Source organism: Filicampus tigris, chromosome 10 (assembly GCF_054856515.1).
Source record: "Filicampus tigris isolate MCC_2025a chromosome 10, RoL_Ftig_1.0, whole genome shotgun sequence".
Classification (NCBI taxonomy): domain Eukaryota; kingdom Metazoa; phylum Chordata; class Actinopteri; order Syngnathiformes; family Syngnathidae; genus Filicampus; species Filicampus tigris.
In genome coordinates this window covers 10374421-10442479 of record NC_141226.1, presented here as the reverse complement: position 1 = coordinate 10442479, position 68059 = coordinate 10374421, and the positions used below count along the sequence as shown (strand labels likewise).

The following is a 68059-nucleotide window of genomic DNA, read 5'->3' as shown; positions in this document are numbered from 1 at the left end:
TTTTAGCTTTTGTTGTGTATTTTTATGATAGATTCAGCAGAGGTGGGGACTCAACACATGACGGTACTTGAGTCAGTCTTAGGTCGCCAATTTTAGGACTTGGGAATTGCTTGGCTAAAACATATGAAAGACTTGACTAAATTCATCCATCGTTGTAAAAGCCACAAAGACAAATAAGCCATGTGAAGCTACACACAGTTTAACTAACTGCTAGCTAGTCAAACATGAAGTATTTTTTATTTATTTTTTATTTTTTTTGTCAAACATCACGATGCAATCTTCATGTTGCTTATGCATTGAATTGAGAAGAGAATAAATGAATGGGCAATACGACAACTGGTTTGGAAGCATTAGGCCTGCCGCACACTAAGCTACGCAGCCAAATACAACTGAAGAGGACTGTCAAAAAAATACAGTTTGCGACTCTTCGTTACCAGAGGAGGGCATTCCCACTGACTGACCGACCAGTCTGTCTGTCCGTCACTGACGGACGCCCATTTTGCTGACGTTAGACGACAGAAGGGAAATGATGTGCTAAAAAGATGTGCTAAGCTAAGTTTTGATGCATTTTTATGCTTTATAAAACATTTATGTCTGAATATTGGGGGGCTTGGAACGGATTAGGGCATTTACATGGAAAACACGTCTCTACTTACAAAATTTTCTACTTAAGAAATTTCTTCCAGAACCAATCAATTTCGTAAGTAGAGGTACCACTCTAAATTATTTTTTATTGAACCACAAAAACATTGTCACGAAGGAACACCGAGCAATATCAAAACAAAAAATATATATATAAAAATATATAAAAATCTAAAAATATATATATAAAATGTATATATGTATATATATATATATATATATATATATATAAAAATATATAAAAATCTAAAAATATATATATAAAATGTATATATGTATATATATATATATATATATATATATATATATATATATATATATATATATATATATATATATATATATATATATATATAATATATTAAATATATATCTGGTGCCAAAATGCACGGATGCAGTCAGTGAATGATGCGATCGATCATTGTCAACAACCTCTCAAACTAAACACATTATTTTTGTGCTAATCCGCTACTTACTTGACAATCATGCCATGTTTTTGTGTTTTTCAATACAAGTAATACAATGAGTCCAGTATAGGGTATGTGGGGTCTCAAAACCCGACACAGGGTCACAGTATAGCTCTCAAGACTTAAGTGACAAGAGGCAGTGTCTATATTTTATTCTTATTTCACTCAACTTGTGTAATTAATCCAATCTTTGACCTTTAGTGTACATGACAGCAACCAAGTAGAACAGGCACATATTAAAAAGTTCCCCATATAGACGATAATGTTGTCAAAGCACCCCCATGCAATACAAATAATACAAAAATGTCACTTTGTAAAGAAATACTACACATATGCGCACAAATGGCTTGTCCTCCCAGTCAGCATTTGTAAATGCTACTACACAGACCTCGACGACAATTAACAAAAGTCCTCTGTTTTTATCGATGACAAGTTCATCATATTCAGACAAACAGAAATGTTATCTTTGTTAAAAAACTTGAACTTTGAGAAAATTTGAGCTTCCTCTGTGTGCCGAGATTACTCTCTTATTGTGTTACTATTCTGTGTAGCTGCTGTAACAAAGAAATTAGCAACTTTAAAGATGACATTGTATGAGTTTTTCCTAGTCATTTTCCGCATAATTTATTCAATGCATGTATAGAAACACAACATTCCGCCCATCTTAAAAATATAATTCCTAATTGAGTTATTTTCAAATGATTGCAGCATGCATATTTGTTCATCTGGCCTTGAAAGCTTGTGAAAAAAGTGCGTTTTCTTTCTAAGAGAGAAAGTGATGTTGACAGAACTATTTGTGGTATGTTAACGGATATACTAACCAAGTTCCCCTGAAAGTCCCCTTGTTTGTGGTCACTTGACGTGGTCTTTACGACATGAACGGAAGTGTATATAGTCACATGGGTCTGTTGTCAACTTTTTCCTGCCTACACAATGATAGAAGTATGCTAGGTTCACTTATATTCTTCACCTTTAATTCATTAAACACACTAAAAACAAGTCCATCAAACAACTATTTTTGGTTGTAAATAGTTTCTTTGCATATCTAGTGAGGCTCTAATAATTTTATTAGTAGTAACCATCGGAGTTGGGGCATTGCATCCATGAGTGTTATGGATGTCGCACCCCCCTCCCTTTTTTTTTTGTGTTTTCTACATGAAACACATAATAATTTTATTAGTAGTAGCCATAGTAGTTGGGGCATTGCATCCATGAGTGTTGTGGGTGTCGCACCCCCCACCCCTTTGTTTTTTTATTTATTTTTTTTTTTAATAGCATTGCTAGCAGTGTCAAATGACATTTTGTTCTGTATATTGTATGCTGCGTGCCACTTAAAACTACCCTTTCTGTCAAGTCTGGCTCTTGGGATACCACTGTTTTAGCGCAGAGCTGATCGGTCGACACAAGGGTCCTGGTTGACGAGAACAGGTGAAAAAAACAACCTAACAAGCAAGGCAGGGCATAAACCACGAGAAAAGAAGACAACATGAAACAAAACTAAATATAAACTAGACAATAAAACGATCACGAAAAAATATTGTAATGTGTTGTCCAATCTACAGTATTATGTTAAAACAAACAAGAATAAATGACCCAGTAAAATAAGTAGTCATGACAAGAGTAATAATTGTTGGTTGTCTGTTTAAGATTCTTCCACACCAACACAGCAGACCGTTAACGTTTGCTTCAACTCTTTTTCCATATGAAAATCTCTGTAATGACCACAAAGTTATTGATTCTTCTGACACTGTATTATTATGAGTCAGTATTATTGCCATCTCCATTATCTCTGCAGAGGTCTGGAATCCAATGAGTCATTTAGAGAACATTTCACCAGATCTTGTATCTGTAGTAGTCTCTATCTTTACAGTAGATTCATAATCTCTGTTTTGTCTGTCATGGCCCTTAAAAATGAGTTTTTATTCATTCATTCACAATGTACGAATCACATGACACCTTTCATAGAAGTGGGTTCTTGATTTTAGTGAACGCTTCCTTCCACCTTGTGGGTTGCACTTCTTCTTTTCACTTGCAAATAATTGTAACGTTTCATTCAGAAACTTCTGGACATTCTCAGCTGTGTAATATTTACTGTCTGCGCTGTATTGACACACATTGATGTCTTCAAACTGCCTTAGAATTATCACCCCTGTTAGGAAACAGGATGTGGCCTTCTTCAGCTCGTCCAGCCTCCATTGCTTCACAGTAACAATTTGTTTTGCCGATAGAATTGTTTGGATTAAAAAGCAAGTAAAATAAGTAAAAAGAACTCTGTCGCTGGTTATCTTTTCGTTTTTACTTAAAGCTGTAGTCAACCCAAACATTTTTTTTTCCAGAATATGTTCTGTGCAGGCCCCCTAGTTGAGACATGGCATTCTGATTAATATTGTGTTTGTGGAATATGAGTTAAGTAGCGAAATCCACCCGTTTTTGTCCATCGCAGGGGGTGGCCATTTTGTCACTTCTGTCGAGTGAAGATGACACCGAATTTGCTCAGGGCTCAGGTAATGGCCAATTACGGCTCAGCTTCAGAAAACATGTGAGCTGTGATTGGCCGTTACCTAATCCCTGCCTGAGACACTGTGCTGTAATTTTCAGTTGACAGAAGTGCCAAAATGATCTCCCCCTGAGATGGCTAAAAACGGGTAGATTAACTCTTATTCCACAAACGCAATATTTGTCAGAACGTTTTGTTTCAACTAGTGGGCCTGCCTAGAACATATCCCGGGAAAAAAATATGTTTGGGTTGACTTCCTTCTTAACCACTCGCCATAGAAAGAACATCCTCATGCGGCTACGACGCTCTCAGTCACTGTCTGCAATCAGCAAGCTAACCTTAGCTCTTCCCCAAATACAGAGGTCTTTGAACAATGATACCATACTTACTTGACATTGATAGCCTCTGACTTTAACATGTCATGTCATGTCATCTTCCAAACCGCTTATCCTATACAGGGTCGCGGGGAGTTGCTGGAGCCTATCCCAGCCGTCAATGGGCGAAGGCAGACTACACCCCGAACTGGTCGCCAGCCAGTCGCAGGGCACACATAGACACTGTCACTGAGCGGGAATCGATCCCACGCTGCCCGCACACAACTCAGGCGTGTGTACCACTACACTATCAGCGGACTTTGACTTTAACATGTTTTCAGAAAATCCTTGAATACCCTTTATATCGACTCCACACATTTCCCATACAAACAGCAACAATTTTCATGTCATGTTGCCGATAGAAAAAAATTTTGGGGGCCCATTGCCACCCTCCCCAGAAATTCCCCCAGTCCGCTTCTTGCCCACAAGTCAGCAGGGATAGACTCCAGCTTCTCCATGACCCCAGTGAGGGGTCTTCAATCTCATTAGCAAACAAGTTGAGACTTGTAACAACGCTTTTCTGACTAATGACCAAATGCAAGCGGATGTTTGTGGTGGAAACCTCAGGATTGCCTTCCTTCCCCTTTCTTTTTGATCCAAGAGAAATACAGCATGACACATTGACAAGTGATGAGCATGTGCATGTATGTTTTTTGCTGAAATCATCAAGATAATAACTTTACTGCAAGGGTGCAATTCGTATTTCACAATGAGATTGCTGTCCACAGTGAGTCAGTTGGGTCAAGACAGGACATAGTCCTGCCATATTCAACAGTTACATAGATGGAGGGTTAATCAATAAATGATCACATCAAATATGACCTCCTATCTCCTTTAAAGAGGGGGTCAACCCAAAAACATTCTTTACAATAGTATGTTCTATGACCCTCCACTAGTCTAAACATGGCGTTCTGATTAATATTGTATTTGTGGAATATGAGTTAAGCAGCAAAATCTCCCCGTTTTTAACCATCTCAGGGGCTGTCCGTTTTGTCACTTGCTGTTGACTGAAAATGACATCACAACAGCTCCATGCTCAGGTAACAAGCACTCACGGCACACCTGTTTTCTGAAGCTGAGCCGTGATTGGTTGTTACCTGAGCCCTGAGCTGTTGTGATGTCATTTTCAGTTGACAACAGGTGACAAAATGGCCGCACCCTGAGATAGACAAAACATGTGCGGATTTTACTACTTAACTCATATTCCGCAATCACAATATCAATCAGAATGCCATGTTTAGGCTAGTGGGGCTGCATAGAACATACTATTGTCAAGAAAATTTGGAGGTTGAATTCCCTTTAACAAATTTCAAAATGTATAATCTCTCGTGTGTTTGAAAATCAATGTTGTAATCTCGTTTGCAGTGGTGTAGAATTGCATTGCATCATTCTGACAGCTGTTTCTAATATTTTGGTTGTCTTATTTAGCTGATTGAGAGGGGTATAGTACCTAGGGTGAATATCAATAGTTTCCCATTGATAATCGTGGCTATAAAATACAGTAAACTCCTACTACTCACAAAGGAATATTTACCAAGTGAACCTAACCATGAATAGCAAAAAACAGCAAGTCATCAACACCCCTAATAGTATTGTATTCATAATTTAAACTATGAACCAATTTGTTAAACTGGGTGATGTTTCTTCATCTTATTTACAGTATATATTGTTTGTGGTGTCCCCCAAGGGGCAGTTGGTTCTACAGTATACTGTTTGTTGACATTTGTAAGGTATTGGCTGTACCGAAACTGGTGTTGTTTGCTGATGACACCAATATTGTATTTCTATTCTGAGGAGAATTTAAATGACCTATTGGATGAAATCGCTGAGGGAATGAAAAAATTCAAATCTGGTTTGATAGAAACAAACTATCATTAAACTCAAATAAAACAAAAAATAATGTTGTTTGGGAATTACAGAACAGATATAGTCGGTGGGGTGCAGATTGACAGGGTTCGAGACAATACATTTGCAAGTGTTGTAAGAGATGAGAAAAATGAGCTCGAAGCCATCAAATATACTATATACACGCACAAACACACCCCCACACACACCCACACACACACACACACACACTAAACTATCGAGAAGCATTTCTGTATTAAATAAAGTTAAATGGCTACATGATTATAATTCACTCCACATCCTGTACTGTTCCATATTGTTTCCATAGTTTAGCTACTGCATTGAGAATTGGGGTAATAACTACATAAATTCCGTCGGTTGACTAATAACTTCATCCATAAAATTGGTCATCTAGACAACTCTCGGCACTCCGTATCGGTGAGTATTGAATGAGTGACTACTCGTACTCGTATCGGTCTGAAAAAAAGTGGTACCGAACAGCCCTGGTGTAACTAATCCAACATGTGCTGTACTATTAAAATGGATTTACATAGCCAAGCTTGATAATGAATCTTGGTGGACATATTGTATGGTCAGATTGAAATATGTGACTGTAATGATGAAATCAAGGGAAAGAAGTGCGTCACCTAACTGTGTCCCCTCCCAACATACACACATTGTCAAATACAAGATGAGCCCTTCGGTCTGTTTGCTTCCTGTTTTTTTCTTATAAAACCCAGAGGGCTGACCAGTGGGGATCAGAATTCTCCTCCTGCCAAATCAAACAGCCAGCTTTCTCCAAGACCATCTGGACCATCTCAAGAAACAATCATGCAAGTGTGTAGCACAAAACTGGCATGCTTGGCTCTTTTCATAGGCTACCTGGCATTGACTGCTGCAGGCCCTGGTAAGTCATCTGATCCGGCTGAATGTGCATACTTCACATTATGCTTCGAGTGAAATATTTTCTCTTCATGTGAACAGGAATTAAGATTACCTCATGCTGCACTAAAAGCAGCTTGGGGCAGATTTCTGCTCCTATCGTTGGCTACAGGATCCAGAGGAAGAACCTTCCTTGTATCCGCGCTATCGTGTAAGAACTGCAAAGATCCTTCAATGCTTGATTAATCCTTTGTTGAACGAAAATAATTTGAGCGATTTCCTTTATATGCCACTCAGATTTGAGACCACTGAGGGAGAAGTTTGCAGCCACTGGAGGCAAGAGTGGATTGTTAAGAAGATCATGGAGCTCGAGTAAGTTGGCTTTTGACTGTGACTGTTTCCATGATTATATTGTTTTCACGCATATCTCATGTTCACCGTAAATCTGATGTGATGTGCGTTTGTATGTTTTACAGGGAAGCACGGAAAGCCAAAGTAAACGGCACTTCTTCCTACCATCGCGGAGAGACAAACACAAGTGCCTTATACTAATTTCAAATATTTAAAACACTGTTACTGTTTTTAATTTAATATTTATTGGCATCAGTTTTATTTATACATTTTTGCTATGATACTCTTATTTACCAGTTCAGAGTGAATCTGTTCTTGTCTAAAAGATGGACGATGTAATGGTGAAAACAGTGTTCTGTTGTTTTTCCTTGAATAAAAATCCCATTTTCCTGATCATAATATTTTGTGGGTTATTACCTCCACCAATGGCGTTTTCAGTGTTGCCTGTCAAATGAGATTTTGAAATTAAATTTTGCACACCATAGAGAGGTGTGTTTTGAATGGTGAAAAAAAACACCAAGTATATAAAATGAAGTTTCAAAAACATGAAAAATCAAGCCTTTCTCTCGGCTCTCAAATGCTATAGGAGTGTCTGCTGAAGGTGCTGAAACCACACCCCACGACCTTTATAAATGGATTCTACTTCGACTTCTACTTGCTTAGGAACAAATCTTTGAATTCACTTTACAAGCTCTTTAAATAACGAACAGCAACATTTGGGCAAGATTAGACACACATCAATCAACATTTTGCCTTCTTTTCTGGGTCATCAGCCAAGGAAGAATTCCAGAGTGAATCCAGAAAATTGCTTAATTGATTTTCGTTGAGGCATTGCAATTTATTTCATTGAATGATGCATGAATGTCCAGGGTACTCAAATATGCTTCACATACAGTAGGTGCGAACACATTTTACCCCCCTCCCACACACACACACACACACACACTATTTCTTCATCTTTTAATAGTTATAACAATCCCTGATGTTAACAGACACTTTTAGAGAGATACAATCTTGACCCACAGCTCATGACCATAGGTGAGAATAGGAACATAGATCGACCGGTAAATTGAGAGCTTCGCCTTTCGGCTGAGCTCCTTCTTCACCACGACAGACCGATACAGGGTCCGCATCACAGCAGACGCTGCACCGATCCGCCTGTCGATCTCCCGTTCCATCTTACCCTCACTCGTGAACAAGACCCCAAGATACTTGAACTCCTCCACTTGGGGCAGAATCCCATCCCCCACCCGGAGAGGGCACGCCACCCTTTTCCGATTGAGGACCATTGCCTCAGATTTTGAGGTGCTGATCTTCATTCCGACTGTTTCACACTCGGCTGCGAACCGCTCCAGCGAGAGTTGGAGATCGCGGCTTGAAGAAGCCAACAGTACCGCATCATCTGCAAATAGCAGAGATGCAATACTGAGGCCACCAAACCGGACCCCCTCGACACCTCGGCTGCGCCTAGAAATTCTGTCCATAAAGGATATGAACAGAATCGGTGACAAAGGGCAGGCTTGGCGGAGTCCAACCCCCACAGGAAACGAATCCGACTTACTGCCGGCAATGCGGACCAAACTCTGACATCGGTGGTACAGGGACCGGACAGCCCTTATCACGGGGCTCGGTACCCCGTACTCCCGAAGCACTCCCCACAGAACTCCCAGAGGGACACGGTCGAACGCCTTCTCCAGTCCACAAAACACATATAGACTGGTTGGGCAAACTCCAATGCACCCTCGAGGACCCTGCTGAGGGTGTAGAGCTGGTCCACTGTTCCACGGCCGGGACGAAAACCACATTGCTCCTCCTGAATCCGGGATTCGACCTTCCGTCGGACCCTCCTCTCCAGCACCCCTGAATAGACCTTGCCGGGGAGGCTGAGGAGTGTGATCCCTCTGTAATTGGAGCACACCCTTCTTAAAAAGGGGGACCACCACCCCGGTCTGCCAATCCAGAGGCACTGTCCCCGATGTCCACGCGATGTTGTAGAGACGTGTCAACCATGACAGCCCCTCAACATCCAGAGCCTTTATGAACTCCGGGCGGATCTCATCCACCCCTGGGGCTTTGCCACCAAGGAGCTTTTTGACTACCTCGGTTACTTCGACCCCAGAGGTAGGAGAGCCCACCTCAGAGTCTCCAGGCTCTGCTTCCTCAGTGGAAGGCGTGTCGGTGGAATCGAGGAGGTCTTCGAAGTACTCCCAATCACACCTCTCCAGGTCTCACTGTCATTGCCCACGTGAGCATTGAAGTCCCCCAGCAGAACGATGGAGTCCCCAGGTGGAGCGCCCTCCAGCACACCCTCCAAGGACTCCAAAAAGGGTGGGTACTCTGCACTGCCGTTTGGTGCATAAGCACAAACAACAGTCAGGACCCGTCCCCCCCACCCTCAGGCGGAGGGAGGCTACCCTCTCGTCCACTGGGGTAAACCCCAATGTACAGGCGCCAAGCCGGGGGGCAATAAGTATGCCCACACCTGCTCGGCGCCTCTCACCCTGGGCAACTCCAGAGTGGAAGAGTGTCCAACCCCTCTCGAGAGGACTGGGACCAGAACTATATCTAGTCGGAACCTCTCAGCCTCACACACCAGCTCAGGCTCCTTCCCTGCCAGAGAGGTGACATTCCATGTCCCAAGAGCTAGTTTTTGTTGCCGGGGATCGGACCGCCAAGGTCCCTGTCTACTGCTCACACGGCTCCCATCTAACCATCCGTTTTCAATAACGGTCATCCGCATTAATCTAATTAATCTAGCCTATCCACGCTGACTTAATACCTATAAAAACATAATCATTCACACTCATTCACACTTGAAAAGCTTCAGTCTTCAGTGAGCCTAACATGCCTGTTTTTGGAATGTGGGAGGAAATTGGCGTACCCGCAGAAAAGCCATGTAAGCATGGTGCGAACATGCAAACTCCACACAATAAGGCCTGAGCCAAAATTCAAACCCTTCGAGCAGGGGTCACCAATCTCTTTAAAACTGAGAGCTATTTCTTGGGGACTGATTAATGTGAAGGGCTATCAGCTTGATACACATTTCTGATATAACAAATGTACTCAAATTACAATTCGATATTCATTCATATGAAGACAGATCCTATTTATGATTTCTCATAAAATAATGAAATGAAATGAAATATGATAAATATCAATATACAACACTTTATTTATTTTTTTTATAAAGTTCTACCAGTGTTCACATTTTCAAATGATAATTCTACAACATTCCTAGAAAATCCCAATGTCACATCACTGGTAAGCTACTTTCAGAATGTGGGCTATTCATGTGGTCTTTGGGGGCTACCTGGTACCCACGGGTTGGTTACCCCTGCCTTAGAGCAGTGTTATCAACTATAAGCATAACATTGTGAATTTATATTTTGAAAAACAACATGAAATATTTTGGGCATTGGAACGTTTTAAAATTAATCTCCCAACACAACATCTTCAACAACTCAATCATTTTGGACTGAAATTCTTTATGAAAATCAGGTTCAAGGGTTACACTATGGATCTCTTTTGCCACTCAGTGGCGAATCCAAGTTACTGCAACGAGTGACTTTTGGATAGAGTCACCTTGCGTGACTGCAGCATCATCAAGCCCTGTGGCTTCCAGAGCACAAATAGCAAACTAGGCAGCTTTCTTGACAGTTGCCTCATGCATTTGCATGAACTAGCAGGCAGGACGACTCATTTCACATTTTAAGGCACCCTCCAGCTGATATGGCTTTTATTTTATTTATTTTTGTTGTTGTTGTTTTAACACTACAGGCGGTTGTCACTCTGCGCAGTAATGGTCCCACACACTTTATAGACTTGAGTGAAAAGCACAAAGGTTCACATTGTTAAGAAAATGTACTCTACATTCATCGCAAAAAAGCTCTGCTTTAAGGTCATAATTATTCCGCTCCAAGGCTGACATAATGACCACACAAGTGACTATTAGCATGATTGCATTTCAACAGATTCATGACCTCCAACTGGCAATTTCTTTAATCGCACCACAAACGTTGCTGATAGGAACTTGGAGTGTTGTTTTGAAAAGTTTATGTGGTGCTCAGGAGAGAGTTCCTTATGGTTTTGAATTATTTTTGTTGTTGTTGTTGTTGGTTTTTTTGGGTTTGAACTATTTAGTTCAACATTTGGATGCTAAAAAGATACAGGTTTAAAGATAAGCATGATACAATATTACATTGATTGATAACTTGAATTCTGAATACCCCTTCTTAATGGTTTTTTTTAAGGTACAAGCCTTCGCTTGGTGTATTTTTTTTTTTTGCTTTGTTAGTCACAATATGACCCAAGTGAAGTGACCTAAAAAAAAAAAAAAAAAAGCAATTAAGGTACGGTAATACCCTAGCACAGGTTAGCGACACACCAAAGGGCATTATGACTTGTACACAAATTCAGGTTATATCACGTCGCAGGAACAGTGCAATATCTGACATAACAGACTTACCTTTGAGTTGGAAAATAGTGTTATTTTGATAGGCATTCATCAGAAATTTTATCAATTGGGGTGTAAACACAACTTCCAGCAGCACTTAAACAGACTCTCACTTTAAAAATGCCACTGGTGTTTTTATATCATAATAATCCAGACAGTAAAAGAGTTACAGCTTCTGACTGCATTTTTCATTTCCTAAAAATAAGACAAGCTGTTGATGTTGTACTTTCCTAAAAAGAAGAGATCAGTGCCAAGATATACACCTTTTTATGCATTACTTCACAGGAAGTGAAATTATCACCCGATGACAACCAACGCTTCACAGTTTACACATTTATCCTCAACTGGGCCTTATGCAACTGTGAGGTGTGTTTATGTGGGCTGTTCAAAGTATCACTGCACTAGTCTCCAACGATGAATTGCTGTTGGTCCACTAATTTCATTTTCCAGTGCTCTCATCTGTAAAATATTCACGGTGTGATTACGAATCAAGCATGCAGGTTCATAATCACGCCGTGAATATTTTTTAGATGCGCTTCATCACGGCACTTCCTCCTCCCTTCATTTAAGATAAACCCTAACGTATATCTTCCTCTACTGTCATTTATGGAATATTTAGATTACATGCATGCATAATAATTTGCGCTAATGTAATTTGTTACACATAATATTGCCTTTGTCTTGCCATACTTTCCCCAGGGGAGACAAGACTAATATCCACTGTCATAATTTCATGCTACGTCTTGAAGTGCAGATATGGGTGCTTTACCTCATCAGCAACCTTGTTTTCTTTTCTTTTTTTGGGGGTTTCTGGATTTTTTTTCCAATGCTCATCACAGCCATCCCACCCCCTCCTCCTCTACATGACCTATTTCATCTGCTGGAACGTGACAACTCCAAATGTAGAACATGCACAGCTTCTTTAATTATAGGGTTGTGTGTGCATCTACAACATAAATATAGACTCCTATAAATGCAATCAAAGAAACATTAATTCATGAGACATGTTTTGTAATCTGTGTATTGCATGCATATCCTTATTGCTCTACTTTCGTATCATTAGCCTGACTGTGAGTGCGTGTCTGTGCGTGTGTGTGTGTGTGTGTGTGTGTGTGTGGTGGGTGTGGGGGTGTGTGTGTGTGTGTGTGTGTGGCTTTAAAAGGTGGGGCCTGGTTTAGTGAGTGACGTGGGGGTCAGGGAATGAGAGTGGCTTTTGGGAGCGTTGGGTGGGCCTCACTTAGTGGAAAAAGGAGCTTGTGTATGAATTGGCTTATTCCATGTTTACGTGTATTACGGTTTCTTAAATCAAATGTTGAGAGTGCACCACTGGATTTGTTTATCCTTGACCACTTGTAGGGGCATCACAATAAGTTCTGATTGGCAGTGGTTGGCTAAATTAAATTAGCTAACATCAATACCTGGGTTGACGATCATAGACGAGCTGTTGTGCTATATTAGCTTTACCTTGAAGATGACACATTGAATATTGTTATCTTCTTAGTGTGGAATTATCTCAGACCTTGGAAAGTCTCCGTCTTTTACGAAGTCCTTTCCTCCTTCAGCTCTGCGTCATGGTGAGCCAGGAGGAAAGCTGAGCTTATTTCTCCATGGAGTAGTGCATGCGTCTTCAGTCACATTAGTCTGTGTGTGAAAATAAGTTTTGAGGCAAAGGTTCTTTTTTTTTTTTTTGTAATTGAATTATATGAGTTATTCAGTTAATCATTTCAGCCCTACTTTGACATGAACATTTTTACCTCTTTAGAATTTTTTTTTTTTCTGAAATCTCTGCTTGAATTCCAAATAGTACAACCTTGGAGGCATTTTGACTTCCATTGTGTGAGTTTTTCAAGTAAGAATCACTGGATAGAGTACAAGAGGTAATTTAAAAATGCTACAAAAGGCCGTTTTAAACAGTTCTTGTAATGGGTCTCACTTGAATGTGTTCCTATTTTATTATTGACAGTGAGTGTTGATGTTTTGTATTTTGTACAATTTAGTAACTCACCTAAATGGAGTTTAAATTACCCCCCAAAATTAAAAACCTATAGTTTTTTTCCCTCCAGTTTTCAATCTGAAGTTATGCCCGCTGTGATAGCGTTTAGAACTCAACTATCTGTTTACACAATAATGTAGTTAGCTAACTTCAGACTAGATGACTGTATGAGAGATGGTGACTCATGTTGTTCTCATTGGACTTAATGCCCTCCTCTGCCCTTCCGCAGTCCCACACGTCAACATGTAGCACCTTCCTCCACCTCCTGCCACATTGTAGATGACGTCAATGATGCTCGCATTCTCTGGCCAGTGGGGGGCACTGTTTGTTTGGCCCAATCCACTCCAGGGAAGTTGAAATGGCAAACATCTGTCATAACACTGAGGTGGGTTCATGAGATAATTGATCAACTGACACACGTGCATTGTGTTCTCCAAAATGCAGGGCAGCATGGAGTTTCAGTTTCACTCCTATTTTATTGTGTGTGCATGTATGCATGAAATATTGTGGTTACTGATAAAAGAAAAGGTAAGTTGATAAACTGGACAATCATGTGGTTTGACAGCCTAATCCTCGCTACGCCGCCGAAACACAAGCTCTTATCACCAGCATGTCTGCCTGAGAAAAACACCTTCATGTGATCTTACTGCTTGCTGTTCTATTTAAAGAGACTTTTCTCATCTGGGCTGGTGTTAGAAGTGCTCAAATAAGTATTAATTTTTCAAGTGGAACATATTAACAGCGATGTCGAGAAGTTCATTTGAAAAATCTTTCACAAAACTGGGGTTGGGACACAGACCATGTCATTGGTCATTAAAAGCAGGGACACTTGTGTTGCGTATTTACAGTATGCCTTTCTTATTTGTCCTTAGTTTTTGAATACAAAAAATAATTCATGCCCAGGACATAGCCTACTTGAAGCTATAGTGACTTTTTATTTGTTGAATGGTTATCTTCTGTCTTAAATGATATGGGAATGTAGCAAATGTTTATGTTAGTGATATTTTCTGAAAAAAATATTCAATAGGTTTTGTATCATTCTAAAGGATTCTCATAAATATTAGCATATTAGAGTATTAATTATTCATAATCATCAATTATGACAATTATTAGAAGTATAATCAAGTACACATTCAGAACATTAGATATGCATATATTGTCAAAGCGTTTGAATACATTTTGGACATATTTTGAACTCTTTTTTGGCATAACGTAAGAAAAACTGTTTTTTTTATATAAAACAGAACATGTGAAACACGTCTTTGGCCACTTCCTGCTGTTATTTTCAGCTCCTTATTCACCAAATAAAATGTAACTCAAAATTTATCAATTTAATAATTGATGTTTTGGAAGTTTGGGTCCCAGGGAATACATTTGGGACTGCAGCTGAATATTTTTGAGAAAGCTTATCTCAATGTAAGTCTTTCTCTTCTTCTCCATTAGAGAGAAAAGATGGATGTTTTTTTTTTTTTGTTTTATTGTTTTTTGTTTTTAGGGGGTGAGCGAGGGTGAGGGTGAAGAGAAAGGATCACCATTGAGTTGTCCACCCACCAAAAGCCCCCTCTGGTCACCTGCGTGGGTTTGGGCCAAAAGAAAGGCAAGGGTGCACACTCACTCACACACAACACACACACGAGAGCTTTCACAAAAAAAGAAGAAAAACAACAGCCTTTTAATCCCACATGTGAAATGTGGACTTAAAACCTTAGGTATAACCAATTGAGAAAAAGTAAAAATATTGTAATAGACTATAGTGCTTCACAACAGAGAAGATGAAACACTCTTAAAAAATGCTTTTGGTGTCAACTTCAAACCCTTTATCCAAATTCTTCCTGCCAAACCTGTGCCACCAGCCAAACACCATACTCCTCACTTTTTTGGTGTGCGTGTGAAGAGTAATGGTAAATGACTTGATGTGGAATTGTTGGTGAGCCCAGAAGCTCGCGTCCTCTCCATCTCCTCCTACAACCCATCTGCGTGTCCACAGTGTGGGTGATTGCAAGAGCTGCGGGGGTGATGAGGAATTATTGTAGCAAAACGATAAGAAAACTTGTGATGTAACAGTCTGAGTTGCACTTCTGCTGTCCATAGCAAGAGAAGGAAAATGCTATTGAGGGGCATGCTGTATTGTGTGACATCAGAAGGTGCCGCGAGGTGTTTTAATCTGGCAGAGCCTTGCCAGACTACTGAGGATACCTCACGCCAGGAGAGGTGAGGGGGAGCAGTGGAGAGGCGCACCGAGAAGTATTTTTAGGGTGGTCTGTTATCTGAGGAGCTGGGTCACATCGCTGAGGGGAGAACACGGTCCAGGCTCTCCGCCAAGACAGCAGATAAGGAGGAGAGGAACAATGAAAACATTCACATCCACACATACACTCGTAGCACCACAAAGACACACTCTCATGAGCACAGGAAGCCAACCGCAAACCTCATTCTTGCACATCCTCTCAGAGGTACACGAAAAGGAAGTAGCACAGTTACAGTATGTAAGGCTACAATTTTGATGAGAATCTGGATAAAGGTGCAGATATAGAAATCAATTTTCACTTGCTCGCTGTTCTGAGTCAAAATGGGTTTGGCTCCTTCTGCTGAATGCCAATGTGGTCGGTCTATTCCTATCATCTAACCTTATTCTATATTAACCCTTACAAACCGTTTATTTTTCATGTCCCGTCCTGAATACTATTATAGTTTATAGAAATTAAAAGGGTAACTAAAACTAAATTGCAAAGATATTTTCATTAAAGAAATACAAATGCTTTAAAAAAAATGAAAATTAACTGAAACTACATTTTACATTTAACTGAAACTAACTATAATCACTGCTTTAAGTGGCCTTTAGCGTACCGGGACATTTTGCTGCATTTTTACGGCACCCTTTTGATTTATTTCTCCCTTGCTCTTTATGTTACATGCCTGTCCCTCGCGAGGCAGTCTTGTCAATTGAGTGTGTGGCAGAAAAAGAACGTGAAGAAGAATGGAGAGTAAGTAGAAACTTTGAAATGAGTTACAGTCACTGATTGAAACCAGTTGAACCCAGAAATGCTGGCATGGCTGCAAAATGATTTTTTTAAAAAAAGGGCCCGGACTGTTGGTGAAGTGGGTGATGATGACTCATTAATCTTGCAAGTTACAAGCAGCTTTTGATTTGCTTGTTGCCAGTGATGTCAACAATTATTGCACACTGTTAAAAACACTGTCATGAGTGCATGTTTTAGACTAGGATCCCCGTATGGAGTAATGAGAGCCTCTCAAAGAACCAACTTCACTGTTTGTATTGACCATTCAGATTATATTACCTCAATATCATGAATTGTAACCTTCAGAGGTTAGGATTACGTTTTGCAGCAATTTTTTTGACGTTACAATAGCGTGGCAACAGGGGCTAACCCAATACCCCACACACCCAAACAAAAAAGCATCATAAGCCTGTGACCTTTTCTGTTTGTTTGGTTTTGTATGGTTGATCATTCTTGTGCGTTTTACTCTTTCATGAGATTGGTTATTATTACATTATTTTAAGGGTTGATAATAATAAATGCACTAAACTGAATCCTGGGACACTGTAATCAATCAATCAGGCAGTTACTCCTGATCCTGATGATTAAGGTAAAGACCTTAATAAGAAATTTTGGTCTACTTTGAAGTTTCCAATTTAGTGGAGAATATTTTAAGGAAGATCCTTTTTTGTTAGAGCATCACTGCCCCTGAGAGCCTTGACCAACACCCTGAACCAAAGATTGTAACCCAACATCAGTGACCTCTGCCTCTGACCAAATATTCCTCTGGGTAAATGAACACAATTTTACACATACACACTCCCAAATTATGTTAAAAGTCTTCCACCAGAGTGGAAGCTATTATATTTGAAAAGGAGGGACCAAGTCCATATCTCCTTGTGTTTTCACTTTCAGTAGGCCAGCTGTCCCCATACTTTTGTTTTCAAGATGTACACATCTTCACGGGTGACTTAACAGTGTTTTCCCCTCACTCAACGGTTTATATTGACTATTGAGCTTTCTTGCTCTGTTGTATCCCTCGAAGACAGAAATTGCAGCTGAACAGATGGAGGGAGATGGGAAAGAATAGCTCATCACCCGTGACTCCATGGTGAAGGATTCATGCGCACACACAAGCATTCACACACGCACACACTCTGCACTGTATATACTGTACAAAGTCTAACTGAAAAATTAGAACCATTATTATCAAATATATTATTTTCTAGAAAATATAGTTTGACTTTATTTTCATAATATTATGATGTTAGTCTAAGGAATATGGATATTTTCTTCTGGAAAATATTTAAAGTGGAAGTCAACACAAGCATTGTTTTTCAAGAATATGTTATATGTAGGTCCACTAGTTGAAACAAGACATTCTGGTTGATATTATGTTTTTGGAATATGAGTTAAGTTGGAAAATCCATCCGCTTTTGTCCATCTCAGGGGGCGGCCATTTTGTCACTTGCTGTCAACTATAAATGACATCACAGTTGCTCAGGGCTAACAACCAATCATGGCTCAGCTTCAGAAAACAGGTGAGCCGTGATTGGTTGTTACCGTAATCCTGAGCAACTGTGACGTCATTTTCAGTTGACAGAAAGTGGTAAAATGACTGCTCCCTGAGATGGCTAAAAATAGGTGGATTTTGTTGCTGAACTCATATTCCACAAATGCAATATTAATCAGAATTCCATGTTTAGACTATTAAAGGCATATAAAACATATTATTGTCAAGAACATTTTTGGGTTGACTTTTACTTTAACATCTTTAACTTGAAATTATGCAATTTAGCAACGTTTTCTCATATTTTTCTATCTTTCTACAATTTTTAAAAACTTTAACATGGTCTTGGATATAATAATGCTTTGCCATGCATGGACACTGGATTAAAAAAAGTCTACACAATCCTGATCAAATTCCAGGTTTTTGTCATATAAAAATATGACACACAGATTAATAATTTCAAAACCTTTTCAACGTTAATGTGGCCTGTAACTTGAGATAATGTGGTTGCACAATAGTGCACACCCTCTCGTTAACTCGTCGTTGTCGTTGTGTTCAGTATGTGAGGCTCTGGAGCCGCAGGTTACCAACCTCTGCTCTAGCTCCACTCAGGAGGCTGACACGGGAGTGGATTTTCACTCCCATCCCAACCCACTCCCACAGAAAACAATCCCATTCCATCCCGTCCTGGACCACAGTATAGGAAAAAAATAATAATAATGCTGTCCCATCCCGGTGAAAATGACTTCCATCACCTCCTGTTCCTGTTCAGTATAACTCCCAAACCCGTACCAGTCCCATTTGTGAGATCAGCTACATAAAATAAAGAATGACAAAAAGGTTTGGTGCCCCCTCTTCCTCATTGAACCTCCCGCTCCCGTCTGCTGCCGTGAACTTTTTATTCTGTACCGTCCCAATCCCATGATTGAAGGTAAAGTTAACTCCCATTCCAGGGACCAAAGGGATTCCTTTTTTTTTTTTTAATCAAAGATGCATTTAAACTTTTCTACTTCAAGTTTTTGCTCTGATTCCAAATCTGCCTTCGTTTTTTCTCTAGGACATCAGGTTTTCATAATAATAATAATAATAATAATAATAATAATAATAATAATAATAACAATAATTAGATATCCAAATAGTATAATATAGTATGCAATATAGTAATATATTTAGTACATATTTATGAATACAAGGGCTAGGTTCAGCAACAGGTGAAATATTTTCTGAAATGTCATACCTAAAAATTACAATGCATGATGAAATCCATTTTGCGCAAGCTTATATAGGTCAAAAACAAAAAATGAAAATCTTAAAAACTGATGTGCTGGAAAAAAGGGAATTCCTTTCTGAAATCAACATCAAAAATACGTTTTGGGACACATGAAACCATCTCTGATTAAAATTTGACCAGTATTCTTTTCGTACCGCCTGCCTTTAAAATTGCATAGCATTCCAAAGTGAAACACACTGTAATGCTTGGTGGGAATGAGGCTGTAAACATATTTATCTCCCACGATGATGGAGGCCCTCCATGTTGGTGAAAGCCGAAATCACTCCAGGAATATTTTAGCAAGGCTCTGAGGGAAGATCCTTTTCAAACGCCCAACAAACCCCCACCCCCACTACCATCACCACCAGCATCCATACTCCACCGACGCCCACCCATCCAATCAGCTCCTCACTGGCAGTGTGCTGTCCCCGCTCTCTCTTCCCAGCCTCCTTTGTTCGTCTCTCTCGCCGCCCACACACCTAGCATCCCTTGGGCTTTTTTTCTCACGCTCAATCACGCCTTTACATTTGGAGACTGTTTTATTTCCTCCAGTCGTCTTTCTCATCTTGATCTCTATCGTATTAGCCACTGGGCAATGCTATGTTCGTCCATGTAAACATGTAAAATATACAAACACACACCATCTGTGTGAGACCCACAATACAGATGTGTGGGCAGCAGCCATCTGGGGACCCAAATTGAACAAAAGGTGTGTGGGGGTGTGCGTGTGTGTGTAGACGCATTTGTTCGATGGAGTGCCAAGGGCCCGCTGTGGACCCTCTGTCCTCTGGAGAGCTGTGAATCTCAGAGGAGGATGGGAAATACATCCCAACAGTCATCAATCAAAACTTTGGTGACACAAATGACCAGAAACAACAACTCGCCCAAGCACCGCCCACCCACGCCATTTACGCCACAGGCCTTCGCCTTTTGCCGCCCGACGCCATTGGTCCAACGTTCCCGGGCGAAATCACGTTCCCTTCTTGAGCTAATTTGCCCTTTGTGTTTGCGCAGTCGATCATGGCATTGGGGGAGAAAGAAACGTGAAAATGGTATTATGGTGGATGGGGGAAGAGTGGCACATCGAATGAGGGACTCGCTTTTCTCGTCTTTTTATTTCGGCATTTCAAAGCGCCAGATGCTCTTCCTGGGCTCATTAGAACGCCTTACACGGGATCGACATGGTTTCGGCGAAGCGACTGCAAAGACAAAAACAAGATGGAGACTGGAGCATGCAAATGCAAATGAAACCACGCACACAACAACAACCTTGATACTGTGGTGCCTTGAGATACATATAATCCCTGTTCCAGCCTAAAAAATATATATGTTTATAATCTTTTTTTCTTAAATAAGGAAAATAGCACTCTCTATAATGACACACTTAAATAGAACATTAGGAAATTAAAGAGTTTGGCCACATTATTGCTTCAATTCGATAGACATTGTGCTGATCCTTCTAACGTGTTTACCTTAACCACCTGGAAGCAGTATAATACAGACATTCAGATATACTGTACATGGAGCCAGTCAGTCTCTCTCTTTGCAGAGGATATAGGATATACTGTATGCCTGTAAGTACTGTATATTATCTGTCTAGATGAGTTGCTCCACCGTGTATGCTCAAATATCTGTTGATGAAAGTGTTATAACATTGCACAACTGATGCTATTCGTTAGCCAGCCTTTTTTTGAGGTTACCACGAGCAGACTTTCAGGCAATGTGTTTTTTTTAATACAAAACTTGACTTTACGTTTTAACAGTAAACTTAAAAAGGGACTGAGAATAAACACTGGACACTTGCATGATTTGTTTGAAACGTTTTTTCTTTACACCAGATGCCCTAACTCACACAAGCCATCCATTTTGTATGTACCAAACCATAATTTTTGGCAAACGAGGAGAACCCGTGCAGCTATGACAGTCTTCTGAGGGAAACCATGATGTGGCCCACAATGAAAACAATTTTGACAACTCTGCTGCTTTGCGGTTGAACCGATTAGTCAACAGAGTCATATACCTTTGGACGCTTGAAGTCGACTCATTGCTAATCAGGTGTTTTTCTCCATCTCATCACCCAATCTGCCATTTTACAGCAAACTTTTGAACTGTTTGTCTGCTGCCAAGTCTGTCCTCCACTACAATAAAAGCACAAATGAAATACAAACAGTGAAACAGAGAAATGCTTAATTTTTTGGAACCTGCCGACAATGACCCGTCTTACGAAGCACAATATGAGACCGGACAGTTTGTTGAAGGCAAACATGCACAAGACTCAACCTAATTATGACAGCTACAATTAGCGTAAAAGTGATGCTTATTTTCAATCATTTGTTTGTATTTATTACAGTATATCTGTCAAAAGATGGCTTTTTGTGAAACCAGTCCATGGCGCAAAAGGTTTGAGGCAAGGCAAGACAGCTTTATTCATATAGCGCATTTTATACACAAGGTAACCCAATGTGCTTCACAAAATCAAATGTACAACATTTAAAACCATTTACAAACAAAAAAGTTAATTACAGTTAAAAGCAAAGTAAAGAAATAAAAGTAGTTTGAACAGAACGTACAGTGCAAGAACATCATTTTGGAGAGCATAAAAATCATAAAAATGCTTTGAAAGACCTTAATCATAGATATGGAAAACGTTTTTAACCTGGAGTTAAAAACATTTACACTTTGGACTGACCTCACTTCTGTTATTAGCTTATTCCATTTATTTGCAGCATAACAGATACATTATTCTTCACCATGTTTGCTTTGAACTCTGGCCTCCACTGACCCGAGTCTGCTGACCTCGGTTTATAATCTATTAGAATTTCTTTAATGTAATCAGGATATAAACAATTCAGCAACTTTAAGACCACTAGCAATTGTTATCAATCAACACTTTTTGAGGGAGGGGACGGAGTATAGGATGACAGGTCACGAGCCTGTTCTTTGTTTTGCTTTGTCATGTTTTCATGCAGTCCTATGTCATTTTTTCCTCCTTTGCCCAAATGCTCTCAAATGTGGTTGTTATATATATTATTCCAGGGTGGACCATTCTTTTATGTCTTTTACGCGTAGAGAAAACACACTAAAAGCAGAGAGTCAAAGATGATATGATTGACACTTGTAAAACGTCCATGAACAACAACCACCAAAAGGGGGCGCTGTAGTTATGTGTACTGGGCCAGCGGTATGCTGTGGAAGTAACCAGTAAGTCACCTCAAACCTTAAAACGCCTGATGGACACGTTTTTGCTGAGGTCCTAAAAAGCTTAATCGTGTGATTTTTGTGTGGCGTTTTATGGATTCTTCTCCATGAAATGCCACATAAAAAATAAAGGAAGTCTAAGAAATAGGGCGAATTAAATATTTATCTTGGGTCTGTGGACCAGTTTGTAGGTGTTTAAGGTTTTAAACTAAAAACAGACCGCAGGAACTCAAAGAAAACATTATTTTAGATTGTGTACATTTATATATACATTCCAAATAAGGATCTTTTAACATGACCCCGGCCCCCCTCATTTTAAAAACATTTACAATGCGTTTAGCGTGTCATTTGGTGCATGCATATCATTTGGCTCGTGCAGTTTGAATGACCATAACGGCAAGCACGCGAGTGTGAGACCGCCCCACTATATTCACTGCATCCAACTCACTCCCACCACACGCATACACGCACGCAAACATACAACACACGCACATGCACGCGCACACACTCTCGGGTTCTTCATTTACACACATTTTTCCCACCGGGATGGATCCTCCGCAGCCATCGCGCACAGCCAACGGCCAACACGCACGCATCCCTTCGTCACACATGGCTGCGCATGTAGGGCGAACATTCACGGCGTTTATGTGGATAATAACTCTAGTTTCAAGTTCCAGGACGAGGATTTATCCGGCCAATGAAGGTAAGGAGTCCGTGTGACTGGGACTGTCTTTGCGCGATCAGGGTCGGCTCCGTGCGCTCCGTGTGCGTCCTTGGATGGTTCTGATGATGAGGCTGTGAGGGCGAAAAAGTTGACATATTGGGACATTTCCAGGGTTCTTTTGCTTCCGTGCGTGGTGATACATCTCGAAGCACTTTGGGATGTGTCATGTGAATGGCTTGTCTTGAAATATTTTGCATGTGACAACCTTGACGCTAGTTTTAAATGAGTAATTATGTTAAGTATATATGGACCAAAGTTTTGGGACACCCTTTATTTAAAAAAAAATAATTCTGGATTTGGATGCCAACAAATCTATGTTTATCTTATTGATACATTTTGGGAGTTTTAAATGCTAGGATTTTTGTGAATATGCAATAGTCTTTATGTAGAAGGTCCAGAAAGGTTGTGTTTGGTCGGAATAGCTTGACTCAACCCCGTCATCCATGGTGATGATAAGCGAGAACAGAAATGCTGAGCCAGGACTTCACTCATAGCGGACATCAGTGACCTCTGACCTTACAAAATCCTAACTCTAACTTGTCGAAAGTCTTCCCACAAGTGTGGTTGATTGCAAAATCTCCCTTCGGTTCTCAGTCAGATGGCCCAATATTTTGGTGGATATATGTTTGTGTTTATTTCTCTATGAAGTTGTGCCATAGATAGATAGATAGATAGATGGATGGATGGATGGATGGATGGATGGATGGATGGATGGATGGATGGATGGATGGACGGATTAATGGATGGATGGATGGATGGATGGATGGATGGATAGATAGATAGATAGATAGATAGATAGATAGATAGATAGATAGATAGATAGATAGATAGATAGATAGATAGATAGATAGATAGATAGATTGACAAATAGACAGATATATAGACTCCTTCAAGCTGCAGTTGAAAACGATTAATCACACTTTGCTTCATGATAGTCTGCTTGGCTTAATGTCTGCTTAGCTTAATGCTAATACAAAACGCCGTATGTGGGCTAACATCAAATGTGGCAATGTTAAAGCAACTGATATTTGAACACAAATGGTGTATCAACACATTTAGACAGACAATAAAACAATACCAACCAGCATATTCAGTTTTCCCCGGCATATTGGCAGGGATTCACATATTCATAGATTTCTTTTTTTATTTTTTTATTTTGTTTATTTCCGGGATTTTTTTCTATATACATTATATATTATATATATATATATATATATATATATATATATATATATATATATATATATATATATATATATATATATATATATATATATATCCATCCATTATCTGTACCGCTTATCCTCACAAGGGTCGCGGGGCGTGCTGGAGCCTATCCCAGCTGTCTTTGGGCAGGAGGCAGGGGACACCCTGAATTGGTTGCCAGCCAATCGCAGGGCACGCAGAGACAAACATCCGCACTCACAATCACACCTAGGGGCAATTTAGATAGTCCAATCAACTTACCATGCATGTTTTTGGAATGTGGGAGGAAACCGGAGTACCCGGAGAAAACCCACGCAGGCACGGGGAGAACATGCAAACTCCACACAGGGAGGCCGGAGCCGGGATCGAACCCACGACCTCTGAACTGTGAGGCGGACGTGCTAACCAGTCAACCACCGTGCCGCCATATATATATATATATATATATATATATATATATATATATATATATAATGTTATATGTTTATTTAAAATGTGCAAAAAACAAACATGTATTACGTTGTTTTTGTGTCTGTGTGTTTTTTGTGAATTTGGAACAAGTCAATGGTGTTTCCATTCATTTCAGTGGGAAAGATGATTAGGAGATGAGTGTTTGAGTTACAACCGTGGTCTAGAAATGATTTAAACTTGTATCTCAAGGTGTATTATAGGTTAGAGGCCTTAAATGTTTGAAATGTATAATTATTTTGAGATTTAAATTCACATTACAAGCTGAGAAAGTGAGGTGTATGCTTGCTGCAAACTACACGTTTCTCTTCTCTTTTAAGTTTTTTTTTTTTTTAAATTGAAGCATTGTTGAGTTGACAGTGTATGTGTCATTTTAGTGACCCTGCTGGATACCAGGACAGTGCCAGGAGAGCTGAAATGGGCAGCGAGTCCCTCAGAAGGAGGGGTGAGTTGGAGCTCTCTATTTTTCCTCTTTAGTTTTTATCAGATACACTTTGGATAACCTGCTGTCTTTTTGGAAAACACACACAGACATGCACACATGAGGTCTAGAATCTAAATATTCATCCCCCAGATTTGAAAATGAGCCGTCCACCCAGTCTAAGTGCTAATATGAGCTAGTTGGCATTGTGTTTGGCATGCCACGTGGCATAAAGCAGCCTGGTGGTGGGTCTCATTTCTTTAGACATTTTTTTGCTGCGATGCATTAGATAGAATTTGTCGTAAAAATCTCAAAGTTGTCTCCTTTCATTGTGCAGTGACTCTCTCACCTCAATGTTGGTTTAAGAGTTATTGGTGAACTTGACACCAGTTTCTTGGCTCTCTATACGCTCATTCTCTCACAGGCCACTTGATTGGCAGGGTCCTGGTCCGCACACACCAAGCTTTTGATTACAGGCGCCACCCTCCCCTCGCTCCCCGCACCCCCTTCTGACACTTTCTGCATCTTCTTGCTTCACATACACATTACACAGGGGATCTCTTTGCAGGGCCAAAGCTTTTTTTCCCCCCTGGCAGCTGCAATTTTCATTCAGCTAACAAAGACTCCAAATGAGTCGAGACAAGAAGGCATCACACCTCATTTTTCTTTACAGCCCGGCCTCCAAACACCCACACATAAAAACACGCATGCCACGCGAGAAGCATGCTCATGCCCTTGTACGTGCACGCACACTCTTGCGCTGAACATTAACCCTCCGAAGCATGGCCCATCATATACCGGTCATAAAATTTTCATCTCTTGAAGCTCAACTCCCTATTGGCGCTTTTAACTAGAAGAAGTGCAAAAAAAATCAGAATGTTTTTTTTGCTGTGATTATATGGTGGAAAACAGTTTTCAGGTTATAATATACAGAAGCTAATCTACCACATAATACACGCATTGGAAACAATAAAAAACAAAACGTTTTTCTCCGTGTTTGAGTAGCTTTTCTGTAGATAATCCAGCTTCCTCTGGCATTGCAAACGCATGCATGTTATGTTCATCAAAGACTCTAAATTGTCTATTGGTGTGAACGTTTGTTTGTGTATATGTGCCCCTGGCCATTAGCTGGCGACCAGTGCAGGGTGTACCCCAGCTCAATCAAAGTTATGGGATAGACTCCAAAGAAATTGGATGGAAGGTTTTTTTTAAATAATGGGCACTCGACTAAATTTCATGTCTTTTCTGATAGACGATGTGGAAATAATTTAATTTATACAGGGAACAAATAAAACAACTACACACCTTACTGTTTATTGTTGATAAATATGAGCAAGACCACACAGACCCACAATAGTCAGTCCAGCAAATGTGAAAACTGAAGTAATGCAGATATACTGATGTGCTAACTTAGCCTTAGCCTGCTAGCATGGGTATAACTCACTGTCATCAGTCACCATCAGTGTGTAGGATTGCAATCAAGGGATAGGAGAAACCTTTTGATTGTTCTGAACTCTTCTTTCCATGCCAGTGTCATAACTGCCCAGAGGAGTTATGCCATAGTGGAGGTCTGCATGCATGGAGACCTTAGCAAACATCTTCAGGTCTCAAATAACAACGTCATGACTGAGTCAACAGTGCCACTGCTGGCTTAAGCCAAGTACTGTAGTGCACTCCATTTTGCCTCAATTGCTTCAAAAAATGTATTGATTCATTGATTACCAGTATTATGCTCATGCCAATGTTAATATTGACCGTTTGATGGTGCAGTATAATGTAAACCACCAAAAATATTGCCATTAAATTGGCTGTCAATGCCCGGTAAATGGGACCAAAGTATCAAATGGAAGGGGGCGCAGGCAAAAGTCAGTGGAGTTTAGTTGAACTGCCACTTATCCAATCCAGTCCCCCAAAGTGTCCCACCTTTTTTGGTTATGTTGCATAAAACAGTAAAAACAATGCAAAGAGATACTTTTTTTTTTTTTCAATTATAATTGGATGTGCTTGTTTAAGGGGCTTAGCCTAGTGTGGGATATCAGGAGCTGCTGTCATGATGGCCAGTTAGTCGAGGTGTGGGGTTTGTATTTGTGTGTTTGACAGTTTGTCCTGCTCAACAAACGGCTGAAAGTACATCGCGAGGACATTCCAGTCCCATAATTGCTCCATTCTCCACTCTTTGGCCTTAAGTCAAGTCCTTACAGATTGACCTACTGTCACCCCAAAGGAGGAGATGACAATCACACTGACAAGCAGTGGCGATACTGTAATTGAGCGGCCCATAAGTATAGTGTAGTGGTTATGCGTTAAATTGTGCCATTTGGTAGAATGACCCCACCAACACACAATATCTAATCATCAATTTACTAATAGATGAGTGGCACTAAAGGCCATTATTAACTAACTGACGAGATCAGCACTGATGGCATATTGATGAGAGTTCAGCGTACAAACAGTACACACGCCTTCTCACCAGCGCACAAGCACACTCGCTCATTCCATCATCCACGCACACTCCCTCCACTTGTCTCACATTGGACATGGCACATTTAAGCATGTGCGGCTGTGGAAGGGAGAGAGCAGATTATTATTCAGTGGCAATAAAAAGCCAATTTGGAGTTGGGAGGCTCGGCGGTCATTTGAGGGGTCGCGGTACAAGGCAAGTGGCTGCCTCTATTGAGATGGATGGTGCAGTGAAGGCTCAGCCTGCTTTACTTGCATGGAAAGGTGGCTGTAAAAAAAACTGGAGTGGCAACAAATGGGATACCGCAGCAGAATAGTGATGCAACAATGAATGGCTCTGCAGTCAATTAGACCATGCAGCATGGGAAATAAGTGGAGGTTATCTATTCCACTTTGTCGACTTTTGTCTACTAAGACCAAAATCAATAGTTAACTTTTTTATTTGACTGTCCATTACTTTTGTATACAGATTGGTACAACAGACAAATGCAGATTACAAAGTAGATTGAATGTTTTGTTTAAATGACTTAGACAAATCGTCCAGCATGTACGGTTTTGTGAAACTATTCAAGAGCTTTTAGAGTGAAAGTGTTTGAAATTGCAGAACAACAGACAATTTCATGCTCATGAGGTTTATTTTTAACCACATTTTATTGTTTTTCTCCTGAGGTTCATTTTCCGACAGCTTCATTTCAAAGCATCTACACTTGGCAGCATTTGAGGCTGAGTTTTGGAATAAACACACTGATTAATAACATCTTTTGTAGTTTGGGGTCTACTATTTCCTTTTTTTGTTATAAAATAAAAACAAAAAATAGAACCTTTAAGGTCAAACAAACACATTTGAAACAGTATGTTTGAAAGTATGAAACAGTATGAAATGGACACCTGTTGTAGGGTAAAAAAACTGTCACCATCTTAAAACTGCGGTATAAATGTGTTTTAATTGTAAAAGTTAGCCTTTGTAAACCGTAAGAACAAACATGTGGCCTTCGCTTTGATAACAAGTGACGATGTCTTACTGCTTTAAATGGGAATGAACTTAGTTCTGGTTCATGGTCTGAGGCACAATTACATGGATTTAAAAATGAAAATAAATATTTTGAAATCAATTTTAATAAGCAGTTCACAAAATGGATGGATGGATGTTTTAAATTTTAAAAATACATCAGGTATGAATAAACAACGGCCAGCATAAGGACTGTGACAATTTGGTGTGAGACACAGTGGCGGCCCTGCAAGAGTTTGCATTTACAGAAGCATATTTTAATTAGAAAATAACATTTTCTATATTTGTTTGTTATTATTTTGTTACTATTGATTTAGGTTTTTTTCTGTTTGGTATGTATTTTGTACAACAAGTGTTCTAGAAATAGTTACATTTTGGTAACACTCAGATTTTCAGGTAGACGTTCCACTGTTTTGACATGCTGGATTTACTGCTGCTAAACAGCTGTAGAGACTAATGTGTGCTTGTGGATTTGCAGTGGGAAGAAGTGAGTATCATGGATGAGAAGAACATTCCTATCAGGACGTACCAGGTGTGCAACGTCTTGCAACCCAATCAGAACAACTGGCTGAGGACGGACTGGATCCCCAGGTCCGGGGCTCAGAGGGTTTACGTGGAGGTCAAGTTCACCCTCAGAGACTGCAACAGCCTGCCCGGGGTCACCGGCACATGCAAGGTATGAAGTCTCACAATAAATCCAATAGTATTGCGTCTGCGTCATCTTTGCTATATTGTGGAATTTAAGGATAAAACAATTTTCAAACATCATATGGTCTCTCTTGATTGTGGATTTTTATTTATTGCTGAAAGTTATGGAATGTATTCTCCAAGGTAGATGCAAACATGTACAGTATGGAATTTCCTAAGGGAGCTTTTGATGGATATTTATTATATTTTACCACGGTTGGATCTCCCACCATTGCTCACTTTGGCTCATTATCATATAAAGAGGGAAAATGAGCAGGGACAGAGATGAATAGATCTCTCTCTTCTTTAAATCCCTTTTGTCTTGCAGGAGACGTTCAATCTATACTACCACGAGTCCAACGAAGACAGGGAGAACTTCATCAAAGAGAGCAGCTTCATTAAGGTGGACACGGTGGCAGCAGACGAGAGCTTCACTCAGGTAACGAGCGATTTCTTCATCCTCCCGCCTCCGCTCACTTTAATTCGCTCTTATCTTGAAGAAAAGCCTCCTGTGGCACTTAGCTGTAATGTTTTTATTTGCGGAACAAGCACTTTTATCTTAGCCGGACCATGCAGGAATATTTTGTAGTCCTTGCTAATTACCTCTCCCGAGGGGGTTTATGTTTTCATTAGTATTTGATTATTGTTAGTAAGGAGATTACAGACCACTGCGTTACTAATTTCCATTAAATTCCATTAAATTAATCACTTTTTGTTGAGAATGAAAATGTAGATTCAGTATTTTCTTTTTTTTTTTTTTTTACATCTGCCTAACGCAAAAATGCGAACAGGGAATCAGTTAAAAGGAATTTTGCATTCTTGTTCTCACTAGGGTTGTAGGTGAGCTAAAGCCAATCCCAACTGACTATGGGCAAAAGGTGGGGTGCACCCTGGACTGGTTGCCAGCTAATTTCAAGTCACATAGAGACAAATGACCATTCACATTCACACCTATGACCAATTTAGGCTTCAATGAAACTGTGGAATCCCACGCGCAGCACCTGGAGAACATGTGAAATCGACACAGGGAGGCAGGAGACCACATTTGAACTCACAACCTCAGGACTGCGAGGCCGACGTGCTAATCACGACCGCACCGTGCTGCAGCACCCAAGGAAAAAATAACTGCACATATTTTTAGTTTCAACCTGGACAGAAGTCTGGTTGTTACTGGATGCTGTTGTAGTTTCAACACTGCATTAATAGTTCTTTTTATGCACTTTTGTTCATCATTCACATTTCTCTGTGAATTTATTTTGTTCATTTCATGGAAGTATAGGGAATACAATACACATTGTGTCAGCACTTTTCATATTGGCAAGGAGCAGTAAGAAGAATTGAATTCTTATTTATGTCTGCCTGTAGATGGTATGTCACCTGTAGCCTAATCTAGACCCTTGATCACACCATCAACTAACAAAACAAAACCATATATCGTTGCCGTCGGGCCGAAACCATATGTCACTATTTGGTCGATTTCATATTTTTTAAAAACCTATACTAGTGCTCAGTCCACACGTGTGGGTGTTATTTTTAACAATTTTTGGATTGTTTAACTCTAGATCTGAGGTTATTTGCACTCACCCCTAAATTTCACTGATGTAGACTTTGGTATTTCTTTTTCAACCGGACATAGACCATGCTAAATTTGTGAGTCGTAGCAGCAATGTGTAAATCGTCTCTTTTTTTTGTCTAGGTGGACGTTGGAGACCGTATCATGAAACTCAACACTGAGGTGCGGGACGTGAAGGTGACAAACAGGAAGGGTTTCTACTTGGCCTTTCAGGATGTTGGTGCCTGCATCGCCTTGGTGTCTGTGCGGGTTTTCTACAAAACCTGCCCCCTGACTATTCGCAACCTGGCAACCTTCCCAGACACAGTGACAGGGGCTGACACTTCGTCCTTAGTGGAGGTCAGGGGGTCCTGTGTCGACCAATCTGAGGAGAGAGAAGAGCCGAAAATGTATTGCGGCGCTGATGGAGAGTGGCTGGTTCCTATAGGTGGATGTCTTTGTAACTCGGGATATGAAGAAAAAGGCAGTTCATGTAAAGGTAAGCAGCCTGTTTGTCGTTATTATTGTGTTGTGACTCATCCAAGCTGACAGTGATGAGGCTTTAGCGGTAAACATGGCACATTAATTCAGCTGTTCTTCTCACACTGTCATTACATAGTAAACTGAGTTGAAGGCTCACAAGTACATTGGCAAATAGCCGTGTGGTATATAAAGCAGAACCACTAATGACAGCAATAAACATTGCACTCTACTTTCTTCAAATTGGATTTGACAACACATTTGAGCAGAGGTGGCAAAAATACTCTTTACCTAAGTAGAAGTACAGATACTTAAATAAACAAAAAAAGACAGGTTCAATTAGAAGCACTGATTCATCTCCCGTACTTTGGTAATAGTAAAAAAAATAAAAGTGCGGCCGGTGAAATTTACTTAAGTACAAAACTAACAATGAAACAACTTTCTCTGCGCACAAAATCTGTTTCATTTTTTATTGATTTACAGAAAAATCAATTACATGTTGCATCTCGCTGTTTTTTAACCTAGCTAGCGTTGTTTTATGGTATCAAAACAATGGCCGTTTCTCAATATGAAGAACGCAGAGTGCGGTCTCATGAAGTCGGCAAGTACGGTCTTCTAAAGAACGTATGCAAGAGCATTCTTCCCAGATGACGTGGGTTTTGTCAACCCAAACTCTGGTGGTCAAACTTTTTGTTTTAATGTCATGTTGCTGCGGCTGACCCAGGTAGCACGGAGTGTAACGTCAGACGGTGCCACTGCATTGTGTTAGGGGGATATGAGAGCGCCCCCAAACACCCACACACATACACCCCCCCCCCCCCCCCCACACACACACACACACTAAAATTTGAACTGATCCATGCGTCTATTGAATGTGTTTGGCTCATCCGCTCAGAAGGTGACCATTATTTTTCTGGGGAAAAAGCAAGGTAGAGGACATCTGCCATTGCAAAAATGCTCAAGAGACAGAAACCACCAGAAAAGGAGATATGTGGTGCAGATAAACGGAGGGCGATAATAAAGTTAATTGAGGATGCATTTGCATAACATTTGATTTTAACACACCAATAAACCAAATGTTTTATATTGACTACACAAATATAGCAACCCTACTGTCCCCATCCTCGACAGGATGTTTGGTAGAAAGAATTTTCCTTCTGTAACCTCTTTTTTGGTGCACAAACCTCATACCTGACCAAATGAACTGGATCAGCTTTCATTCTTTGATTTTAACACTGTTACAAGCCAACAAATTTCCTGCGGTAGTGTCATATTTATTGCATAAATATGCATTGAGAGGTGTCCAAATGAATTATTTCACCAGAGCATTAATCTTTTGAGGATGTGAATTTAGCAAATTACTGAGAACCCGTGATCTTGGATTTTTGTTTTTAAAACCATGGGCATGATTTTTATCCTCTAAATCAGCCTTTTTTCCAAACTCGGGATCAGGAACCAAAGCAAAGCATGTTTAATGGGTCACCGGCTAGCTGGTCAAACAGGCAAATAATTTATTGTAAAATCTCTTCTTCATTCATGTTGGCTGTAAAATTCATGTCAATCATTAGTTTATATAGTGTATGTCAATGTTATGTCAACACATAGTTTTAGTAGTTTTTTTTAATGGGACCTTCGAGGAGGAATTACAGTAAAGTTTGCTGAAATTGTTTCGTAATTGGTGTTCCATTTCCTGTATAACCAAAGCTAGGTCCCATTGTGAATTGTCATCTGGACAAAAAGGGACAGGGAAAAAAAAAAACTTTTCTGTCACTTATAAGTGTGGTCCGAAATTTACAGTAACAAATATGCAAGCTGTTCACACCAACATACTTGAGGCGTGGATGACGTGGAAGGGAGCGGCGTGGTGGCGAGGACAACTCAAATGTGCGTGTTTGTGTGCGTGAGGCATTAGACAAAAGTCTTACGTGGAGACATTCATAAAACGTGGTATCACTCCCCCTATTCACTCCCACGCAGATGGACAGAGACCAGTAGGGGGACAGGGGGGAGTCTCACTGAACTGCTCCCTCCATTTTTATTTATGGAGCCTATCCCAGAAGGCTAATTGTATAACAAACAGTGCCATAATTCAAAGTTTAAAAGAAGAGAGAAAGAGAAAGAGAGAAACAAGGACATAAAGGGAATTGCAGTTGGTGCCAGTTGGCAATACATGGACTGGAAAATTGCTTTCTTTTTTTTCTCTCCTCAATAAGATGAGCAGTAGCCAAATTTCTGTGTGTGACAAATGTTCTTAAAGACCTTCACCCCATTTACCCCATTTGTTCACTCTGAAAGGAGGGAGGAGGTTTGCAGGACGGACCCTAAGGTCTGAAAGATGTTTCTCCTCTACGAGATTTAGGAGAAACCCTTGACTCTGTTGAACCAGGAGCAGATGTGAAGTGCCATCTATCTGTCAGGCCCGCTCTCTCTTCCTGTCTTTCCTCCCGCCGCTTGTCAGCTCGCTGGCCGGCCTCAGCTCGCCTGGCTGGAAATCCATCAAAGTGCGTGTGAATAGCAAATGCCGCTGCAGTGAAGTCTCTGACCCTGCGGTGTCGGACAGGCACCATCTCCCATTTTAAGTTTGCAGTGGTGCGCAGAGGGAATGAGGGGAGGGGGCGCTGGAGAGGAGATTTAGACGTTCTCTTACCACCCGGCGTCAAGGTCAAAAGGTTTCTGGATTTTCTTCACTCCCGCGCCTGCTCTTTATCAGGGCAAGAGACACCCTGAGAGACACCTGCTACTTCAAATGTACTTCTAGCAGAGTGTGTTGTACAACACACATTCACTAGTTCTTTCACAGGCTACAAGTAGATTTGTCGAAGCAAATTGAATTGGAGTGCAGAGATGTGTGTTTTGTAGTTTTCCCTATTTATATACAAACGCCAAGTCCAATTGGGACCTTTTGTAAAACATAAATAAAAAGAGAGTCCATTAATTTGCAGACACTTCTCAAACGATATTCAATTGAATACACAACAAAAGGTAGTCAATGTCTCAACTGATAAACTTTGTTGTTGATGGGTTTTTTTTGTTTTGGTTTTTGCAAATATTCACTCTAAAAACAGTTGGGTTAAAAATAACACCATTTTGGGTCAAAAATGGACCAATCCAGTCCACTACTTGGATCAGTTTGATCCAACTCTCAAGTTGGAGTGCGCATTCATTCTGAATTTGGTGGTTGCTACACAATCCAAAAAAAGATGGGACTGGTGCATGTTTGCTGCTGTGTTACGTATGTCACCTTTCCTTTTACCAACACTCGGTAAGTGTTGGGAACTAATTGTTGAAGCTTTGGATGTGCAATTGTTTCCCATTCTTGCCTGATGAAGAACTTCAGTTGGTCAACAGAATGGGGTCTTCGCTGTCATATTTTGAGCTTCCTAATGCGGCGCACATTTTCAATAGGAGATAAGTCTGGACTGCTGGCAGTCCAGCCCAGTACTCTTACTCTTTTACACCACAAGCACCACTGTTGTAACATCTACATGTACATGTGGCTTGGCATTGTTTTTCTGAAATAAGCAGGGAAGTTCCTGACAAATACATTGCTTGAATGGCAGAATATGTTGCTCCAAAACCTGGATGTACCTGTCAGCATGAATGGTGCCTTTACAGATGGGCAAGTTACTCATGCCATGGGCACCAACACTCCCCTATAACAACACAGATTACGTTTACATGCAATCAATATTTGAAGCGAGTGAAAGTTGGTCTAAATTTGTAGACAGAAACGTAAACGGGAGCCCGTTTAAAATGCTAGGTGGACTGGCCTATAGGCGATTACTATTTGGTCCGGCCAGACTAAAAAGCAGACTGTGGAAGAGTTCCCTGGCTGCAGGCGGAAGGCAATAAACAGACCAAGATTTTTTTGTAAAATGTCCAGTTTGTATATACAGGTATATGTATATAATATATGTGTGTGATAAAAGCTGTAAAGACCATAAAAGAATATGAAAAAGATTTAATTATAAAAGATTTAATTTCCAAGAGTGAAGAAATCACAATCTTCTGTTTACAGAAGACTTTTATCAACAGATGTACGTATGCTATGCTAGAAGATGCAAACCACCCACTAGCAAGACAAATATGGGTTGGAGTTGGAATTTGACAAGCCTATAGATACAAGCCTTGAAAATTTGGGGAAAAGGTTTTATGGAGTAATTATTGTTGTATAAATTATTTTCACATCGGTCTGACACGAATTGAAGTCAACATTTTCTACTGACACCGTAAGCAAACAATGAGTCCTGGCATAATGACCAGGATTGGATACTTGATGGAGGGTATACTCTGCTTCTTATACTGCTGTTTCTTCTAATCCAACCAGCAATTCCAAATCTTCTATTCCCAGACTAACTCTGATTCCTGAAACAAGAGGAGACTCATCCAGTTTGGTGGAATGCTAAATGGCTGTTTTCACTGTTGATACAGAGTGACGTGGATAATAGCAGGAGCTGTGGAAAGGAAGAAGGGATTAGATGTTGAATGGTGAGATAGGGATATTGAAAAAGGGCCAGTGACAGCAGAAGGCAGAGCCGCCCCTCCCCCGTCAGAAGGGGTCATCATCGGGTGCAAAGGGGACGAGTAGAGAAACACAAGAGTGCAGGAACTCCCCCTCTTTTTTACACCCCCGGTTAAGACTGAGGTCATGACTGAGCCCGATGAAGACGTCAAACACTCTTGACTGACAGCCGTGCACACACTCCCATACAGGCAGGGTGCAGGGTCACGACCGAGCGAGATGAAGTCGTCAAAAGTTTGACAGCTGCGATCCGTCTGGAAAGATCGGAAACGAGAGCGGAGAGGAACAGGGCGAGCGCAGCAGAAACAACAGAGAGAATTTCAAATGGGAATGGCTGAAGAATGGAAGCGGAGCCTCCTGCTTTTTGTCTCACTCCTGTGTCCTCCCCCCGCCTCCTCCTTGCTTTTGGCTTTCTGATACTGCCCGGGGCCGCTCACTGCCTGGGAGGAATGCCTCTTTGTGTACAGTCTCTGCATTCCCAGTCTCCACCATCGAGACAGATTTCATGCTTGTGCTTCTTTCCAGCGCACCTGCAGTGTCTCATCGACAGCAGAGGGAGAATAGAGAGAGACGACAGAGGCACAGGCGCAAAAGAGAAGCTTCTAGCCAAATAGCCCCATCACTATGCCATGACAGAAGAGACTAAAGGCCGCCTTTTGCTTTTTACACAGAACCCAGTGCCACTTTGCTTTCACACAGTTCCAACATCAGCCATCGTCGGATAGCGATATTGCTTTCAACATAATCGAGTGGGACAAGTGTGAAACTTCACATCCCTGCCCCGGCATCCCCTTTGCCAAAAGCAAATGCGCAGCTCTGATGCGCCGGTTTTGTGCGATCTGTGACTACGTTTACATGCAGTCAATAACCCTTTCAAAACCAGAATATTGGCAGTATTTGGGTTTTGAATGGCCATGTACACAAACCCAGATATGTTCTTATTCCGGTTTCTAAAACCCCAATAAGACCCCTGGGTTACCCCTTTTCTAACCCAAATATGTGGTACTATAAACGTGATCGGTATACCTCCTTTGAACGGGTCATTGGTTTGTGTTCTGGGCATGCTATATCATGTCCACAGGGATTGTTGGTCTTTTGAGTCCAAGAAGCACTCAAAAGTTCATCCCGCTTACTCACCAAAGTGAGCCTAACTTTACTACATTGACTTTTCCACGGCGTTTTTGCATTATTTTCTGTCTCTATGGGAAAATGACACGCTGTGTATATACAGTAGACACACAAATATGGGTGTATAAGTCTGGCACACAACTCGCCGGAAATACACAAGGAGAGGTAAATAATAATGGCGGAACTCAGACGCAGCACAAAACCACACTTTTGGAGCGAGGAGGAAATCGACTGCTTCATTACAGTGTTGAGTGACATGAATATAATGTGTGTTATTGATGGTACGAAGTAACAATGACGTCTATTTGCATCACGACGTTGTCTGTGGGACGCCGTTTAAATCGAGATATTCGAACGTGGGAGTAACTGTTCGCTCACGCATGTAAACGGTTATTCCGAATGTTTCAGAAACCAGAATTTTGATCTTAACCCAAATATTGACTGCATATAAATCTGTAAGTCTGTGTAAGAGAGGAAGTGTAAAAGCGGCTTGAGTGAGCGGATGATTGAAAGAATTCTGTATTGAGTGTTCCCATTTAATTATTGCATTGAATTTTGGCCACAAAATGGTTTTGGATTGCTTATTTGGTGACTGGAGCACTGCCCAGCGATGCCTACGCAAGTCTGTGTAGGAGGAAAAGTGTACATATTGCTGGCGTGTATGTGTGGGCTTTCTGTATTATGGTAGATGCCAAAGTTGGGATCGAGACTAGAAGAGCACAAGTAATTGTTAAGCCGTTGGAGTAAGAGTTTGCATTTCTTCGTCGTAATCAAATGTGTGTGTTCTCGTGCCCCTCTTTCAGGTGAATGTAGAGCAGCCTTAGCAGCCCCACCAGTCGGTCCTTCTGTAGCTCTCTGGCATCCCAACAAGCTGCGCTCGCTATGTCTCTCATTATCCCTCCTTTCTCTTTCCCAACTCCCTGATCCACGGTCATGGGGGGTGGCGGGTGCTACTGGAGGGTTGATCTTTGTGTGACAGGGAGGAGGGAGGCAGGGGTTTGCGGGGGTCATTGTTGTAGAGCCCTTCTTTCACATGCTAATGTTAGAACTGTTGGCTTTGGGGAGCGCATGTGTTTCTCTTCAAAGTACCTTTTTTTTTTTTTTTTTTTAATTTAGCCAACTCACTGTGGGCATGTACTGAAGACATTCCTTAGGCTTTCATGTAAATTTGGATTTATCAGCAAGCTTTGTAGGAGTGTCGTTGTAGGAGTAGACTATTCCCAAAATGAAGGCATGCAGTAGAAAAGATAAGAATCCCGTCCTTCCTCCTGCATTCTGTAGGTTGCAATTAACAGGGCATGACCCCTGTGATTAACAGTGTGCCTCCTTCTCGAGTGAGGCTCTATCAATCGGTCCATCCATCCATCATTCTGTCCCTCCCTCCCTCCATCCATCCCTCCATCCATCACACAGACAGGTGTCAGGCACGGAGCAGCGTGGGGTACTTCCTGCACCGTAACCGTCCGCTGGGTGGAAACAAGGGTTTGTTGACAGATGATATGGATTCAAGAGGAACACACACACACATGCATTCATGCATACAGTGCGCCGACAAGGCTCTTAGCCAGATTTGCAACGAGCCACATTTGCATTTTATAAGGAAGAAGAATGCATATGCAAATGTCGACAATGCTGATAATAATCAAAGGGCACCTTCTCCTGCATGTCTTCATCCATTCGTCCCTCGCCCATTTCTGTATTTCTCCTCATCTTTTTTTTTTTTATCTCGGAAATCTTTGCCTTATTCTTTTTTTTTTTTTTTTTTCCTTAGAGCAAGGTTCCCCTGTCTGTAGACATTTTTGTTACGTTCCCCCGCTTGTCTCAAAAAGCTAAATGGATCCATCCTTCCCACAGACACACTCCCAAGTATTCCAGTAAGTCTGGGAGCAGCAAGAGCAATGTCTTCTTCTGTTTTAAGTCAAGTCAAGTCAAATTTATTTATAGAGCACAAGAAAGTCTCAAAGACCTTCACATATTAACGACATCCCCTGATGTTAACCTGCAGGAGCGCAAGGAAAAACTTCCCAAAAACTACCTGGGAAAAAATGAGAAACCTTGAGAAGGGACCACAGATGGGGGAATCCCCCTTTCCAGGACGATCAGGCTGCAATGGATGCCGAGCGGGCAACGGCAGATATCAACCACCTGTTTGGGTTGTTTCTCCATACCAGATTTTTGAGGTGTCTCAAATCCTTTTGGTTCATGTTCCAAAGTGTTAAGGGCACTAAAGCGGATCTTGAGCACTTACGCACTTAATGGAAGACTGATGTACTTTGTGTTGACAGTACACCCGTTTAGCATGCAGGTTGTACACAGCTGTCAGTAGCATGAGGGTTCACACTGGGTTAATGATGTCCACATGAGCTCTTATTCCAGGTCGACCCGCTCACCCCCAGCCCCCGCCTCCTCTCGAACACTTTGAAACTGCCGCAAAAGCCACAAAAAAGCCGACAGACAACCGAGAGAATGGGAGACATGAGAGGACGCTGAAGGAAGTTCACAGCTTCAAATGCTTTCCTTTCTTTCTCTTCCTCCCTTATTCTGACCTCGGTGCTGGTGAAAGGGATATGTGATTTGGTTGGACATAGACAAAGACGCTGCGCTACCCCCCCGGCAGAGCCTTGCTGTGAGCCCTGCAATCACCTCGGCAGCTTTGAATCTTTTCTCTTGTCCGGTTACTCCTCTCTTTTCCTCATTGTGCTGTTTACTTGATTGGGCTGTAGTTTATCTTTATTGTTTTATTGGATTTATGTTAATGAATTTACAGAACAGCTTTACACGCGGGCTCTTTTAAATTGGCATAAAGCTATAAAACCTGGCTTACTCGTTGTTTGGCGCATGGACAGGGCGAGGATGCATTCATATCCACTTTCGAGTTATCAGGGATTCAAGGCATGAAAAATGGAGGTCGTGGAGGAAATGCGCAGGAAGCGAATAAGGAGGTTGCGAAAAGTCTGAAAGGGAGGGCAAGCGAGTGTGTGAAAGGGTAAATCTATGGAGGCTCACACAGATGGGGCAGGATGGTCCGTGTGAATCAAGACTTCCTCCCTCTCATCCACTCATCATAAAGCTAACACAAGCATCTAACACACACTCGCTCATGCGCACATTCTTCCCGCATCCCTTCCTACAACCACTGGGATGTCTCCATCTCTTTGGAATTGTGAGAGGGTTCAGCACCAGGAAAGATGAATATGGGGTGATGATGAAAAAGGTGAGTGATTGCAATGGAAACAAATGGAGGATTTTCCCTCAGGAATTCAAACGGGAAAAATTCACCCCTTGCTCTCCGATCTCGTTGGCTCCACCAGTGAATGTCAAGATGGATAATTATGTTCTCATTTACTGCTTTGTTGCCCTGTCAATGCACAAACCCCTCAGTACGCGGCAGGGAGAGACACTCCTCTCATTATGTATCTCTTCTCTTCTGTAAATGTCACTTAGGTTTGTGCAGGCTGTCAGTACTGCATTTGAGGTTCGTTGCATTTCATTGGAGTGTTCACTACAAGTCAAAATGTCTCTCTTGGTTAGCTTTAGAAAACTCGAGGTTGTCGATAAGAGTCAGCAGCGCAATGGCTTCCTTGTTTCATTTCTCTTATTGTCTGGCCTTGTGACTGGTCAATATAGAAGACAAAGAGAACTGTATGACAGGTCAAGGGTCACTTGGCCTGAGTCGCTTGTGATTATATTGCTTGGAGGGTGGGCAGTTGTTTTGCCACACAGCTCATAAGATACACAAGCAATATATAACAGGTGTCCTGCAGTTGTCCCCTCAAGGGCAAAATAAACGTCAAAAAAAGGTTGCGTTATCTGCGTTACCTGTCTGCTTTAGTCACGCAAACGTTTCTCCTGTACACTGCAAAAATCTGCATTTTCTCTCCCTTTAAAGGGAGTAGTCAATTTCTATTTCTATCGTTTGAGAAGTGTCTATTTCTATACGGATAAAATTTTAAAGGGTAAGAAGAATTTTTCATGCATGTCCGCTGTTTACTTCCTCTTCTGACTTTCAGGGACATTTTTGTTCAGTGCAACAAAATGCTTGTGCTTTTAAATGCCACCTGATTTACCTCTTGCATTTCTTGTGCTTAAAATGTTGAGGGACAAAAAAAAAAAAAGACCCACTGTATTTCTAATTCTATGTTGTGTGCATCGCTCAGCCACACAAGATGCAAATAAGAAAAGTGGTTACACCCCATGACCCCAAAGTTCCAAAAAATACACCTAGCTATACAGCCTTGAATTTCCATTACATTTTGACATTAAGGCTGAGTGATTATGGAAGAAAATAATAATCACAATTATTTTTGATTGATATTGAAGTCACAATTACTAACAAACTATTTTTCATCGACTACTGACTATCAAAACTCAATTACTCAAAACTACCATGATACCATCATGCTTCTTCATCCCAGCATGTTGAAAACCTTTTTCGTGGACCCTGTATTCTTTTTGTCAAGTAGCATACTGACCTTGAAATTCAAGAATTTTCATTCTGCTACAACCATACATTTACAAGCGAATTCAGAGTGCTTTCAAAATGTCAGGAATTTTCATATATGACCCTACATCGTTCGGCACATTAATCGTTTTTCTTCATGTTATAATGATGTCCCATTTCCAAGGTACAAAATATTGTGTTCCCAAGTTGAAGTTTCAAAAGGTACTGTAGGAGTACCTTTCCAAACAAATGAGCAACATACAGTTTAGTTTAGCGTTACTAAATATTTTTTAAACCCCTGGCCCCCAAAAACCATTTGCTCAGTTTTTTTTTCATTATTCCGTGTTTTCAAGCTTGCAGAGTGAGCAAGTGGCTCGCCGCCGGTCTTCTGTCTCCGCTTGAATTAACTGGCACATTGCTGCCTTTCCTCATGTATTAACAGCTTCACTGATGATCAGTGATGATTAGCTGCAGGAAACTTCTGGCACATCAGCGCTGCTTCAGCTTGGGATGCAGGCAAAATGCTATGGTGGCCAAAGCCTCCAAAGTACATGGCGCAATGGACGGGAGGCTACATTTTTACCTGCATATGTTATTTGCTTATTCACTTTTGGATATTATCTTGATTATTTCTGTAACTGAGACTTATAGACCCTCTAAAGTTAATTTTGAATTTTGTAAAAACATGATACATGTTTGAATATAATGACTGTAAACATCCAAAGATTGAGTACTACTGTATGTAGTACTCAGTTGTGGAGATACAGCATTAAATTGTTTTTCACCATTTTAGTTGTCCCTGTTTTTTGGGGATCGTGGCTACAACGGCAGCGGATGACATACTTTGGATTCCGATTGCCCCTCCCACACTATATAGGCCCTTTTAGAGTGCCTCATTGTCAACCATGGGTGTGCGCATGCCAAAGAGAGAAGGAACAAGACTGCGGGTTGTCAGACACACAGTGTATGGCTTTACACTACGGTCAGACCGAACGTGTGTTCAGTGTTTCTGATGGTGCATTTGCATATATAGTCAATACAGTTTGTGTGATCAGGCGTAGTTGCGTGCCGGGCGGTGTCTTTGAAGCGTTCGAAGCAAAAATGTTGCTCCTTGGCTTATTTCACCGTGATAGGATGAAGTGAACACTTGCTGGCAGCGACAGCCAATCGGCATCGAGAACATACTATGAACAGTCAACCAAGACAGCATTTAGCAACCAACACAACCACCGGTCACCATGTTGACAAGTGATGTTCAAACTTTTTTTTTCCTGTCAGCGGAGGAGGTGTAATCACCTCCGCGAACAAACAGTCGTGAGACAAGCGGCAAGTCACAGTAGTTCACGTTCAGTCTGCATTAGAGTGCCTCGTTGCAACATGGTAAAGCCATCTGATATATTCCAGTCACCGAAGGCCTTAAATGGCTCAGCTTCAGAAAACAGGTGAGCTGTGATTGGTCATTCCCTGAGCCCTGAGCAACTGTGATGTCATTTTCAGTCGACAGAAGTGACAAAATGGCTGCCCCTGAGATGGCTAAAAACAGATGCATTTTGTTGCTTAAATCATATTCCACAAACACAATATTAATCAGAATGCCACACTCTAAAAACAGTTGGGTCAATTTGAACCAAAAAATTGGGTTATTCAGTTTTGACCCAACTTTAAGGGTTAAATGAACACAACAAATTGGGTCAAAACAATGCAAATAATTGGGTTAGTCCACTATTTTTTTTATTTATTCATTTTATTTATAATGCTAAGGCTACTGCCCCTTCCCCAAATGTGTATTAAAAACAACAAGTTAAAGTTTTATAAAAACTGGTCAGACACCCATTTTTAGGGGTGACACGTTTCAAAAAAAAGGGCTCGATTAAGCAAGGGTGGAAGTGGATTTTAGTTCGGCGCACTAATTGGTCCTCATGCCTGTGACACGGTCACAAGGCAGCCAAATTTAATCTCGGCCTACTCAGTGATATGTTTATGTTAACATGGCAGGGAGGTCATTGTTTGTTGTGCGGTCCTCCGTCATGGTTTCATAAAGTAGAATGCATACGTGTCCAGAATTTAGTTCAGCACATTCATGGTGGAAGTGAGAACAAATCTAAATGAAAAAGTAGTGTTTAGAATTATGGGATAGTCATATATTTTGTGTCATGGTGCTATATGAATTGAATGAATAAGACACCAACAGCAGTCTCCAGTGGTGTCATTGACAATCACTCCGATTGGCTGTCAGCCAGGAAATGCAAATCGGTGCATGAGATACATACATTTCTAAAATGGTATACACTTTATTTCAGTTATTTAAACCAAGCATTGCTTCCTTGTGGTCATCACCAGACAACTGCCTCACACTTTCACACGGGCTGTGATGAGTTGCGGGTCCATCTTGAAAAGTGTGTTGCGATATATTAACCTCTTGAGGAGAGTTGCGCTCAACAGTTTTCAGTCTCCAAGCAAGGTAACCAGAACCACTCTGGCAATCATGGAATTGTTCCTGTGGATTACAGTAAACACATAAAGTTAATATGGAACATTATTTGGAGAATGCACAGTTCTTGTGAAGTATCACATCCTACAATGGCAGCAGACTAATGCCTTTTATTTTATTTTCACGATTCCCGCGCTCGTCCTGTACAACACACACGCTCAGTTACAAGCAACTCGTTTTCAAAAGATTACAATGTGTAAAGTACTTACCAAAACAGTGTGATAAATGAAGAAATCCAAACGTCAAAAGTGTCGTTGACTTGGCCACGATGCTGCGTGTGTAGACATAAACAGTATGTCGGTGGCTGTCATGGCCGCCAGTCATACTTAATTAAAGTGTACATCTGTGTATGGGCCTGTAAGGTTGATTTTTGACCCAACATAAAACATTACTGGCATATAACCCAATTATAGTTAATTTGAACCAACAATTGGGTTAATTTATAAGAAATAACCCAGAATTTTGACTCAACACAAACAATCCAAAAATTGGGTTGATGAAATAACCCAACTGTTTTTAGAGTGCATGTTTAGACTAGTGATGGCGCTTAGAACATATTATTCCAAATATTTTGGGGGGTTCACTTCCCTTTAAGATAAACAGGCCACCTCAAACAAGCACAGTAGTTATGTGCTTGAATAAAAAAGATGCTAGACAAAGTATTATGAATCTTTCCAGGTTGTAGCAGTGGTGTTTGATTGACAGTTGAGTGGGGCGTGGCTTTCTATGCATTCAGCAGACACACCTACAGCATCTGAGAGTGGAGACAATTACTTGATTTTTCACAATTTTGAATCCTCATCCTCATATATTTCGAATCATTCAGATTTGGCAAGGTTGTTGATAACACTATTCTCTGCGGTTTGCTAAATTTGGAAGACGTGTATTTTCCCTTTTCAAGGACTTTGAGAAAAATGTATGAACAGATTTCAACTTTGGTGTGACGCAAGAACAAATTGGTAGCCATTATCTTATGGTTGTGACTGGTGTTTGTCTGTATCTTTCTGCAGCGTGTTCCTCTGGTTTCTACAAGTCCAGGCCATCTGATGCAGGATGCTCGAAATGCCCTCCACACAGCTACTCCCTTCGAGAAGGGGCGACCGTTTGTGACTGCCACTCCGGATACTTTCGAGCTGACAGTGACCCTCCCTCTATGGCTTGTTCCCGTAAGAAAACACATTTGTCCACTTATTGTAATGTAATGGAAAACATGTCGAAACAATGGCTTTTAGTCAAAACACAAACAACACGTTTCTTGCAAACTCCATGCATGCCCTCCTCCACACCCTAACCAAATAGTGGCAGACACGCACTTGTCTAAATGGCACTCTTGTTTCGGGATCCTATTACTTGTGACTAAACCACCATCCACGTCCTGTTAGGCAGCTCGCACTCTGAGGTGAATCAATGTTCTCTTTCTCCTCGTCTGCGTATCTAAGCCTCTCAGTGATGTCCTGTGCTGGAGACCTCACTCGGAAAACTTAATTATGCCTGTATGGAGCATGTGGTCTTCTTGGCTTGGGAAAAATACAAATACAAATACAACTGTAACTTGTTCACAAAAACATAAAAAAAAGAAACAGCACTGATTTCCACAAAAAGTGTGTCAGTGTCTATTGAGAAACAAGAATGTAAGATCATCCCGAAAAAAGAAAAATAAATCATCCGAACTGAACTATAGTGTTCTACCACAATTCTAGAGAACATCCCTCCTCTCCTTTATCCAACCACTACTGATGTAAAGAAATTAGAAATTACCTTAGAAATAAACTCAATCTGTTCTAGGACACTGGTTCAACCGCAACATTACTTATATAACAGAAATGAATACAATGGGTTCATGGGTTGAACCTTTATTACCTGGCAGGCAATATTTTTTAAATGATTTGAACATGTTAACTTTCTTACAAATAAGCAGTATAGTTGCAACCATAGTACAATCTCAACTGCAAATGCTAAAAGCTCAATCTGAAGGCGTTTTATTTCACAGTCATTTTGTAACTGTGAAGTTCATGTAAGAAGAAACTCAACACTTTTGAAGGTAGAACAATAAGTGACAATACATATGATGACACTGGAATCTTGACTGATTTAAATGTGAGTCTTCATGTGTGTATTCTTCGTATCTTATGATGCTCTTTATTTATTGGTTGAGGCTGGAATTTGTTTTGGGAAAAAAAATATTGGCAAGTGCCAGAAAAGACAAACTGAAATGCTTGCTTTGACTCCACCTGACCAAAGGTTAACCTTGTGAGATATGCTGATGTGATCCTGCGTGTCGCCATGGATAATAGCAGTTGACACTCAAAAGAGTTAGTAGGACTTTTGAGATTTTAGTCAAACTCAGAATTTTACAACCTCAGGAGCATTTGACTTTAATGTAAACCTAATTTGATCCTTTCCCTCCTTCCTCAGAGCCACCATCAGCGCCACAGCAATTGATTTCAGTTGTGAACGAGACCTCAGTGGTTCTGGAGTGGAGCCCTCCTCGTCGGCTGGGAGGTCGAAGCGACATCAGCTATAGCCTGGAGTGTCTCATTTGTCCAACCTGGGGCCACACTAAGACTGATGATAAAACCATCCCCAGGAATCATAGTAGTTCCCAACCTGATGCTCAGCACGGCGGCCAGGGGATGCAGTCAGACCAGGGGATTGTGGGACCCGAACTCCAGATGGGGAGAGGCGTCTATCAGAGAGATTCCGCCAGAGTGGCCTCAGGCTCTCAGCTGTGCCAGCCCTGCAGTTCAGACGTGCTTTTCTATCCAGACCAGACCGGCCTGAGGGGCACCCGAGTGGTGGTGAGCGAGCTCAGAGCCCACACTCACTATACTTTCATCGTGCAGGCACGTAATGGGGTCTCGCAGGGCGGTGTTGCTGTGGCCGCCCAGAGTGTGTCTGTTTCTGTAACCACCAATCAAGCTGGTAAGAACTTTAAACAATTTTTTTTTAATTTCTGGCTTTACGCAAAAGTCTGTCTCGAGAACCTTGCCATGTTGTACTGCTCGCTTCTCAAACTGGCGCTGAACTGTAATTTTGCAACTCTGCTCTAATGACGAGCCATGGACAAGTTTACCTGAAAATCCTAAACTGTCAAACGCTGACCTCACAAATGTACAAATGACACCCCAAAAGAACATAGAAAAAAATTATTGCATAGTGACTTTTAAAGGGGAAATTAGCCCAATATATTTTTTTCAAGAATATGTTCCCAGCAGTGTTGAAACACGGCATTCTGATTAATATTGCGTTTATGGAATGTGAATTAAGAAGCAAAATCTACCCCTTTTTAGCCATTTTGTCCCTTTTGTCACGGTCAGCCGTGACTGGTCGTTACCTGAGCCCTGAGCGGTTGTGATGTCATTTTCAGTCGACAGAAGTGACAAAATGGCCGCCCCCAGAGATGGCTAAAAATGGGTGCATTAACTCTTATAGACAAAACGCAATATTTATCAGAATGCCTTGTTTCAACTAGTGGGCTTGCATAGAACATATTCTTGAAAAATAGTTTGGATTGACTTCCCATTTAAGACCACTTAATATCCTTTAAGATTATACTTGAGTGTGGATTGCCCAAACTGCGAAAGCGTGTGATGAATTATTTGTAGCAATCACAACATTCTTCCAAGGTAAAGATTTGAATGCTGCAGGGTAGCAATTATAAAATGATTATTATATGTTAAAAATCTACTTTATAATTGTCAAAGTGTTTTTAAATGATAAAAATGATTTTTAGCAGCCACAAATCTGTGTTGTTGAGGAAAGCAATGCAAACATTCAATTGCGTTCCCTCCACTAGGAGCTGCTGTACCATAATCTCACTGTCATTGTTGCCCTAGTTATTATGCTGTCCTCCTACACTAAACAATGGCGGAATTAATTACAGGGGTCTTCTCAAGTGGATGTCAGAAAACATTCAGGGAAATGCACATCACTGACTTAAATACAAATGGTGAACACTGAGCACACAAAATTATAACACACAAATTTAAATAGTAACAGGAAGCCATAAAGGTAAAGAATGACTTCTTCCTTGTGTCATTTGTTAACCATTTCAAAACGAGTCCTTCTAGTTTTTATGGTGTGTTTCATTATAGTTGAGAGGGTGTGGGCTGAAGCGTTTCCCGCAGATGCCCTCCATTAGTGTTCCCGCTCAACGTCTCAACTGTCTTGGCTTTAAGACTTAGCCTTGGCATTTTGAAAAGTGGCACACCTGCTAAGTTTGAGGTGCCCCGGGGAAATAAGTTAGCTGGGAGTGCACAACATGAGAGTGTGCCTGGGATGTGTCAAGCCCAACCTGCACAACCATATGGCTCCACGTCATGACTTAGAGCAGAAGGGAGCCATGGAAAATGGAGCGATGGGGAGCTATAGAGTGAGTGAGAAAGGTGTTTTGCCCCACTGGAATAGGACAGAATAAGATTTAGGTTAGTTCTCTTGAGCACTGGGATTGTGGAGAAAAGTTCACCATACATTACTTATATATAATTCAACAGTTCATAATATTAGGTACAGTTATGCAGTTGAATTAGATTCACCAGAAGAGTTGTATTTAAAAAAACCAAAAAAAACCAAACTAAAAAAGCCAAGTGTTCAGTTCCTCTTATACTCAAAATCAATGTTAAGCACGGGGGCCGCAATCAGAAGCGGAGCTAGTGAGGTGAACAAGCGGCTGCTCCTTGCGGAAGGAACCCCACCCCCAGTGCTGGAAAAATCCCGGTCATAAACATTTCTACTCATGGCTGAGTCAATTCAAACGCTACACTAAATATGCTTATCAATTAGTGGGCTGATCCATGTATGTGGCAAATTTGGATATTTCAGTGTACTAAATGAGCTAACTGGAAATGTGTATGTTATTTCAGAAAGTTCTTCCGTTATGATTTAGATCGCTCTCTGTCTTTCAGCTCCCTCACGGGTGTCATCCATTCATGTGACTGATGTCACTAGGCATACTTTGTCATTGTCATGGCAACAGCCCGATCAACCCAATGGGGTCATCCTGGAATATGAGGTCAAGTTCTATGAGAAGGTGAGCGCCTGGCAGGTTAATGGAGTCCAGCCAGTTGCCTGGAATGCCAATATTTCGTTACATGGGCTTGTTGTCAGACATTCAAAGGAGGCCCCTTTGTCCAATCTAATCAGGATCAGAAGGAGAGGTCCTACCGTATAATGAGGACCTTCTCTCGAAGGGTGGAAGTCACGGGACTCAATCCGCTCACTGTCTACGTGTTTCACGTGCGGGCTCGTACCGCCGCCGGATATGGAGAGTTCAGCGCCCCTTTTGAATTTGCCACCAATTCAGGTGTACAAATAACAACTATTGCCTGTTTTGGTACCTCATGTTTATTTTTGTATTTGAGGAATAACAAATTGTGTGGTCTCCTGTTAGATCCATTTCCTCTAATTGGAGAAGGCGTCAACTCTGCCTTCCTGTTGTTGTCCGTGAGCGGGGTTGGAATTCTGTTGCTTATATCTGCAGCTGTTTTCATCGTTAGTCGCAGGTATACACATGCACACTCACGCACACACACACACACACACACACACACACAAACATCCACGCCATACGACCAGGTGCACATTCACCACTATCATCAGATAGTATCATCATCACTGGCCACAATATCATATAAACAATGAGATCCCATGCAGAGCGCTGCAAGATAAAAACAATATTGTTTTGATTGATGCTGTTCATATCATTTTAACTGTGTTCAATATATGTATTATTGTAGTTTACAGTGGTGTAGAACTATACTGCATGATGCTCAGAGACAATTGTGAATTGTTTCCCGCATTGGAGAGGGGCATAATATTATAAACGACTCCCGTTATCATGCAGTGCTGTTCTAAGATCACAACAAGCACAACATAACACTTTATGCGAAACGAACTGTAGGTTGCTAATTAGTGCAGCCCTAAATTGACGCTTGCCTTCTACAACTTAATCAGAGAAACAAAAACTCCACAAACTATTCTTGGTTTGTTCCAGTTTTATTCCAAATTAAAATGACAATACAAACATTATTCCATGGTAACAAAAATTTATAAAACTAGGCGAATGAAGAAAGAGAAAGAGAGGTAAAAAAAAAATGTGGCTCAAGATGGGCATTCCATCCCAGGGAAGGAATCATCCGTCCGTCCGTCCGTCTCAGGGACATGTTGTGTTTTTAAACCAGCATCGCGACCTCAATGCTAACATACAATAGGAAACTCCATAGGCACACAGGTTAACAATTAGCATCTACACTATACTGTATGGTGGTGTTGTTGCTGTTCAAGCAACTGATATTTGAATACAAACATGCAGCCACACATGTAGACATAAATTCTTCATCTTCTACAATGAATGATTAATATTACCGCCGTATTGACAAGTTGAGATTGATTCTATTTAATTATGTCATGGCTGATTGTTTTTATGAAGAATAGTATTATAGAGTGATATTTTACACTCGTAGACCACACGCTATATGAAATGTTACACTATTCAACTTATTCACACATGTTTTAAGTGCAATCAATTCTATTAATTAGTAGGGATTTTGTTTTATTTAATAGTCTTCTTCTTATTAATATAGAATAGTGTTAAGTACTTTCCCTTGTGAGCAGTGAATCATCCATCTATCCATCTATCTATCCATCTATCCATCTATCCATCTATCTATCTATCTATCTATCTATCTATCCATCTATCCATCTATCATCTATCCATCTATCTATCTATCTATCTATCTATCTATCTATCTATCTATCTATCTATCTATCTATCTATCTATCTATCTATCTATCTATCTATCTATCTATCTATCTGTCTATCTGTCTGTCTGTCTGTCTGTCTGTCAGCGTTATGGCCTCTGCGAAGAACAATGGCTTTTAATCATGTTGTGTAATGTTAGGAGGATTTTGGAAAATTTTACACTAATTTCCACAAAAAGTGTGTCGGGGTCTATTGAGGAACCAATGTTTCCGCCCTCTTAATTCCATCTCAATCAGGTGTGTCAACGCATTTTGGGCGTGGGCCGCATCGTCGTTCTGATTTCGCTCGGAGAGCAGTTACGACTGTTAACCCGTCTGAATGTATGATCGCCTTATACACAACGAATTGATGGATCACTAGTTTTGAAATCAGAAGCCAGTAAACAGAACTACTTTTCAATGTATTTTAAAGGAAGGATTGGTAACAAATGCTTGAAATATTGAATATATTGTGTTTACAATGAAGACAATTTCAATAAAACATGTCAAGTCAACACATGATTTGTCTTCGCGGGCCGCATAAAATGATGTCGCTGGCCGGATCTGGCCCCCGGGCCTTGACTTTGACACCTGTGATCTAAATTATGTATAATTGGACTTTTCTTTTTTAAACATGCATGCCGTATTATATATTTTTTTTTGTAAAGGCCAAATTTCTGATTCAGTGCTTGCATTGGTTCCCGTTAGGTGGTGCAGGTGTGCCCAATGAAGTGCCCTTGAGTGTACTCTTAATGCATAATGTATTTGCCTTAAACACCACCACTATCATTAATAGAGACGCCCACGGTACCACTGCTATTGTGCGGCTAAATAAGGTGTGTGTGTTACCTGCATCTTTTTAAAGGGGATTAGAGTGGAGACAGTGATAATCCCTTTGTCCCTGACTTGTCATCACTGTCTCCTCTTCTGTGTATGTGAGCATGTGTGTGTGTGTGTGTGTGTCAGCTTCCGCTCTCTCTCTTACACACACACATGTACGCACAAAGCCGTAGCAGGTGCGCAGAGATGCACATTAAACACACCTGTTCCTGTTCATCCACAAAGGTTTTTTGGATACTTTCTTTGTTTAGTGGAAAACACCTTTTATCTCATACTACCTGATGTCAACCCCCCTACCAAACGCCTACCCCCACCCTATTCTCCTCCCTCTGTGCTTTCAAGTGCTCACGCTGTGTCCTTCCTGCTTTCTCTTCTCCTTGTCATCACTTTCCTGGAAAAAAAAAATGAAAAACTGTCAATGCAAACATGGAAGAAATCACTCGATGTTTTCAGTGTAATGTATGTTTGCTAAATATAATTATTTGTGACCAGGAGGAGCAAGTACAGTAAAACCAAGCAAGACTCAGAGGAGGAGAAACATCTTAATCCAGGTAGATTTCACACGCAAATGCGAATGGATTTGATGCTATCTACCACTTTAAGACATTTACATAACTTGTAGCCGTTACACAACTCCCACCTCTCGTCCTCCTCTACATTCTTTCTGGTTGGAAAATACAACGGCTTTTAAACTTGGAAATGTTCCATGTGAATGAACAGGAATTTATGGGAATAAATGATGAAATACCAGGAATTAGCATAATTGAAGGTTGGCTAACAATGGGAAACTTGAATATATTTGGGGATGATATACTGTATTTTTGCATAATGTTGACTAATACAAACAGACTTCATGCAAGTATAGTGGTACCTTCAATTTACAGGTCAATTTGAATTGTTTGTTGTGTGACCGCTGCATGCATTATATTCACGAATGATGAAGCACTGACCCCATTAGGGAAAATACAATTGACACAATCTTGTATAGCATTTTGATACATGTATGTATCAGCGTTAATATTGTGTATCCAAATTAACTCAAGGCTTAACTCAAGGCGGCTCTGCTTACCTTTTGACTTCGACATACAGTGCTACCTTGACGTACGAGTGGCTCAAATTATGGGGTATTTTTGGGGCACAAGCTATTGATTGATCATTTATTTGCTTTGTGTTATGGGCCATTATGCCATCGCTTGAGTGAAGTAAAAAGTAAAAAAAAGAAGCAATTCAGATACTGTAAAACTAAATGATCTACTAATGACATAATAAAATGTTTATATTTAAGCTTGAACGTGATACTTTTCCATTAACTTACCCTCAATCCCCCCCTCAAATTCTCCTAAATGCCCTTCATTCCCATAGAAAGTTTCCAAACTGGACTATTTCGAAAATTCCCCAGTTTAAATTTCCATGGAAATTTATCAGAAACTTTCTGAACATTTTCTGCCTCCATTTCACTCTTACCCTTTTTTTCCTCTCCCCCACGGCAGGCGTGAAGATCTACGTGGACCCGTTCACCTACGAGGACCCGGATCAGGCCATCCACGAATTTGCCAAGGAGATTGACGTGAGCTGCATTCACATCGAGAGAGTTATCGGCATGGGTGAGCCCACTAATTCTGCACACACTCACACAATCATAACACACTTGCTTACTTGGCGTTGACCTTGCCGTTTTCCGTGTAGGAGAGTTTGGCGAGGTGTGCAGCGGGCGCTTGCGTGTGCACGGAAAGCGAGAAGTGTACGTGGCCATTAAAAGTCTGAAGGCAGGATACTCGGATAAACAAAGACGAGACTTCCTGTCGGAGGCGTCGATCATGGGGCAGTTTGACCATCCCAACATTATCAGGCTGGAGGGAGTTGTCACCAGATGTGAGTCCATGTGGATGAGCAGTGGCAGCCATATTGCATCATAATGACATTTAATTAAGTCAGTGGGGACTTAACCGACTTACTGTAATACCACCACTATCACAGAAGCGATCAGTACAATGCAAAAATGCCACTCCGCTGTGTCGTGTACATCATCTGAAATAGTTCCGAATAAATATTTATCTCATACATGACAAAAACATAAACAATGATTTTCAATACATCATTCAACCATGCTGATTTTTGAATGTGTACAGATTGCTACAGACATTATTTTGCTCATAGCAGGTTTAACATAAACCAACCAATCAGAGGAGGAATTTGAAATCTGATCGATTCAAGAAATAGCCCCATTACTAATATAGTTTGAGAAACATGGGCCAGCGCTACTTATCATGAAGGTCCTTGGCAGATTAGATTGACATGGCAACACATAGAAGCTCAAATCTGATTGGACAAAAACAAATCTAACAACATATCCACATGCTAGGAGAGTAATGCTACACAATGAAAATAATAGACTGTTGGGGACAAATTCCATTGAACAAATTAAAGAACTGAATAACTCTTTTGTGTTTAGGTAAACCACTAATGATCATTACGGAATACATGGAAAATGGATCCTTGGATGCTTTTCTTCGGGTACATTTTACTTTCTTTGTATCGTCCTTTTTGTGATAGAGCAAGCTAGAATTTGAAGTTGCAGAGTTTATCATGTTGTTTGATTGGCTCTTGTCATGGCTCAGAAACACGACGGCCAGTTCACGGTGATCCAACTGGTGGGCATGCTCCGTGGCATCGCCTCAGGCATGAAGTACCTGTCAGACATGAGCTACGTTCATCGAGACCTCGCAGCACGAAACATCCTGGTCAACAGCAACCTTGTGTGTAAGGTGTCTGACTTTGGCCTCAGTCGGGTTCTGGAGGACGACCCCGAGGCTGCATACACCACAAGGGTAAGAACGCATACTATTCAGACAGCCATTTTCTACCACCACTTCTTTATAATAGTAAACATGCATCCTTCCATTTCCTGACTTTGGTCAAGAAGTGGAGTACAGTATACCCTGGACTGGTTGCCAGTGAATCACAGGGCCCGCAGACAAACTACAATTTACATTCATATGAACTAAAATTTACAGTCTTCAAATAAATTAACATGCTTTTTGGGAGAGATTCAAACCAAGAAAGAATGACTCCTAGCCACATGCCCACCACGCTGCACAGAATACATACCATTAATACCAAAGCTTTTTATGTGTTTGTTTTTACCTCTGGATGCTTCCATTAATTTTGCTTTACTCCTCTCTGTGAAATTTTCCAATTAAAACAAAATCAGCTCATCTGAAATTTACTCTGGTCTTGTGTTGACAGCACACACTTATTGTCTTGGAGAAAAGCAAAAGGGAAGCCAAATGTGCAAAGAGAAAGAAAGGCGAGCAAGAACTAAATATGAGAATTATGCTCGATTAGTGACTAATGTATAACCATGTTGACAAGAAAAAGGACGATTGCATCCTGCATCAACCTAAATGCATTGATAGTGGTTATGATATTGCAGTCGCTGTTTGTTAAAAAGTTGTACCTCTTCTTCATCACATTTAGCACTGGTATGTCTGTGCATAGTTTTTAGTGTATATGCTAGTTTTTCCCTCACTGGTTTGCACCCTACATACAGTGTTTCATAAACACAGTACTAAGTTAACCCTTGTGTTGTCTTGTGGGTCAAAATTGACCCATTACCATGTTTAGCTGTAGAAAAAATACCTTAAATGATCTTTTTCCAACCTAAATGGGCCCCATAATTAAAAGCATATAAAGACCAGAAAGAAAGTTCAAAGGGCACACAAACTCTCTCAAATACACAAATACACACACACACAACCCCCCGCCCCACCCCACACACACACGCATTCACACAAAAGCACACAGAGAATCTAGATTGATGTACAAATTGAACTTGCATTTGACCAGCACCTGCACTTTTGATCTGCAGCTAACCCATTGATTTACACAAGCTCCAAAACAAAGCAAAAAAACAATCTCAAGACATAATAAAAACAAATTCAGTAAAGAGGATATAAAGATACTCTGAATCAAAGGACCCCTATTTGGCTTCTTGCTGAGGCCATGAGTAGACATTTCACTGTCCAAAAGTTCCTGGATGAGATCTTTTCAGGAGCTCAGGAGGAACAAGAGGATGAAGATGTATTTGAAGAGCAAAATGGGAAGGAATGACACCCAGAAGATGATGCATCTTCAGATGAAGAAGTGAAGAAGAGGAAACCCCTCAAGCTGACGGACATTTTTGTCAAAGAACAGCAAGATTGTGTGGTCCTCATCAATTTCAGACACCAACCAAGTAAGAACAAGCGCACCAAACATCATAAGGATGACTCCAGTGCCAACAAGATAGTCAGCTGCTAATGTCCAGGAAATTTCACCAACCTGTTCATCACACCAGACATCGAAAAAATCAGTGGCCTCTGAAGCCATTGTGGAAGATATTCAGGGACCTGAATCTTGTCTTGATCCACCTGAGGTTGCAGCTGGGTCAATCAAAAGAGAAAAGATTCTGACCCTGGAAGTAGGACTGCAAGACAAAAGCTATGCACCGGACATGTGAGAAATACATCTGCAAAGCCCATTCTCACATGCGCACATGCTGTCCTAAATGTGCTAAATAGAGTTGATGTTGAAAATTGTTCAGAAAGTCAAGCAACATTTGTTGTTTTGTTGTCATGAGAGAAGTATTTTTATGATTCACTTCATAAAAATTTGAAAAGAATAATCTGCTGACAAAAAGTTCTAGATTGTTGACTTTTTTTCCCTTTCAATATAATTACTTCAGAAGTAATTAGTAATTCCAGATTGTTGACTTTTTCCCCTTTCTATACAATTACTTCAGAAGTAATTACCGGTACTTCACATTTTATTTAATAGCAATAATATATATTTTCTGTGTAAAAGAGTAAAAGTGCTATGACAGTTGGTTTGTGTTTAAAAAAAAAAAAAAGCGTAATAATGCTCATTGATGATTGTTTGTTTGTTTGTGTCACAAATAAATGATAAAAATTAATTCAATTGTGTTGAATTGATAAATAATAGGTTGTTTCGTCATGCAAAATAGATTTGGGATTTAAAATTCAATTAAGTTGCTTTATTTTGGGGCTTAGGTAGGGCGGGTCTTTTTTGACCCATAGGACAAGGGGAGTAAACAGAATGTTAAGATCCCTCAAGGGTTAAAAGAGCACCGAGCAGAGAGCGTACCTCTGCCAAGGCCAAACAATAGCGACAAAATGTGGAGTGCTATTTTTGTGTTGTTTTCTGATTGTGGCTTTTTCCTGGTTCATTGTTGATGAAGGATCTAGCAAATGGGCAAATGTGTGCTGATGGTCAACTATGCTATTCACATCTTAGTGACTCACACTGCAAAAATCTCCAACAAAATAAATTGGCTTCTACCTTGGCCTCGGTGCTCCCCTTTTACAAATTTTAAACTTACAAGCTGACTGACTGAGTAACTAACTGACTAATTATGTACTGCCCCATATTCAACAGATGACACTGTTTTGTAAAAAGATTCTAAAGCAGTGGTTCCAAAACTTTTACACCAAGTACACTCTCAGAGTACACTTAGCTCTCTGAGTACCGCAATCATACCCAACAACAAAATTAGCTTGTGTTATAGTGGTGTTCAACACAAACGAGGCAGTGGCTTTAATCCTGAAAGTGTTACTGCACTGTTGGACGGAATCCCCACATCTCCACAACCACGTCTTTTCATGAAATATAAAAAAATGCAATATTGCTTGAGTTACCGAACACTGCATCATTGAAGTTGGTGTTATAGCTTGTAATGCTATCATATACCACTGAAATCATGTTCTATTGCTAACTTGATATGCTACTAAAATTGCTAATTTATTATGCTGTCAGTGAAATAGGTGTAAGTCTGTTCACAACTTACCTTCTTGGCTAACCACTTTCTTCTGCACCAAGGCATTACAGCTATCGATTTTTAACAAACAACTAAGGCTTACTCAGATATATCTAAAATAACTATTTTCACAACTTATTGACTACAAAAACATCCAGATTTCAGTGTTGAGGTGACGTAATGCCACACAGCTCCCACACAGTGAGGGAAGAGGATTTTTAGACGGGTCAAGTCCTCACTGTCACATGGTGTTCCACAGAGTTCAGCTTTGAGGCTCCTGTTGTTTTGATTGTATTTGCTATGCCTGGGTTCCATAAGAAAGCATGGTCTTTCCTTTCACTGCTATGCGGATGAAAGTCAGATCTATGTCCCGCTAAGCAAAAAGGATGCTTTTCCTTTATGCCACGTTTGTCCTGTCTGGAGGAAATCAAAGCCCGGATGGCACTAAACTTCTTGAACTTCAACAAAAACAAAACATAAGTTATGGTGTTTAGTCCCAGTGACCCTTGCACATCTCATCATGTTGCCAGTCCCTACCTTTAGAATTCCCCCTCTCTGTCCATCTTTAAAACTTATCTTAAAACACATTTTTGTTCTTTGGCTTTGGACTCAGCACGAGATTGAACATTTTTTTTGTGTTTTATTGTATTTACTGTTTTTGTTTTATTATTTTTGTATTTTAACTGTCATTTTTATGTCTGATTTTTACTTCATGTACAACACTTTGTATGCACCTGTGGTTGCAAATAAAGTGCTCTATGAATAAATAAAGTTAAGTTGTGTTCATAGATTTGTTCTCAAACTATTTTGAAGACTTTAAAATAACAGACGATGTGGGGACAGACCAATAGAATCGTATTGTGAAAAAACAGGAAATCAACCATATTTGTACTCACAATGCTTCCGCCTGACAGCAACGTAATTAAATATTATTGGAAGCCACTGTTACATATACACAGTTTGAACACTAAAACTGTGTAAATATAGGGGAAAAAAACTGTACTTAAATATTGATTTAAAACTCTGTATTATAGCGGCAAAAAGTTTAAGTCGCTCTAGCATGATGCAAAGTTTGAACATTTAATTCAGTGATTCTTCACACGGCTGGGAGGAGCCCGTGTACCACTCAAGTACAGTATGCTATATATATTGCAAGCAGTGTTTTAATTGCAAAAAAAAGTCTCATAATTCTTAGGGTTCTTTGATATAATTACAGCCCTCATGTATGACCTGCTTGTCGCTCTAGCATGATGCAAAGTTTGAACATTTAATTCAGTGGTTCTTCACATGGCTGGGAGGAGCCCGTGTACCACTCAAGTACAGTATACTATATGTATTGCAAGTAGTGATTTAATTGTTAAAAAAAAAGTCTCATAAGTCTTAGGGTTCTTTGATATAATAACAGCCCTTATGTATGACCTGCTTGGCAGCTAGTTGTTCCAAAAAAAGGGTTCACACAATTACAGTGAACATGTTCAGTATGACTTTGATTATTTCAGGAAGCCCTTGGGACTTACCTCTCCCCTGGCGGGAAGATCCCCATCAGATGGACGGCTCCAGAAGCCATCGCCTACAGGAAGTTCACCACAGCCAGTGACGTGTGGAGTTACGGTATCGTCATGTGGGAGGTGATTTCGTACGGCGAGAGGCCCTACTGGGACATGAACAACCAGGATGTGAGTATTTTTATCATATGTGACCTACAAGTCATCTCACTATCAGAAGAATGAGTAAAATGGTTGAAAAAAATACAATGTCATAGTACATGGCAGCATTGTGTCTTGTTTACTGGAGTGGTACCCTCAAATGTACTGCTTTTTTGCTGATACATTCTTGATAAGGCTACATTAGTGTGCAGATTGTACCTCAGGGAACATAAATAGACTCATACAGTAACTCTATTTATGGCACTGTAAATAAATCGTCACATCAAAGACTTCTTTGTAATCCATTATTAGTCAAACGCTTTAAAGTTCCATATGACACGACAATCAGTGTAGCATCAAAGGACTTTTGTAGCAGTTGTTCTATCATTATACACAAATTATGGATCTCCCCCATGAAAGAGTGATTCATATTATTTTTACTTTACTTATTTTGTGGTGGGTTTTAAGCAAATAAGTCATTTCACTGTACTCACGTCAAGCTGATCATAAAAATAAAAGTTTTTCATTTAAAACAACCGCATAGCTTTCGTCCGCTTAGCTTAATGCTAACTCACAATGCACAGTGCCATAGATTGCCTAACAAATAGCATCAATAGTTGCGGTGTTTTAATCACGATGCCCTGGTTGTGTCAAGATGTGTTTTAATCCAAATTTTGAAAATCTTACCACACAGATGCAATGCACAGAAAAGACTTTTTGGGTTCAACCCCATGCCCCGAATCAGAATGTCAATCAATTGTAACTTCACTCTTGGAGTTGGCACTTCATCACAAAGGCATTGAACTACGTACACATGAATTAGTGCACAGATCCATGAATGTGGCAAATGTAGAGGCCAAATACAGACAGTCACATTTTATGAGTCAAGTTCCCAATAGTGCTCACTCGAAGATTGCTCATACAAAACACGATTTGTGTGCAACTGGTTTCTGTTCAAACGTTTATTCCTGTAGAGACCAATTATGTGAACTTCAATGAGGCCCCTTGATGTAGAAGAATACATGAAACAGGCTCCATGTCTCTGATATTTCAGGAGAGGACTTCTGAAGGCAAACAAAGCAGAGTGTGTGTGTTTAACCTTTGCACCCTCGCAGAGATTTTGTTGCTTTTGCTTTCAAACAAGGGAGGCCAATGAGTCTTGACAGCTTACAGGCACAGAACCACAAATCAATGCAAACATACTTTTACTAATTATAAGGTTGAAGGGATCCTTTTGTTGAGTCAAATTTAAAATACTTTGTTTAGTATTTTGCATTACATACCAAAAAAATGAATTAAAAAAAATCATATTTCAGCATACGGTACAATAGGGCATACAGTATTCATTTTCGGTTTGTTATATTAGTAAAAGGATGTTCTGTGAGGCGATGTAATTAAAGGGCTTTACTTTTTTCTTTTTCTTTTTTACTTTTTACAGTACAGAAGTTGGACTGACACAAGATGCAAGCATTATGTTCACATGTCAAATCTGTATTTAGGAATATGTGAGGGTGCTTTGTGTTTCAAAGCGGTTAAAATTCAAGAGTCCATTCCTACTTTGTTCATTCTCTTTTTGGCAACATGTACAGTATATACAATTTTCGTGTGGTTTTCAAATGAGCAGCAGTGGTTGTTGTTTGGTGTTCATTGTTTTCCCAACCCACTACCTTCAAGGATGAACTTAAAGACTTACAGGCAGAGCTGGGCACTTGACCATTTTTTGCCGGTCTGGCCGCGACCCTCCAGCCTTGACCACCGGCCGCGACCCTCCAGCCTTGACCTGGGTACCCTTCCGGCCGCGACCCTCCGGCCATATTCATAAACATTCCCTTCCGCCCCACGACCCAAAAAAGAAAAAAAAAGCGTTGTGATTGACGTCGCTGCGGGAGATATGCTAACGGCAGAGGCTTTTTAAAGATCATTAGCTGGCTAATTTACTATTCAAACCCACTGTGGACACTCTTCAAATGCGCCAATAGTACTTACCCAATTGCGTGCTTACTTGCATTGCGAGCCCCGGGGTTGGATTTGTCGTATTGTATAATTATTTGGGTCAAACAGATGGCCAGAAGTCGCAGTCAAGTTACTTATTTATTTTGCACACTGCCCCTCCTTCCCGGCCTTCAAAATAAAAGCATACCAGCAAACCACTATACACAGCAGGTTTGCTACGGCATATTTCCGGAGGTAGGGAAGACGCCAGATGAAGTGGATGAACCCCACCTTGATGTGCTAGCGTCTGAATATACTCGTGGAAAGAAATTGTTTTGAAACAAGTCGGGGGGCGTCGCTTCAAAAAGACAGCGACAACAATCGTGCCTGATACAACCATAAAGGGACCGAGATGACTAGACGATGCATTTAATTTTATTGCGAAAATGATCTTGAAGGGGGAACGTGGGTGAGTAGCTTGTTTAGTAATGTTTACTTTGCAGCAGCAGTAACGAGCTGCGTGGTGCATCCGACTCCGTGCGGGAAACTGTATGTCATTGCAATATGTGAGACAGCAACATGCGCTCAAGTGTGTTTGTATTTCCTTATTGTCACATTACGTAACCCGCACCTCCCACCTGTAAGTGGGGCATACCATTACAAGAGGGTGCGGGGGGGGCAATACCACAATCCCTATAACAGCAGTTGTCACTTGCGCAGACGCGGGAGTAGAAAGAAGCCTAAAAAGAAGCCTTTCACCGAGTAGGCTGAGATGATTTTTGGCCGCCTCGCATGAGGGCCGATTAGTGGGCCGGACTAAAATCAACTTCCGGCCATGCTTAGTCCAGCCATTTTTTTTTTTTCATTTTTCACCCCCCACCCCTCCGCCCCAAAAATGGGCATCCAGCCAGGCCGGCGGGTCCGACCGGTCCGGCCCAGGGACGGACTGCCCAGCTCTGCTTACAGGTAAACCACATCTGGGAAAAGTTGGGCCCACAGGCCACATCTGGCCTGTCCACAGTCCCTGCAGCCTTTAGGAAGTCAAACTAAAATGTTACGTATGTGTTGCTTTTATTTGGGTGTACATGCTTGTCTTCATTGTTGCAAACTTAATATATTGTCGCTGTATTTAATGAATTTCCAACCATTCTAGCAACTCTTTAAAAAAAAGAATAGTGCCAACTTGGGGCGGAGTCAATGCAAATTGACAGACTGCCCACCCAATGAGATTCATGAAAAAATATACATAAATTTACATTTTTAGTAAATTATTTGTGTTTTTTATCTTATTGAATATTAAGAATGGCATAATTGTGGTTGTCTAAGGGAGATCTGAACTTCATATTATTTGGTTTGTCATTTTATCTGAATATACGATGTGTCGGGACAGGAGGATTGTGACAAGTGAGAGAAATATTCAGGCCCACCCTGATTTTTCTGGGCCCACCCATTAGCCACGTTCTGGCTCCGCTCCTGGTGCCAACACCAACTGTGGTCCTCATAGCGTCTTAGCAACATTTTTTTGTGCACAGTGGAGGAAAGAAAGGGTTTTGTCTTGGTAATGTTTCGAGAATCCTAAGAGTAAGAATGGCTAATAGTGTTTTGTCCACCTCATCATATCAGCACACTTGAAAAATATAGAAGAAAATATGCACACTGTAGACATGTATTTTTTTTAGGTTTTTGTTGATTACATAGTGATCAATGTTAATATGTGTAAATACTGTATGCCATTTTGAAACAACTGATCATATATCTTTTTATCCGTTTTTATTTAAATACATATCATATACAACATATAACATAGCTACACAGTTTTTCAGTTTTTCCACATGGCACCTTTGAAAAATTAATTGAAAATTAATTGCCCACTTCTGACTATGTAATATGAGACCATGTGAGACAAAAAGCGATACTATTGGTCAGTCCACACGTGTGGGTGTTATTTTTACACATTATTGACCAGTCTAAACTGTTGAAAATGGAATGCTCTCTTTCAAATGATTGAACAAACTTCTAATTTTTGGGGTCTCCTGAAAAGTGACTATTTTTTTTGTTTTTGGACCGACACCAGCAATATGCAAATTCCATTGATTTTTCTTGTCACTTTCATAATGTTCATTTCGTGGTTTGAATTTCGCAATGCAAAGCTATTTACTGGCCAATAAAAACCATGAACCTCCACCTGTCTCCTTCCTGTAGGTGATAAAAGCAATAGAGGAGGGCTACCGTCTTCCTGCTCCCATGGACTGTCCAGTGGTCCTGCACCAACTCATGTTGGACTGCTGGGAACGGGACCGAGCAGAGAGACCCACTTTCAGCCAGATCCTTAACATGCTGGATAAGCTTATTCGAAACCCCGGGACTCTGCGCAGAACTGGAGGGGAAAGGTACAGTATATGAAATCAGGTTCAGAAAGATGTAGATAATCTTTTTAACAAAGCCAATTAAATAACCACTCTCCGCCATTCGATTGTGATTTCTCACACCAATTTGAGTGTGTTCTCCCTGTACTCACAGACCTGCAGTGCTGGAGTCAGGAGCGTGTCCGGAGGTGTGTGTGTCAGTCCTACCAGAAGTGTGTGTGTCCAAGTGGTCACTGCGTGAGTGGCTGCAGTCCATTGGCTTGGAGAGATACACAGAGACACTGGTGGCAGGAGGATATTCCAGCCTTGACAGCCTACTGGCACTCACACACCAGTGAGTGCAACTTTGGTGTTGATTCTGTTACGACATCTTACACACCCAACAGCACTTTCAACTTGGCTGTCAACTTTACTTTCACAGTTGCCATTAAAATCATTATTTCGATGTGGGTAGTTCAATTACACTAAGGGGTTTTACTTTTTAACAAATCCCGCTAAGTCTAATTTTCCTGTTCCAGTAGCTGCTCATTGTGCTTAAATTATGTCCTATAAGAATTTTTTTTTTAACAGTACGTTATAAAAGGAATACTTATTTTCTAGGTCGGTTTCTTTAAACTGAAGTCAACTCAAAAAATGTTATTTACATTACATACACATTATATATTATACACATTATACACATTACATGTGCTATGTGTCCCCACTAATCTAAACACAGTATTCTGATTATTATTGCATTTGTGGAATATAAATTAAGCAGCAAAATCCCCCCGTTTTTGTCCATCTCAGGGGGCGGCAATTTTGCCACTTTTTTTTGCCTGACCCCGTGGCTGTTTGGTGTTTTGCTACAATGACAAAAAGTGTGAAATTTCCTATCCTGCTATCTGTGGATTACCGAGCATGACATGACCTGGCCCCAAACACCCTTCCCAATATTCAAGGATTCTTCACCTGGATTTTGAGGTTAATTGCTCTTTATCTGGTCTTTGAATCTCACACTCTTTATTTGGATTTTCAAGTTAACTGCTTTTTGGTTCACTCGCTTGTTGCTGGACATGTCACAGTAGTTATTAATAGTCAATTTCAACTATTCCTATGGCCTGCTGTACTGCATTTGGGTTCTACACGTTCTCGTTTTAGACATGTATCACTTCAACATACTTCCTTGACACCAATTACTACTATCTTATTAGCTTATTAGGGCTTTTAATGCCATTTTGTGGCATCTTAGAGCATTATAGAAAGAATAAAAACACCACAAATAGCTGTGGATGGGTTCCACATATTGGTTTTTATTGTGTGGTGTAATTATTTAACTGAAAAAATCAAATCATCAAAATTATTATCACATTATTGTTGGAGTAATATTTCAATCTGTTTTTCTGTCTGACTGCTTTGGTCCAAACTCTATATGTCTTTCATCTGCTGTGTGTGGAATGTTTTACATTGCCCAAGTTGCCAAGAAAACACCTAGTGTTTATATAAAAAATCAGGAATTAAAAAATAAATTATGTTTTTCTTTCTAATGTGTAGACTTTTTAATTGATTTTTTCTTATAGCTTGTGTTTTCTCCTCTCTGTGCTCACAGGGAGATGGACAGATTGGGAATCCTCACCCCATCGCACCAGGACTTACTAGTTGCCAGTGTACAGCAAGAAATATTGTCTCAAATGCAGCACATGCAACATACAATGGTTCCAGTCTGAGTCACAGGCCGAATACCTGAATTCCATTTACCTCACCCATGCACTTTAGGGGAACCTTTCACCAGTGGATCAGTACAAGGAGAGGAATGAAAGTACAGTATGTGAGAAAGCAGCACTTTTGTCATCCTCCATCCTGTGGAGTTTTCTAAAAACATAATATGGACGTGGCCACAGATTGCTACTGAGACTGAAGCCCCGTCCTCTTCTTCACTTTTATTTTGCATTATTTTATTATCTGTTTTGTGAAAGCTGACATGAAAGCAGAATGGCTTCCAGTTTTATTTGGGACTTTCTTTGCTGCTTTGGGCTTGACTTGAAGAAAATTGTGTGCGTGGTACGTGTGTGTGTGCACATTTGTGTGTGTGAGCGCACATGCGCGTGTGTGTACAAGGTAAATTCACAAGTGGTTGACTTCCCTGTGTCCCAGCGTCGCACGTCTTTGAGCATTCTTGATTTGCAAAGTGAAATTGGGAGGAATCGGGACAAATATGTCATCACTAGTTACATACTAACTAACTGAATGTTTTACTTTTGTTTTTATAGTTCTCTGGGTTGAATCGTATTAATTAGACATTTACATTAGAATATCACGTCAGTCTTGACTGTCTCTCATTAGCTACATGAAATATTTTATTTATGGCCTTTTTTATGTAGTTTCTACTGTATATTGTAAATTAGAAGTGCTGAGGGAAAACTGAATTGATTGCCACATTGCATTACAATAAATGCCGAAATCCATCTATGGACATTATTGTACAGTATTGACTGCATATAGTGTTTTTACTGATTTGATACACATTCTTCGGCCACAATATTCAGGACACCATAACTCTGGCAGACAATACAAGTTATTTCAAACTTTACAAAGCTACTCAATACTCCATATGACATACAGTGGTTTCTTGTGATATGATTTTAATTTGTTCTGTGACCATGTTTGTAACTCAAAACACTGCGATCTTAAATCGTATTTCCCAGTTAAAATGAATGGAAATGCTTTGAATTTGTTCGAGCCTCCCACCCAACAAAGCATTAAAATGTTTGGAATGTGGAAAAATACATTCTGTCGCAACGTACTTAATTGGTACTTAACAAGCATAGAGTAAAAACATAATTTAATGTAATGCATAGAATTAAACAATTTCCGCATCATGATAAATTCATTGTGGCTCCTTCTGGTGTGTGTTGGCCATCGGGGGCAGTATAATAGAGTCATGCAAACAAATGAATAAGAGTTTCACACCTTCTGTAAGTGACCCAATAAGATGCTATAATATTAGTCGTTTTTCGCAAAGAAGAATTTATGGTTGTGACTGTATTGTTACATTGTCTATTTACATCTGTTACTGCACCATTTGTGTTCAAATATTCATTGATTAAACTAGGACTCCCAGGATTTTGAAACTCTTAGAACTACGAAAGCAGTCATTTGGACGGGTTGCGCTTTGTTGCGCTCTGGCAATGATGTCAGTGACTAAAATGATTAGTACGTGCCGCTCGAGTGTCTCATAAAAGTTTTTGGTTATCAGAATATGTTCTGTTGTGAGTAAATTTTAATGTAAATTAAGTCATATAAATGAATGAGAAACAGTTGGTGGGGTACCTGTATTGTTCCGTACGGCTCTCCCTGTATGTGCGGGTCAGCTGTTATAAAATATATTCGTTCCGTGGCGAAAGAAAGGAGACGCTTGTCGCACTTCACTTCGAAGAAGAGGAAGTAAATCAGAAGCATGGCACATAAAACAACTCCGTCCCGATCGCACCCCGTAATTCTTTTTTTCCATGGGGGAATTATGTCAACAAGCACCACATAAGTTCATTATTTTATTTTTTTAGACTGTCTGGTATGCACTACCAACAATGCCATGACGATCACATCTAACAGCCTATTTTACCACACGTAAAACACGACGCCTCATCCTCCTCACCAGGGACTTTTTTACATTTTTGTCAGTCAAGCAATTCATCCTCAGACTCGCCAATATTTTGACGCAGATGTAATGCCTTCACTACTATGTAAGATTTTTTTTATAGATCATGGTGACCAGCAGCGTTTCTCAATACAGCCGCTGGATGCTGTAGAAACCTGGCGGCGGCGTACCAGCGCAACGTTTGTAAGATTAAGTAGAGCAGTCAAATTGACTGGCACGCCGTAGTTAAAGGAGTAATGGCTCATAACTAGTTTTATATTGTTTAATACCATAAAATTGGCCCATAGTAATGAAATATATACAGAATCAAGAAAAGTCAAGAGGCCAGGAGCATCTTATATCCAAGCAGAGTAATAACACATCAAATTTTGAAAACAGTAAAAATGACTGCTTCTCGTAGTTTTAGTGTTAAATCCTTATAAAGCCGCCACATAGGTTAACCTGTTTATTTACCATTAGCATATGCATTAGCATTAAGCTAGTGGCTTTGAGGCAAAGTTATTTTCTTGTTTTTAATACATGTAATTCTGTTTGTTTTATGATATGGTTGGCAGTAAACTTCCACTGGGATTGGCATTAATTGACTTTAAGCCTCTTTTTTGAAGAATGATGTGCTCTCTGCCAAATATCTTCTAAAAGTAAAGTTTGTTGAGTTGCGCCACAATACAGTGGTAGTACTTCAAGTCAAACCAAAAAATTGGTCGAATGATGCTTGTATCTTGAAAAACTTGTACGTCGAGTCACTTGTATTGCAAGGCAACATTGTATGAGGTTATCACTGTAAAAGTATAAAGTCCGAAAATAGCAGCGAACAAACATGAATCAGAGGTTCGTGAGAATAAACAATCCAATCATGTTGCTTTTGAATAAATAAACCAACCAAGCTGGGGTGAAAACAATACATTATTGTATCTTAACCATAATCTGAATTAGAAAAGCATTATTGTCATTGTGCCACAAGGATGGAACAGACACAAACTGTCCAAGAGACATAGAAAAACAATGACCAACAGGGGGA

At 40.5% G+C, this 68059-nt stretch overlaps 2 protein-coding genes across 2 annotated transcripts; both read left to right on the top strand.

Moving 5' to 3' along the window:
* The first annotated feature begins 6605 nt into the window (after positions 1-6605).
* LOC147140788 (uncharacterized) lies at positions 6606-7457 on the top strand. Its single transcript, XM_086043273.1, has 4 exons — positions 6606-6732; positions 6810-6918; positions 7005-7079; positions 7184-7457. The coding sequence occupies exons 1-4, from the start codon at positions 6657-6659 to the stop codon at positions 7257-7259; spliced, it is 336 nt and encodes a 111-aa protein (XP_085899399.1). The 5' UTR covers positions 6606-6656; the 3' UTR covers positions 7260-7457.
* Positions 7458-22932: 15475 nt separating this feature from the next.
* LOC147140787 (ephrin type-A receptor 4-A-like) lies at positions 22933-67617 on the top strand. The gene is made up of 19 exons (XM_086042645.1): positions 22933-23184; positions 25257-25324; positions 29248-29445; positions 29785-29895; positions 31153-31507; positions 45081-45236; positions 46486-46992; positions 48975-49099; positions 49213-49372; positions 49460-49571; positions 52141-52199; positions 53139-53252; positions 53335-53520; positions 54101-54162; positions 54267-54476; positions 58960-59136; positions 63241-63428; positions 63559-63738; positions 64993-67617. The coding sequence occupies exons 1-19, from the start codon at positions 22974-22976 to the stop codon at positions 65108-65110; spliced, it is 3297 nt and encodes a 1098-aa protein (XP_085898771.1). The 5' UTR covers positions 22933-22973; the 3' UTR covers positions 65111-67617.
* Positions 67618-68059: the final 442 nt, after the last annotated feature.

What these genes read in the sequence shown, in the direction of transcription:
- LOC147140788 (XM_086043273.1), top strand. Translation starts at nt 6,657, where the DNA reads ATGCAAGTGTGTAGCACAAAACTGGCATGCTTGGCTCTTTTCATAGGC. An exon ending in CCTTGTATCCGCGCTATCGT is followed by an intron (nt 6,919 to 7,004) that starts GTAAGAACTGCA and finishes TATGCCACTCAG; the next exon opens with ATTTGAGACCACTGAGGGAG. An exon ending in AAGAAGATCATGGAGCTCGA is followed by an intron (nt 7,080 to 7,183) that starts GTAAGTTGGCTT and finishes TATGTTTTACAG; the next exon opens with GGAAGCACGGAAAGCCAAAG.
- LOC147140787 (XM_086042645.1), top strand. Translation starts at nt 22,974, where the DNA reads ATGCACGCGCACACACTCTCGGGTTCTTCATTTACACACATTTTTCCC. An exon ending in AAAAGGCAGTTCATGTAAAG is followed by an intron (nt 31,508 to 45,080) that starts GTAAGCAGCCTG and finishes ATCTTTCTGCAG; the next exon opens with CGTGTTCCTCTGGTTTCTAC. An exon ending in GGAGAAACATCTTAATCCAG is followed by an intron (nt 52,200 to 53,138) that starts GTAGATTTCACA and finishes CCCCCACGGCAG; the next exon opens with GCGTGAAGATCTACGTGGAC.